The sequence below is a fragment of the Coloeus monedula genome (assembly GCF_965178545.1).
Source record: "Coloeus monedula genome assembly, chromosome: 6".
NCBI lineage: Eukaryota > Metazoa > Chordata > Aves > Passeriformes > Corvidae > Coloeus > Coloeus monedula.
This window is the reverse complement of record NC_138786.1, coordinates 58875876-58947691: the sequence shown is the minus strand read 5'-3', so window position 1 is coordinate 58947691 and position 71816 is coordinate 58875876. Positions and strand designations below refer to the sequence as shown.

Here is a 71816-nt window from a genome sequence, read left to right as displayed (position 1 = left end):
AAGTATTTTCTTTTCAAAGCTCTTAATTTTGATCTAGATAACTTCTGAAGTTTGACACTGCTGAAATGCAGAACCTGACTTTCGAGTTGAGGTTCTCATTTGCCAACCTGCAGTAGTTAATAGCCATTCAGTGATCTTGACTGGCATCTATTAAGAGCTTTAAATTGAAGATGCACTGTGAAATAAGATAAAATTAAAGCAGAATAAACATCTGCAAACACTTACTCATGCTGCATAGCCAAACTCATTTAAGTTAGTGTGTTTTTGTTTTGAAGCAAAAGGCAGTGCAGGGATGCAGTTGGAGGTTGTGCCACTGTCCCAAGGGCAGCAAAGCCACTGCTGACATCCTGGTCAAGAATGATGAGGGGTGATTTTTTTTCCTTTTTCTCCAGCCAGGCCTATTTATGAGCTCCCTGCTGGTCCTCTGATCCCCATTCTGACTTCATTTTTCTGCAGGAAGGGGGTAAGCAAACTACTTTTCTTGTTTGGTTGATGCTGAGTTTTTCTGATGCTCCAGAAAATCACATCTGTTCCCTTTCCTGTAACAAATGTTCAAATCTCTTACTTACCAATGTTAATACACTTAATTAAATAAACTAAATTGCTGTGGGCAATTATGTAGGCTGTCTCTTAATGTACCCAAACTTTCTTTTAGTTTCTTTTCTCACCACCCTGGAGATCCTCTGCTCATTTTTTGCATTGCTTCCCACAGATGGTTGATATGTGAAGCCCAAATATACTCACCTCTTCTGTGTTTGTTGTTTATGATCCTTGGTGCCTGTATTGTTGAAGCTGCCTGCTTTGCTTGGCTTTCTGTAAAAGACTTTTGCATTTTTGTCGCTTCAATGACCTAAAGCATGTTGCTAACACTGAAAGCACAACCTTTTTTTGCCCTCCAGTCAAATCCTGAACTGAACTACCTGTGCAACTGGTGGTGAATCCACCCTGTACATTTTTCTGCACTGTTAGTCTCGTGGCTATCTTTTCACTGTTTTATTTTCTTTTCAATGCCGTTAGATAATTATATTGCAGCAGCTCAATGTAAGTGGAGTTGCACCAGCTCTCAAGCACAGTTGATCTCTTTAAAGTGAGGACTCCTCACTTTACTGCATTTTCTGGGGCATGAGCATTCCCCAATACATCTGAGTTTCTCTTCAGAGTTTCTGAAAGTTTTTGAGGATCATTCTTCCAAAATCCATTGTTAAGGTATTCATTTCCCTCCCCCTTTCCTGTCTTGTTTCAGAGCAGGCTGGAGTTGGGCTGGGTTGCCATCCTCCTTTCCCCAGCGCTCCAGGGTGTGCTCCAGGCAGCTCCAGGCTGCCATTCACGAGTGCTGAGCATGGACAGATGACAGTGCTTGTGCCATGTCAAGGCTTTACAATAACATTCCTGGTACTTTGAGCTCCTTCTTGGCTGCCTGTGCTTTCTCATGCATCTCCAAATGGTTTCACTGTGTATGGTGAGCAGCTGGTCCTTTTCCTCCAGCCTGATACTGCTGCTTATCAGTGTGGCTGGGATTAGGCTGTAGTGTTTGCACATGGCAAGTGTTCTAATTAGCTGAAGTTGCTCTGGAGGCATTTTCCTCTTATTTGGTAGTGTTCCCAATCGGTGCACATGTTGCTGGTTGCTGGTTCCTGTTTTTTTTTTTTCTTCCTGGGGTATTTGACAGACGGCTCCTTCGTCTCTGTCAAGCAGCTGTTAGGTGGGTATTTCCCTCTCTGCCTCTCATATCACTTTCCATGGTGGAGTGGTAGCTTTTGCCTGTGTTCCAGGTCTGTTTATCACATCTGTCCAGCTACCTCACCTCAGCCCCTGTGCTGACTGAGTATTTGTGTTTGTATTTGGGTTCCTTCTCTGGATAGAGCCATTGCCTGTGACTCTGCTTGCATTTTTGGAGATTTAGATCTGCTCTTGTCCATACCCTTGCTTGCAAGCTGGTCTCGTGTAGCCCACAATGTCTCTGTGTAGTTTGATGTTGACAAAGCAGTTTGTGGACTCAGGTTGCAAGGTGAAGAACACTTACCATTTCTTTCTTGATTTCTGATCAAAACCTGCCATTTTTCTGTGGAATTCCAACCTTCCTTCATCTCCTTTGCAAGTGTGATGGTTTTGGTTGCATTTCTGTCAACAGTCTCTTTCTATGCTGGATTTTTCTTTTATATATTAGAAAAAACCACCCAGCTTTAATTAGAAAGTCAAAATCCTTGCCACTGATTTTCAGGTCTATAAGTAGACTTCAACCACCCTTCTTGTGTACATAGATTTTTTCTTTGGAAATCCCCCTCATTTTGAGTTGGCTTGTCTGCTTGCTTTGTCTTTACAGATTGATTTGTCTGCTCATTTGTAATTCCTGGGCATCCCACTAAACTGAGTGCTCTTCCAGGCTTTACTTCTTCCCACCAGCAGAATAAATGTAGTTTGCAACAGAGACCCTGGGATTCCCCTGAAACTTCTGCAAATTCCTGTGAACTGGACCTCTCAGATCCACTTCAGAGGTTGTTAAATTAGTGGGAAACTATTTGAGCAGAATAAGTGAGCTCCGGGATCCAAGCTTGGGGTGAAAGTCAGAATTGGATCCAAAAACCCATTTGTGAAGTGTGCAGGAGCACAGGACTGTAGCAAGCCTGGCCATCAAGCAGTACATACTGGAACAGCCACAGGGAAATTGTTTGATCAAATTACTGCTTTATAACCTACAACTTCTCTATTTGTATACTTCAGTGAGCCAGGTCAGATTTCTCCACTACAGGCTCAGTGGCCATGTGGATTTTGTTGATATTTTGGGCTCGAGGTGAAGCTTACCCTTTTGATTTGTGGCTAATGGCTCACAGCCTCATTTCAGTTGGTTTTCAAGTGTGGTTGCAGGCACTCGATCTGTGCTGCTTCATAGAAATTTTAATGAGGAAATGCTGTGGTGTCCAGACACGTGTTTAATTGAATCACTGATTCTGCTAAGACAGTTTTCTCCTCCTCTGGAGTTCGGGACCTTCCCATCTGTACCTGTCAGCAGACAGCAAGTGAACATGACTTGGGCAGAAATGTGTTGTGCAAATATTTCTGTCTTCACGCCTATCTAGCACAGGCACATTCCTTCCAGTTAGCCCAGAGGAGTGGAGTACTGGGAGACACTGGCTGACCTCAGATGTTTCACTCAGATATTTTCACCTTGTCAAGAGGAGTGCACTGCCCTGAGCTCTGTTGTGTAAGCTTTTCTAGTTTTGGGGCTCTTGACTCAGAGACCTGACTCTGTTGCATACACTTTGCTCTTTAGTCTTATATTTCTATTGAATAAGACTTGGAGCTCAGGAAGGAGAATAATTGGACTTTAAGTTCAAGCACTGGGAGATATGTTTGTTTTTTGCAAGTCTAGAGAATGCTGAGGAAGGCTTAATGTACTGAACAAAGTGAAAGTGTGAGTTGTTGCTGCTTGTGTGCAGTTTTATTGCCATCCTGACCTCCCTGCACATGCTTTGTTCAGCCAAGTTTACTTCCAGCAAATACTGCAGCAATAATTGCTTTGTAAAAAACTACAGCGAGAGTGGTGCCTGCTAAATGTCAGGGAGGTGGCAGGTGTCCCATGGCTGCTGCTCTGTGAGGGAATTAAATCAGCCACACCAGCATAAAGCCTCTTTTTTTTGGTATAACTGGGATGTGTCAGGGTCAATCTTTCATCCAGGCCCAGGGCAGGAGATGCCTGAAAGGGATCTCACTGCTTGGCCAAGCTGGAAGCACATCCTGTTGCTGGGGGAACAGCTGTGCTGTGGCTCCCAGGTGAAAGGATGCTTGATCTTTAGAATAATGGTGTAAAGGTTTATGTGAAATACATTGTCTGGGTTTTAAAAATACCAGCCTGACATTTAATGGGACATAAAGGGAATATATCTACAGTTTATCTGGTGGTTGACAAATAATAATAAAAAACTGACCGCATCTGAAAATGTATTTGAATTCCTGCCAATTGTGCTCTAGCTTTTAGCACAACAGTTCTGGAAAAAACAACGATAGAAAGGGCAGTGTTGAGTTGATAAGGATGAGAGTTTATTCTCTGTGCTATTATTCCTGGATTACTTTTTTTCCCATTGCAACTTTGTAAATGAAGGTTTCAAGAGTAAAGTAGAGTACTTAATGTGGGAGATGAAGGAAGGCAGCTGAGCGCATGGGAATTAGGGTGGGAGACTTGCATGGTCTCCCATTTCTCTCCATAAATGTGACAGTCCTGATGAATTCTGGAGAAATTTGAATGCAAGTGGATAAGCATCCTACTTCCACAGTAAACATGTCAGGGGCTACAGAGAAAGTTGCAAAGGGAAGAGTTCAAATGTAAGGGAATAACAGAACAATTATTCAAAAGAAGTTTGGAGTAAGCAACTTCTCTGGTGCAGTAAACCTGGGCAAACCTTATTGAACCTGAGACTTTATTTTCTCTTTGGCAACTCATTTCACAGCCTCCCTTCTGGAGCTGCTACTTGGACATTTATTTTCAATCATGCAGCATTGGAACTAAGTGCACGTACAGGGAATGGGGCACCCACAGACCCGTGTGCCTGACAGCCCAGGTCCCTTCCTGGCAGCCTGGCTCTGCAAATCTTCCTTCTAAATTAGCAGGGAAATTTCCCCCTGGCTTAGCAGATGAGGCAAGTCTCCTGAGTGATGGATGGATGGAAGTTGCTCACTCAGTTGGCTCCAGTGGTGAGTCTGACATAACTAAAGTCTGGTTATGTCTGGTTATATCTCTGCTGTGCTCCTGTGTATTTTAGCCACAACTCCATGGCCGCCACCTCCTGCTCTGGGACCTCGCCCAGCTCATCAGCACGGCCACTCAGCCATGCCTGATGTGGGCACCCCGGGGACAGGGGACAGGCTGTGAGTCTGGGAACAGCCCTGCTGGAAGGCACATGTCCCCAGCAGTGGCTCTTCATCATCTTGCAGTCCAGGGAGCCAGACACCCTCTCCAGCTGGGATCCATTGGGATTCTGCAGTGAGCAGACTCATGTAAGTCCAGGGGATTGATGTCTGCCCAATAAGAACTTTTCTTCCTCCTCTTGAGCTCTTTCTAACTAGCTGTTATTTTGAAGATGCCAGTCTGGACTACTCTTGGGGGATCTGCCAGGCAGCAGCTTTTATAAACAAGATCATCACCTTTTTTCTCCTTTTTTCTTCTTCTTTTTTTTTTTTTTTCCTTTGGGAGAAAAGAGTTGCATTAGGAACACCTGCAGAAAATTGCCTCAGGGAGCATTTTACCTTAGAGAGGCAAGATACTACTGAGAGCAGATAAGAGGCAGTTTACAAATTGCTGCCAGAAGCCCTTTTGCTTGTGAGCAGTTAGGTCTGTCTACTCCCTACCTTCCCCCCATTTTCTGTCCACCTTACCCAGGCTCTCTCCTGTTTTGAGTGTTGTGAGTAGCTGGGTTCAGATGTGTGGTTCTATTTTACAGCTTTTCCATGCTGTTTTTGAGGAACATAGGTATTCTAGAAACTGGAAACAGTTTTTTTGCAGCAATAAATGAATTCGGTTTCACTACAGAGAAACCTTTTGCAGGCAGAGACAGTGGGAATGGATTTGCCCTGAATTATGGGGAAAAACGACCCTTCTCATACTGGGATTCAAAACTACCTCCAAAATGTACATTCAAAGTAGCAGTTGTGTGGAGACTGAAGAGAGAATGTGCCCTCATGGTAAGTGAGGCTTACACAGAGCCTTCCTTAAAATTAAGGTTGACATTGGGATCAGTGCTGTGCTAACACCTTTTGCTCTAAGAACAGCTTTTACCCCTGTGTAAAAACCCACTGGGAAGCACAGAACCACTGGCACAGCTTTGCTTTTCCAGCTTGGGATCCCCCAGAGATGGAGCAGGGCCTGGCCCCAGGGTGAGCAGAGCTCAGGGAAGTAATGACTGGCTGAGCTTGGCAAGTGCAAGGGGCTGGGTGCTCCCTTGGTTGTAGACTGAATGATCCTTATTTTACTGCAAATCTGTGGGAATCCGGGCTGGAAACTGTACACTTCTAAACTGGATCCAAAATATTTATTACCAGGTTGTGAATTTAAGCCAAGTAATAAATTATATCTCTGTACAGAAGAAAAAATCACTTACCATTTCCAATTTCCACAATTTCTAATTTCCTGATACACGAATGACAAATTTTTTTTTTAGGCCAATTTATCAGCAAGATAGTTATTTGATTAAAGACCTAGCACTCACAAGGTGAGAGCAGTAGAAAAGGTGAGGCAGGAGTATTTAAATAACCCCTTTAGGAAGTGGCATAGGCTGCTTTATCTTGTTTCCCCGGCTCACATTCCTTTGGTGGCTGTCACATGTTTACCAACCAGCAGGGTTCCTTCTTCCTTGGGATGTTAAATCAACAAGCACATGCAGAGAAAAGGGCAAGAACACCAGCACCACTCCTGTTACTCAAACTCAGGACTGTGCCTCTCTTCAGCTTTGCCCAGCTCGTGTGAGTACTACACATTCTGTGGATTTGACAAACTGTCCCAGGAAGAACACTTTTCTCATAAATAACGCATTTCAAAGCTTTCTTGGGAAATTCCATTTCTGGTTTGACTCATTTTGTTGCTTTATGTAATTGTGATTAGGTAAGTCTTGTGCTTGGAATGCTTTGGGGCTATTTCTTGGTGAGAAGATAGCTTTCCTAGTTTGTTACTTGGGTGACAATTACAGTTTGAAAAGAAAAATCCTGTGTTACCCTCACTGCTACCTTTGGATTTGCATGCTGCTTTGTTTTCTTGAAATATGAAGATCTTGGAAATTGCAAGGAATGAAATAGGAGTAAGACCTTTCTTCTGTTTTCTGCTTTGACGTTGTTCTGATTCCTGTTGTCATTCCAGATCTTATGAAAGGCATTAGTAGATCGTAATTCTAGATCCATAATGAGTAACAAAATTGCAAAGTATTTGCATTCCTGTTAAGCAGAGGGCACATCTGATCACTGTGCAAGGGAAGCCATGGGTGCTTGCAGGGGTTTGTGACTGAGATAGGTTCAAAGAAACAAAAGGAACTTAATGTAGCATGATGGCTGTGGGAGAAAACAGCTGAAGGGATCCCAACAAATAGTGAATAGATTCCATAGCTTGGCTCAGTGTGTCTGAAAACATCCCAGGAACAGGCTGCACTTTATTCTTGTGGTCCTTTATGTCAAGGGTTTTGCAGAGTGTGTGTGTGTATGTTTGCTCACGTGGGCTGGAGCATTGGTGCTGCAGAAGCCCTTGAAGTGCCCAGAATCTATTTTAGTCCATCTCCATTGCATCTGCCCTGGCTAACAGTCGCCTCTATCTGCCTCCCCCCTTCCCTTCTCCTGGCTCTGAAGTGGCACAGCTCTCCATTTATCCCTGAGAACAGTCGGACGTCACAGCTTTTGCTTGAAAGAAACTCTGGGTAGATGCTTTGAAACTTGTTAATGCAAATGAATCCTCTGAAACAGCTTTGTGGCTTCTTGCATCTGGAGAAGGTCCTTCCATCTGGAGGAGGCCCTTCTCCCAGGTTTTGTAATGCTGGGGTCCTGCCCTGCATGTTGTTTTACAAGGGAATTATGGAGAGTGACTTAAAGTATCAACAATTGTTTTCTCTGAGCTCATTCCTGCTCCCCATTAGATCAGTGACCTCTCTGCTTTTGATTTTCCATGGCCGGTACAGACAGATATTTCAGGCATAAGTACCAGGGTTCATCTCTGATTCCGTTTGGATGAACTTTTCAGTTTTTGGCTGAACTGAGAGTAAATGAAACTGAGGAGTGAGTGGACGAGAAGAAGGCATGATGTAGGAAAGAATAAACTGGGAAGGCACACATAGGAACTGAACTGTTCTCTGCTTCCCTCTCCGTTATGCCTGCAGGACTTCATTGCCTCTCCTTTTTCACAGAGCCCTGGGTTAGCTGAGAAATTACTTCAGTTCCTGCCTTTCTCCATGCAGCCCTAGTAACTGGTTAACTGGTTCATAATGATGTGGAGAGAGAAATGTTCCCAGGGCCATGGTAGAAGGTGGCAGTAATTGCTCAGCTCTTCACTCGATTAAATACATGACTCTAGAAACTGCTGACATTATTTTTTTCCCCACAAGCATTTGTTTTAATGGCTTTTGTTATTGTTAGAACATATTTTCTGAGGGCGTAGGTCACTTGGTTGATACCAGAGGCCTAGAAATCTTCCACAATACTCTCTCTCTCTTTGAAACCACACCCTGCTTTATGAGCAGCAGCCTTCTGCTTCAGGCTTCCCTGTTAAATGCCAACAATTCTTCCATCCTGTTCCTCAAGAGCAGGAGCCTGAGGGTGGTAGCTAATCCACATCCCAGGAAGCTGTGGTGGGGCAGCTCCTCCTGTGCAGACATACTCTGTACCAGATCAAAAAACATCTGAGGATCCCTCATGCCAATTGTGGCAATACCAGCAGTTAATCTGGCAGCAAGCAACCTGTGTGGAATGAAACTCCATGTAGGATCTGTGGCTTTTGGGTTCGGAGATTTGTGGATCGGTGTCCTCTGAGATGCTGTAAAGAATTATCCAGGAGGGGAAGGAGAACCTGAATGCCAAAGCTGAGTCTGCTGCTCAAACACCCCGATTTCTTTTGGCAATTTCATGGAAGGGTCATAGGGCCATCTTTGGTGATGCAGCTCTGGTGGTTGTTAGATGGAAACTGGTGGTTTTTCATGGATGTGAATCTCATCACCATCACACAGAATTTCTTGTCTCAGCAGCACAGCTGTAGAACACTCTTCTCTCCCCCTTGCTGCTCGTGCCTCTCTTTGTGTGCTAAATGCCAGACTGATCGGCTGGCTTTGTGGCTGGGCTTAAATGCAGGGGCCGGAAACGTTTAGTGGAACTTTATAAAGGTTGGTCTGGCTATTCCTTTAAAGAAAATAAAAATCAATGACTGCTCATGCTTTCAAGGCAAAATTAGCCACCAAAGCTACTCTTTTAGCACTGCCAATTAGAAGTTTTAGAAAAAAGCAGGTGTTCTGTCCTGCAGTTTGACAGCAGTCCCTGATCGAGGAAGGTCAAGAGGTACACCCTTGTCCTATTCTATCATTTTGGTCAGCAGTTTGCCACTGCTGGTACCTGGATGTATTTCATGGGAGCTGAAAAAGGGATGGAGCAGCTTCAGAAGGCTCCAAACAAGTAGCGCCAAGGGGGTGTGTGATGCCAATATCAGAAACTTTATTTTTCTTCCAAAGGTCAGGGGTTGAGGCACGAATGCTGTGAAGGTCCTGCTGCCTTCGCCCTCTGCATCCTGCCAGGATGTGCTGAGTGCAGGTATGAGGTTGTGGTCCCTTGCCACCCTTCTTCTCCTTTGGTACCTGGCAGGAGACCTCTGTGGCCCACGAGGATCCAACAAATAACAGGTCAAGGAGGAGGCAGGGCTGTGTTCAGAGGGTGCCCTGCTTTCCATTGGCACGTGGCCTGCTCTCTACAGATGGGAAATCATGTAAGTATTAAGAGATTTGGTTTGATTAGCTAAAATCTCCTGTTGGCAGCACATTTCCAGTCCCTGGAGCCATGGAGATCAGACAGGTTGCCAAGGCAACGCACAGTCTTCAGTGAGAGGTTTACTGTTGCGTCGTCCTTGGTCAATTGATGGAGCAGGGTTTATTTAGGTCTTTCAAAAAAACCCAAAGCTGCTGTCCAGCCTTTTGCTGTGATGAGTCATTGTGCCTTGGGTCAAATTGGTGAAACTAAGAGCAAGGTTTTGTGGATGAGGAAAATAAGTACATGAGAGCATAAAGGTCCCAATTAGATTCCTCTTTGAAGAGGTGAGAGCACTTCAGTTCTGAGTGGAGACAACTTATTCTTTTTATGCCCCCAAATAAGTGAAACAGCAACTGAGACCCTCCTTTCTTCCCCTTCTCCTCCCATTTCCTCCCTCTCCTCTAAAAAAAATACTTATTTTTATTCTCTAGAGGACTCTGTGCTCACTGTTTAATTCTTGACTCATATTGGAGGTCCTTGCTGTTTGACCTTTTGTCGCTGCTTTGCTTGTTGCTCTCTGCCCTCTTCTCTGTTACAGAAGCCCTGGTAAATTCAGCTTATAAAAGCTTCCATTTCATTACATTATTCTTCCTTTAGTATCACCCAGGAGATGAAAAGCTCATCATGTCACCACTGTGGCTGTGGCATGTGCTGGAAGCCACTGTGTCTCTCGTTGCTTGTTCATTGATCTGGACCCCAAGGCAGGGAGTGCATGGGGACAGGGACATCTCTCACTGTGACTGTTCCCTGGATTTACTGACATAGCAGAAGTGTGCCAGTGGTGGGCACAGCCACCTCTGAAGTTTTGGAAGGGACCTGATTCAATGTTCTCACAAGCCAAGGAGGGAAATGTCATTGTGCTGAGTGCCAGGCCTTGATTTGCTAAGTTAGTAAAGGTTTCTGTTTTAAAGTAATTCTGGCAGTGATAGGAAAGACTCCAAGGTTACAAGGATAACAGGATCACAGGGAGATGAAGGTGGTTATATGAGAGACACCATCAGAGTGCCCTTTTTCTTTCTCTCACTGTTGAGATGAATGAGAGCTGTTTTCAGCAGTGGATGGTTCAGGGAGAAATCACTGTATGAGCAGGAATTGCAAAGAGTCACTGCATGGTTTAACATGGGGAGCCAGGCTGGCATTTTCTGAACATGCAGGTGCTGTTCTCTTGTGAGTGTGTACCTCAGCTGGTGTCATGTAGCATAGGGAGAAGAGAAGGAATTGAAAAATAACTCTAGATGCTGCTTGCTGTGAGAGAAATTCTGACCTCTATAATAATACCGAGGCATGAACTTCATAGACAGTGACTTGTATGTGAGAGGGAAAAATTTTAAAGGGTGGAGGAGCCTTTAAAAGTCTGCATTGGCATCCTTATTTATTTATCCTTTTTGAGAGGATGGCAGCTGATAGATGTGTCACTGTGATGCTGCACAGTTATCTTCTTTCCCTGTCTCAAAATACTGCATTAGTGATACCATGGCAACAAAGAAGTTGTCTTTAAGAAAAGGAAAAAAAAAAGCGTGACTTCAGTGTTCAAGAAAGGTGGCAGACTGACAGCCCTAGTCTTCCCTTTCTACCAGTAAGGCAGTGTTGGTGTCAGCTATGACAAAAGGTATCAGATTATGATCTCTGTGTTGTACCATGACTGAAAACACACCCGGGACACGATCAACCTACTCCAGGGAGTGCAAACTGAGAAAAGGTGCTCTTGTCGGACAATTAAATTCTGTTTTAAATTATAAACTTTCCTAAGAAATGCATCATCTTGAAAAAACTTTCCTAGACCCAGGTTGTGTCCTCTTCCAGGATAGAATTCCTCTCTGAGCTGTCTGTGAGAAAAAACAGCTGTCCCTTGCTGCTGTGGTACTTTTTCCAGAAGGTGGGTAGTCAAAGGATATTTTAAGAGGCAAGTTCAGATCTGTGTCCTGTTTGATTTATTTGCATTTGAGTACAGATCTCATCTCTAACATGAGAGCCCTAAGCAGCAGGAGATTGACTTTTAGGGACTAGATCCTTTCATTTGATCTACTTCAAGTTGTATTTATCATTATTACTACAGCCATTTTCTTGCTTTCCTATGTCTTAGGTAAAATCTTTGACCTCCAAGGTAGCTCACTGCTTTGTGTGATAGTTGGTTTTACAATGGAAAATAGTTCCACAGTGCAGAACCAAGAATTTTAGCAAAGCTCAGAGAATAGAGTGAATACTGAGATGGAGAACAAATGGCAGAGCAAACTCTTGAGTATGAGGGTACCTCATAGATTGTGGGCTGGGAAGGTAGTTTTATACCTGGTTCTAATTTTCCTTCACTGGTCTGGAGAAGAACTGAGATGAACAGTTGTGAGGCTGCAGGTTGCACTTTGATTACCTCAGCTGTGGGCCCAGCTCTGGGAACAATCCCGGCAGGGACCTTGGGCCAGGAGGACCAAGGCCTGGATGGGTGCTGTCCCCATCAAATCTGTTCATCCCTGACATGGAGGGGACCAGCTTTCAGCTCATGAATGACAATTCAAGTTGTGTGCTGCTCAAATTCTCAGTCTCCCTGGCCCTGTTAACTTCAATGAATTTTGAATACCGTGCTGAACTGGAGCCATTTTTATAGTTATTACTAAAACTGATGATGAACCTCTGCATGACCCTTGAAAGTGATCTCCACCAGACAGCATGAATGCTCCCTGTCCATCAGGACACATTTCTGCTCCCTTGTTCCATCTGTATTTGTGGTGTGTTTGCTTACAGACAGAGGAATAGGGAGAGAGCCAGGACTCTTCTGGATGCAGAATTTCAGGTGTCATTGTTTGCAGAGGCTGTGTACTTGCTGTGGACTTGAACTACTGCTCCACACTTGTTTAAAACACATCCACTAAAACTAATACTTCATCTTTTCTAGTTGAAAAATGCCTTTTGTTGAAGGCAGAATATTTCACAGAACCGTGTGTGCTCAGTTACAAATGTCATCAGGAGTACTGCTCAAGGCCAGAATGGGATTTTTGCTGCTGGGAAAAGAGTGCTGCCACAGGGTTGTACATAGCAAAATACAGAGCAGCCTTTGTAAGATGGAAAACCTGGCCTCAGGGAAAGCTTTTTTGAAATTGGGCTTATGGCTCTCACAGGTTGGCTGCTGGGTGCTTTGAGGTTTGCCCTCCCAGTATTTATGTCTTGGTCATTTATCTATAGCAGGTTCTAAGTGAAATCCAGACTGCATCCTGAGAATTCAATTCTGAGTCTGGCTCTTATGAGCAGGCTGAGAAAAATCAAATCTGCTACTACTGCTGGCCCCAATACAGGCTTCACAGTGAGCCAAGCTGAGCCTGAAGGGGAGAGGCTGTCCTCCTCTAGTCCTGCACCTTGGACATGATACTGGGTAAAGGAAAATGTGGGTTTAAGGGAGAATTTATCTCAGGCCTTCCTTTTCTAAGGGGAGTGCACTTGCTAAATGCCACTGCCTCTGTGTCTCCGTTTGTGCCGGATGTGCCTTCAATTCAGTGTGGCCTGAAGGTGTCAAGCACCTCTACTGGATTGTATCCCTAAGAGAATAAGGCTCTTGGGGAAAAAAAATGCCCATCCTGTGGCATTTATGTGACCCAGTGTGACTGAGGACAGATGCCTGAAGTCCCGTGACTGTCACCATGATGTCATCTCTAGGAAGGTGCTGTCGATGTTCTATTCGGTAGCCTCAGCTTTGGGGTGAAACATGAGGCAATTCTGAGCACAGAAATGCCTGTGTAGATGGATGTAACATTTCTTGATTGTTCTTTTGGGTCTAACTTCCACCCTTTTTGGGTTGTTCCTGTGCCACGGCTCCCGTTCTGTGGGGCAGTTTTGTTAGTGTTTCCCTGCTTCAGAGACTTGCTGGGGGGGGGTAAATGCATTGAAACCTGCAAGGTGTTTGGGTGGCTCTGTGGGTGGTAGAAGAGAGGGAGATGAAGTTGCTTCACTGTCTTTGAGACCTCTGAAATAGTGTGCCTATGTCAGAGGCCATAAGAGCAGCTCAAATCTTTGAAGATGACCTCCAAATACATCAGCAACAGCTACGAGTGGGGCCATTCCCCCACCCTTTGATCAGACAAAATTTGCAGTCAAAGTAAACAGAGGTATAGTCAGGTCATAAGTGCCTTTCAGGTCTTCATATTCCTTATATAAAAGGACTGGAGAACCTCCTCATTCTTGCTATCTGTAAATCAGCACATAAAAATAAAGTGTGTGAAACTGAGCCTCTGTGCAGGGCATGTCCTCCTGCCTCGGATGGGAATTTCACTTCTGCTACATCACTGAATGTGGTCTGATTGCATTTCTGATAATGTATTTGTGGATCACCTTGAGGAGAAGAGGGGGAGTTATACAACTGTTCCCTCACAGTGCTGTTGGAAAGGGTCGGGCTTTGTCTCCTTTGAAATAGATAGCAGGAGAGAGCTGCAATCCTGTGAAAACACACATTTATTTCTGAAGTGTTTGTGTATTGTGTGTGTGGTGCACATGAATAGAAGTGCCACCTGTCCAAGGCTGATAAGGACGAGCAGTGGTCATGTTCTTTCAGTTTGCTGTGTGAAGAATTGGCTCCTACAGCTTCCCTCGGGCTGAGTTTATGAAACGCTGCATGCAAGGAGTTGCTTCACCCCTTGTGGCACTTTCTGAGTTTGCATAGGTGTGGATTTGTTGGAGATTTTGCTATAATGGATACAGTGTTAGCCGTGGCTTCTGAAAACCCTTTACCTTTTTTTTCTGTCTTGCTGTCTCAGAAAGATCCCATTAATTATCCTATTCCTTTAGGAGTCCACGTATGGCACTGCTTTCCTTTATAACCTTGGCCTCTGCTTGTGAGTGGGCAAAGGGACAAGATTCTGATACCCACGTGCTTTGGGCACTGAACAGAGGAGGTGACTGAGAAAGCTGCTTGGTGTTTCCATCACACCCAGCAGGGAACTTCTCCTTGCAGTGGGGCTGCTGCCATCGTTCCATCCCACATAACTTCCCTTCAGTAGTTGCTGAGCCTTGCCAAGCACAAGGGTGGACTCCTGGGCCTTGCTGTGCTGCGGCACTGCTGATAAGGATGAGGATATGTAGATATGCAAGTAGGTGGAAACTCTCTAATACATCATAATAGTAATAATAATAATAATGTACACTTGTACTGTCTTGCAGCTTTCGCTAGAACTTTTGCCCACGCACCAGCCTACTTGGTTCACAATGCAGTGTGCATGCTAGACAATTAGTAGCTGATAATGAAAAATGTCATGGGAACCAGCAGGAAAATCATAGCTTACTCCAAATATATAATGAAATGTAATTAGCACAGACAGCAAAACAGACAATTTATGGTTTCTTTTTATTTCATAATTAAAAAAGTACCAGTAAACATTCCTTTTTCAGGGAGTTTGGTATCAAATGAAATTAAAGAACTATTGTCTGGAATAGTATTTTATGCAGAATTTAACCCTTGCACAGCAGAAGGTATTAAGGCCTTGCTAGTTGTAGACACTCCAAGTCAATCCACTGTGGAGCTTCTTGTGTTCATTCCCCTGGCCCCGGCCTGTTGGAAGAGGCCAGGTCTGGTAGCAGAATTGCTGTGAAACCTGCTACAAGCCAAAACCCAGCTGCGTTCAATGCATGTAACAGTGTGGCCAACACACCTCCCTTGTTCTTCTGGATAGACTGACTCTCCCTGAAGTCATCTTGTTGTGAATGTGGCTTTGAGGAGAGGTTGGAGCAGGAGCAATGTAATGCCTTGTGTTCCCTGTGTCCTCTCACATTTCTTCTCTTGACCTCACTTCCAATTCTGATCTTCTCTTTTCTGCCTCGGGGCCCTTCACACTGCACCTCTAGTTTGTTCTTGAGCAGGGGACAAGGAGTGTGTGCAGTTGCGTGGCCTCAACCTGCCAGTAGCACAAACACCATTTCTTGCCTTGTGCTCCCAACCAGAGCAGCAGAATGAGTGGACCCACTGTGGCACTGCACAAAGGTGTCTATGGCATTAATTTCTTGGCTTAAAAACCGGTAAATGGGGGAGGATCCTGGCTGAATGTTTATGTCCCAAAGCACGTGGTGCTCAGCACCTCCCAGGTTTTGGACCAAGAGTTGCATGCCTTAGTCTGTCACATATTCTTGCTCCAGACACAACAGTCTGTCATCCATTAGTGTAAGGATGGACACTTCACCTGTGTGAAAAGTGACACATTCCAGCAATGCTGCAGCATAAGGGATGCGTGTGCATTTCTGCTACTTTTCTTCCTCAACCCACCTCTCAGGCCCAGACATCCACCACAAGCCAGAACAGAGCTCTGCTCCAAATCAGTTTTGCAGTCATTTCTCAAGCACAGCCTTAGCCTAGAGTTTCAAATCTGCAGAGAAAGGCCTTCAGCTGAGGGTTGGGAGGAGAGCTGGGAGGTGTGGCAAGGACTGTACACAGGTGCAGCACGTTCATGGCTCCCCTCCAGAGGGATTTGAGCTTCCAGCTGGAGCCAGGTGCAGTGTGTGAGACAGTGCTTAGATGCAAACTCAGCCCTCTTTTAGATGCTGTGGCACAAACTTTTGGTATCTGGCATGAATATTTTGGTTGAGAAAGGAGGAAACTTGTGCATAAAGCCACAGGACAGGATGCATGCACTCTGTTGCCTTGTGCTGCAGAAGTCCCAGGCACCTCCTCTCAGTTGGACAGAACATCTTCAGGAGAGAAGGGAGAGTTGCTTGGTGCCTCCAAGGAAGGGAGGTGAGGGATCTCAGCCTTTGTTGGAAGCTGGCTGATGGTCTTTTTCATACAGGAAGAGTCTGTGCAGTCCCTTCTTGCCTATGCTCCCAAAAACTCTGCCTCTGTGTGGACAATTTTTAGTACTTGGCTTTGAAAACTTCGTCCTTCAAGTTGATGCTGCACCTTTGGTGAGCTCTGACAGGTGGTGACTTTTATATTTTGCCCCAAGGAGTAGGGGAAGCAGGAAGGATTGTCCCAAGTCCTATGTCACTGAGCTACTACTTTCTTGTTCCTCTGTATGTGACCAGGAGACAAGAATTACATGGGCAATAGCACTCTTGTGCCAGTCTGAGTTACTTTAGAGCAAGCAGGTGATTGTTTGTCTCCAAACTTTCCTTCAGGACGCCTGTCTAGTCAAAGATCTGCTTTTTCCTCTGGGATTTTGGAAGCTACTTTGAAAGTCTGTTGGGGAAAAGGGGCACTTTGAGGACTTTCTCTAGCTGGTGGTTGCGTAGTGTTTCATAGAATGTGTTGAATAATTTATATTTAAAAGTACTGGTGGCTTGCTTGTGCCCTGTCTGAGAAGGGGAAGCCCTGGTGTCTCCTTGGACTCAGAGATTTCTATGAAGTAAAACAAATTACAACAGTGGCGTCCTTGCTGCACACTTGTGTGCTGAGATGTGCTGAGATGTGGTGGTGCCACGTGTTTTATATGTAAGGTAGAGCATTATCCTTTTCCCTGCTTATTCTGTGCTCAAGAACAGGGCAAGCCAGTGATGGGACCCAGCCAGGCTTTTATGTATATTCTGGGGTTATAGCTGCTTTGATTTATACTCATCTCCTTTGATTTATCCTTGGCTCCAGCAGCTACTTAATGGTGACTTCAGCAGCTGAAAATAGCCAGAGTCAATGTCTCACTCAGCCACTCTCACATCCCCAGCCCTGCTCCCTGGACTGAGGTGTGAGGGGAAAATAGGCCTGAGATGTGACTGCCAAATTATCTAGGGAAGTTATAGCAGCACATTGCAGTGCTGGCTCAAGGACAGGTTGGATGGGACTCTCAACATCCTAGGAGAAGGTGTCCCTGTTCATATCAGGAGGATTGGAACTAAATGGTCTTTAAAGTCCCCAAACCACTCTGTGATTCTGTGAATTGTCTGTGGCCATGCAGAGCAGAGCAATGGAAGTGTAGGCTTCACCTTGTTGTCATTTGAGCTGCTGTGATTCAGTGCATATTTCTGTTCCTTCCTTAGGCTGGGGTGAGGAAGGGTCAGAGCCACCTCCAGAGTTTGTGTAACACATGTTCCTCTGGGTTCAGTCCCAACCACTCATTTGTTTTGCACGTGGGCTGCTGCTATGCATTGGTGATTTTTGTTTCAGTTGAGACATGTTGGCTTGTATTAATTTAAGTTTTTTAAATCCCCCAGACTGAAGTCATACAGTGCACTGTCAGTAACTGGGGACAGTGTAGCTCTTCTAGCCCAAGTCTTTCGCTGAGTCAAGTCCTATAAATTCACAGTGGGATGTTCCACAGACAGGGCTGGCTCTGTTTACATCCTCTCATCCTGCTCATTTCATCTGTGAGCTGCAGCTTTGTAATCACAGGCATCCCTTGTATGCCACTGATGCTGCTGATATTTCATTTTTATGGGGTCTTTGACTTGAATTGAACAGCTGAACTTCACCCCTTCCTGGTGAAGTAATTACCAGAATAACCAGCCAATTTTTTTTGCAGATGACACTGAAAGTTTTTGACACGTGCGCCCTTTCCACCCACATCAAGTGATGTATGTAGCGTTTGTCCCTTGTTTTGGCATTTTGATATGTGTGAGAGAGGTGAAATGGCTTTAAAAGCTTTTTGCTGGCGCCTGTGGTTTGTTGCAGATCCAGTGGTACAGGCAGAACATGATAAATTGAAATCAGACTGTTTCTTTACAGTTTGACACAGGGATGTTGATGAACAGGGCTGGGACATCAGCTAGTGCAAAACCACTGTGCTCAAAACCCCTGTGGCTCAACCTGGCACACGAGGAGCTAAACTGAATTACCTGAGCTGCAGGCTGGGGTTTTTTTTCCCCAGAAAATAATGGTAATTATGTAGTACGGTAATATACTTCTCACTTAAGGGTAAAGTAGCAGCTGAATGAGAATCATAGGCTATACATTAACCTGGTTCTTAGTAAATGTAATGAAGTTAGTGAGTACCATTATGTGTAATCTGATTGTTCTAAAGAAAATACATAAATTGCAAAGGAGGTTTTGGGGCCTTAATGACCCTCTCTTGGCCAGATCCTTATTGCAGTACAGAGGGAGAGTGTCTCTCCTGGAGCTGGTAGAATCCTACATTTTACAGAAGTTTCTTAAAATCAGTTGGTGTCTTTCCTGTGTTGGGATTCATCACGTGACAGAAATCAAGGCCTTAATTGGAACCAAGTCTGTGTGATGTACATCCTTAGTAGACCAGTGTATTAAATGGGTGTTGTATCCATTTAACACAAGTCCATGTTCTGCTGGATTTCATTCCTATTTCTTCTGTGGAAAGGATGGGGAAGCAGAGCCATGGATACAGCTGTGCTTAAACCACATCTTTCCCTAGGCAGTTTTGCCTGGTTGTGCTGATGTTTTCTTTCTGACTTTCTGTTCTTAGTTACTCCTGAGGCTTCTGGGTTTTTGTCTGCAGCTGGAGTCTTCGTTATCCTCCCTGCAGTCCTCTTCCACTTCATCAACAGGAAGCTCTACTGTGAAGAGCTCCCATGCCTGGAACAGCAAGGGCGAAGAAAACACTGCAAAGAGAAGTCCAGAGCTCGTGAGGGCCTTGGTAAGTGTCACAGTATTACACTGCCTTTGATGTACAGAGTCTTCTGGAGGTTGTGATTGCTGGCAGGACAGACACAGGTCCATTTGCTGTTTCTCAGGTTGTTTGTGTGGAAAACAGTAGGGTTTTGGACAGTACCCTCCCAAATTTGATCATAAGGATATGCAACTGCTACTGTGTTCCCATTATCTTTGTCGTCAGGAGTAATCTCTTGAAAAATGAAAGTCAACACTGGGGAAAGAAGCACACTCCCTGCTCTGTCTGTTGTGGGAGTGTTTTGTTTATCCAGTGAGTAGCAAAATGTGAGTGTTTCTGACCAACAACGGTGCCTTTCTGCTCACAAAGGATATGCCTGTCCTGGTTTTCTTGTAGTAGCTATTACACACTCCTTCACGTGGTTGTTGTGTTCTGGAAGCATTATGTCTTGGGTAAACCCACAAGTCCTGGAGCCAAAACAACTGGGAATTTTACTATGTCAGAAAAAAAAAAAATTAATTTTTCTCAACCATCAAAAATGCATCTGTTCTGGTAGTGGTGGCAACTGTGAGTTTGTTAATTTCTTTGTGTATTTGTTTGTAAATTTGCATGTCGTAAATGTATAATCACTGAGATAATCAGCCAAGAAGAGGCCTCAGAAACCTCCCAATTGAAAGGTCTGCTTTTCTATGATTCAGTCTTAAAGGTAATGGCAGAAGGACACAATCCCAAAGCGTAGAGCTCATACAAGGCTGTTTTGTTGTTCATTTTGCCTTGTGCCTCAGCATGGCTGCTGCAAAGGACATGATCTGGTCATACTTTAAGACTCCAGGACTTATGGACAGTTGAAGACTTGGAACTGTGGCAGGAACTCAGCGGGACCAATTCTTGCTAAATGCTTTAGTGAGCCAGGGACAGGCATGAAAAAGGTACAAGTACAAATGGTACTTGAAACGATTCCCACCCACGCCCCTCTCAACTGAAAGTCCTAACTTCAGTGTTTCTAAACAAAGACTATGGGGTTTTTTTAATAAGTTTCCCTCATCGATATTATTTTTAAGTCTTTTCCCCCTTCTCTTCGCCTCCCATCAAGTGGTGTAAAAATGTGGCTTTTATTTCAGTTTTTAAGATGACACATCTCCCAGGAGCGTGTGGGTGTTGACATTCTATGGAGCTGTCACAGGCTATCATGTAAACAAGTATTTGCAATGCTTTTTAAAATGTGAATTATTAATAAACAGAGTGGCTTGCTTTTTTTTTTTGGTATTTGTTGCTTCCAGATTTTGAAGGACAAGAAATTGCTTCCCAGCTGACACTCTCAATGGCAATTTTCATTTCAGACTAAATCTCGTGTCTGAGTGATAAACCTTTGAAAACATGGGCTTATAATGGAAACACTAATTCAACTTTAACTACAGCTGTGCTGTGCAAGAAAAATACCATATACATTAATGAGGTGCTAAATCTGATACGGCAGAGGAATGTGTTGTAATCATTAATTACAATGGAAGCTTAAAGCTGGAGTCTGCTTTTTCCGTTCAAATAAAATTGGCTTGGCGAGTTGGAGCTGAGAGTTATTTAAAAATACCACCTCTATATTTAGTTTAAATTTCACCGTGGCGTCTTGGTACTTGTAAAGTCAATATGGAATCTGTGTGTAGGAAATGCCAGTGCTTTTAAAGGACAGCAGCATGAGGGAATATATTAAAACCTGGGCTAACACAGTGTGTCATATGGCAAATGTAGAAACCTGGAGGCTGAGCTCGGGCAGGGAAGCCAGGGAAGGCTGTTTCCAGCATGGTGAGGGAGCTCTCCCAAGAGGAGTGTTGACAAGCAAGAGTTTGCTTCAAATTCGCAATTTGGCTTTGCTGGGTAGGAAGGAACAGGATGGGGAGCGTTTGCGACACGAAATTTGTTGGTTAGCATTCAATTTTCCTCTTTTCAACTTTTTTCTGGTGAGCTGTGTATGTTGCAAGGAGATCTTGATTCCAATACTCTGGTATTCAACATGCAGCCCACTAATGGTTGTTCTTCCCAGTTCTAAGCTCTCAAACTGGGGGAAAGCTTTTTCATTCTCCACCTCTGCAATTAGGAATGCTTAGAACATATCTATCTAAATAGGAGAGAAGGCATTTTGCATGACTCAAAACATCTGCAATAGGATGAACCCCCACATACAACAGCACAGATAAATGAACATGGGCCTGGGAAGGGGTGTATGGGTTTCAGTGCATAAGCTGCTCCTCTTGCCCTTGGATCCAGTTGAGTTTCAGGTTATCTACCAATGAAGAAGAGAGTTGGTAGAGAAACATGAGGAAATCTGTCTACTTTGCAGGTACGCAGGGTGACATTTAGAAAATGTACTGGAAAATGTCAGAGACTCTTTGTTGTTGTTGTTTTTGCTTTCCTGTATAGAGCCTGTCTGCAGAACAAGGGAAGTGACAGAATGAAATAGGTGTTCCCATCATCATGGCTCTAAGATACATCTGCCTGGTTTGTTCCTGATTTAATTTTAATTGCACAGTTTGTGTCTCTATGAAGGGACAAAGATAAGGAAAAGATCATTGTGGAAATGAAGATTTCATTGAAAAATCTTTTAGGAGACTTCAGGACAAAGACTCTTAATTACTGGGACAGAATGGATTGCAGATTTTTGGTGCTTTAGCATTCTGTGGATCCTGTTCTAGACTGGTTTGTTGACCTTAGAGATGAGCCCATCTCTTGAGCAGGGATGCGCTGCCCTGGTTGCTTCTCACGCAGCTGTGGGAGTCCCTTCACTGGGAGTGCTGGAGCTCATCTGGATACAGCCAACCTGTATTTAGGATGTACTTGGCACTGCAGGGGAGAGCTCAGAGCAGGCTGTAAAGGTAGAGAAGCTGGTAAGCACATAGCTGGTAGGAAGATAGCACAGACCATATCAAGCTTGCTTGGCTGTGCCCCGGCACGTGCAGAAGGAAGAGGTGGTGGCATGAAGCAGTCCTGGTCTTTCTGGAGTGATGTAGAGCCTTAATATAGATCAGGTGTAGAATTCCTTAGGGAGGGAAAGATTGACTGCCACGCCTTTAGAACCAGCTGGAGTGGTTCTTCACAGCACTGGTGATCTTTCAGGCCCTGGGAGAGTGTGTATGGGAGATTGCCCCTTGAATCATCTCTCCACACAAGGAAGGAGGACCTTCCCTTGAGCAGAGGCTTGAGAGAAGTCAGTGAGGTCTCATGTGAGACCATTTGATGCTGTGAAGTTTTGGTGTCCCTGTCTGTAGAGTGGATTTTGGGATCAAGAGGAGGTGATGTTCCTGTGCATGGTGTTTATAGTGTTGGGGAGCCCTTTACTTCAAAAGTTCATGGGTGAAGTGAATGTCACAGGTACACATGACAGTGCTGGGCAAACCTTTGTGTGAAGAGCTATGACCAACCATATGATTCAGTGCTGTGGCTCAAGAAAGTGAAGGGTCCTCTTTGTTCTACACCGTAATCTTTTCATAATGATGTAACCTGAGACTGGGAAGGAAATTGTAGCTTAGTACACTGTGCTTTACATGAAAATATTCCAGTTGTGCCTTACCTTGAACACTTGTTAAAGATGTACTCTTGATATGTGAAAACAGCATAAATATGATGAGGCTTGAAGGAAGATTTCTTTTTCATTATTCCTTCTGTTTTATCAGCCTCAAGAGCACTTTCATTTCATGTTCTCAAGCTGTTCTGCACAGCCACTGTTCCAGCCTCTGGGGCTAGCTGCACACTTAAAATAAATAAATGGAGATGCAGTTCTTATATAAACCACTCATCTCCCATAGCTGAGGCTTTAAGGAAAGCATCAACACCTATAACACTCACCAAGGGCTGGAATGTTAGCAGTGCTGCCTGGGCGCTGCCTTTCATTGTCAGTGCTGCCCTGGGCCCGGGCGGGCCCTGGGGACCCATCACATGCAGTGAGTGGGACTGTCATATGCAGCAGAGGCAGAGATTCATGTTTAGAAACAAGAAATGTGGGTGAGTGTGACAGCACCAGTCTGGCTTCCTCCAAAGCTGTGGAAAACCCAGGGGTGTACTTCTCCAAAGGAGTACAACTGTGGTTGGTCCTTTTGACGCTGATGCTGAGTACCCAGTATCTCCACTGTCCTCAGCAAGGGAAGATTGAAAGCGGGCCTGAGGTTATTCCTGTCACCCAGCTGAGGTATGTAGCTAAGATTCCTTGACCAACCAGTGGCAGGAAGGAGAGAAGCTTGTGAAAGGGAAGTTTCTCAGTGCCCAAATGAAGCCTCTCTTCTAAATTGCTTTTTCTCTCAACTGCTTCAATAGAGGCACGTAGGCAGTGTGACTGGCCATGGGACAGCGTGATTGCTGCCACTGATGCCTGCCCTAGATGTTGGAGGGCATGGTTTGCCACAAGGCTGAGTTTAATGAAGGAGTAGCTGAGGAAGCTGTTCCGAAGTCAGTAGGGACAGCTGCCTGCTCAGATCTCTATCTCCAAATTCCTTTAAATCCTTTGAGTCTAGGTCTAGTTTTCCCAGTGACCCCTCAGCCTCCCAGGATTTCTGGCTGGACTGGTGGTTGACTTAGGAGTGAGAGGAGATGGGAGCTACAGGCTCAGCCACGTGTGCACACAAAGATGGATCACCAGGAATCATCCACTGCATTTTTGTCTCCCAAACAGCTCTGTCTGCACTGCTCAGTGGTGGTCCACACAGAGCAATTCCCACAGGCTCTGCAAGGATGGAGTGTGTGCGTGGGGGAAGGAGTAACAGGAACTGGGTGACTCCTCTAAATGTTTCTAAAATATCTTCATTTTGTTAAACAGCTAGACATGCTCTCCCACTGCTAATTTCCATGCAAGTAATTGCTCTGATTGACCCTGGTTTGTTCACTTGCTGCAGACTGGGTAGCACAATTGCAGGCAGGGTGGAGTCTATGGGGTCTGCTCTAGGGAACAGCTTGACAGCACAGGTGGGTGGGTTCAAGTGGTGGTGTAAATTGGTGTTTCTCCAGCCTTTTGAACTTGTGATTTGCTTTTGGCTCTTCTGTCTTCATGCAAGCTGGCAAATGGCAGCAGCTCAATTACAGAATGTGCTGTAATTTCTGACTGCAGGTTTCTTCTTTCATTCCCCTAATCCAGTAATTACAGATGTTTCTCGCTCTTTTAGCCTGAGAGAGAACAGTTGCCTCTACTAACACCACTTTTCTAATACTCCAACGATTTGTGAATTTCTTTTTGCCCTTTATGTAACCCTCGGCTGGAGAAGTATAAATGAAGTTATTCATTGCTGCTTTTTGTACAACCACTTGGCATGGAACAGTTAAGGGCTTTTTTGTGCCTCTGGTGACAAGTGGCTCTTTAAATGCAAAGGGCTTTATTTTGATTTGGAGGATGTGACTGCCTTCAGTGGAGCGACTCTGGATTTAACACCAGTGCCAAGTCAGAATCTGGCTCGCCTGAATATCCAAACCAAATATTATGGCCAAGGAGGTGTAGACATTTTCTCTCTCCTGAAAATCCCCCCAGGTTTAGTATTAATATTTTGATGGCAATAATATCTATCTGTGCTTTCACATATCCTCTGCTTTCTGGGTGCCCTGGACTTACATGAGAGGAACACACCTCTGATTTCAGTAGTTCTTACAGCCTAGGCAAAAACAAAGGTGTGAAGAGGTCAGCATAAGAAATCACCATCAGCTCCTCAGCCCCATTGCTGTTGGAGCTTCTGAGCACAATATTTGAATGCTGGTCTTCCAGGAACTTTTTTTTTTTTTCTTGAATTTGTCATCATGTACTCTGTATGATGGAGAGACCTGTTTTTTTTGAAAAAGGCTCCACAATTTTGAACGATAAATGTCACATTTGCATAATTCCTTTTTTTCTTCTACCTCTTTCCTCTTCTTCCCATCCCACTGAAGCCGTGAGGATTAGTAATTGTTGCCATTGTTATTGACAAAAGGAGAGCAGGAAAAAAGGGATGAAAAGAAAGGAGGAGACACCATGGGGCTAAATATCCTGATCAAAACCACTTTTGTCATTTGGGTATCAATTTTTACAACTAATTTGGCACAGCATCACTAGCGAGCTGCCTGCAGAGACATGAGATGATTTGGGAGTGAGAAATAAGTCTGCAGGCTTCCTGTGTGTGGGCTGAGCCCCGTGCAGCCGGGTACATTGCTGTCTGCCTGAGCTCATCTTTGTTTTCTCTTCACCATTCTGGGGCTTGCAGGACCAATGCTCTGCAGCAGTGGCTTTATTACTGTGTTGATTTGTAACCCATGAACGTTTCCAATGAGATGTGTCTAATTTATTGGCGTCAACCATTAGATTTTCCTTGAATGCCCTGGAGTTTCTGATTCACCAGCTGAAAACTATTATCACAGAGCACATAATCACTTGGAAAGTGCCTCTGTCTTCTCTTCTGTGTGTTAAATTCAACCACTTAAATAGCATTTTTATAGCACATAGGCCAAAAAGTTACCAGATGTTCTGTATTTCTGTTTTGTTTTTACCTTGGGGAAGTTTGGTCAGTAGTGACGCTCACAACTGATGTGAACCTTGGGCACTGTCTGTGAACTTACCTCACAACACTTCTGCAGGAGGCTCCAACCCCCTGAACAGCTTCAAGTGCACAGGCTGGGCTTGGCACTGTGACAGTTTCAGCTGGAAATACATTTTCATCATAGTAATGTTTGGTGAGAGTGCAAGGGCTTTGCTAGCATCTTGTTAGATACAATTCTGGCAACTGCAAGAGGAGCAAAGAGTCCAGATTGTTCCCAGAACTAGGATAGAGGATTTCTTGGCCCAGTGTTGCTGCTGCCTGCCTTCATCTGAGTACATTTCTAACCTCCTCTCTGCTATTCTAAATGTGTGCTAATTGGATTCTAGTCTGAAATGAGGATCAGGCTCATTACAGTTTTCAGTAGCTCAAAAAATCTTACCTCTTCAAGCCTTCCTTATTTCCCCCTTCCATGAAAAGCAAAACGGCCTTACCTTTTGCACAGATCCTTGATGTTCTGGGCATCAGCTCAGATTCACACCTTGTTTTAGGATTTTTCCCCCTAAACTTGGAGCAGAGCTTCATGCTGGGTCAATCACACTGCTCTTCTTTGATGTCCACACAAATAAAGCTCCTGTTAATGGATATGATCCATTTTCAACCTGTGTTCTGCCTGTAAGGGAGGGGTTTGGTAGAAAACTATTCCAAGGGCCACACAAAAAGTGACTGAAGGAAAGGAAGTTTGTGCCTACACTCTGCAACAGAGTGAATAAGGAAAATATTAAGAAATGCACACCTGATGTCACTTTTTTAAGGAACCTACGTATCAAGAAGATTGAAAGACACTTTGGTGATATTATAAACTTCTGCATTGGGGTAGTGTTTGAAATTCTGGTAATAGTCTACTTTTTTTAGCAATACAGTAATTGCACCTCTCAATGGGAATGCTACTCAGGAATAATGATCCTATCAAGACAAGGGAATATAGATAGTAGTAAAGGTTATGATGGCTTCTGTGAGAGGCTTAGCATTGATCCTTTTAGCTATCTGATTTTCCAGGAGAGGAAAAAAACCCCTAACAACTTCGAGTTTAGCATGTGATTTGGTGTGAAAGTTCTTAAGGGTGGTTTCAGAAGATGGAACTTATAGTGAATTTGCTAAACTGCTTTTTTCCTCTGTCTTGTTTGACGAATACTTTTAAAAAGAAATGGATTTCTTTTTTATTTCCCACACATTTTATGCTTTTCTCTGTTCTTTTAGTTTTTTTTTTCTTCTAATGCAAGTCAAAACTGTTAGAGAAATCAGAAGTAAAAATCCGTTATGTTGAAAAGGCCATGTTGTGAAATATATCATAAACACGCTGTTAGAGCAGTGTCTCCTAATTAATGGAGAGAGCTCCTGGGAAACAGCAAGCCTGTAACACAGCTCAGCCCTCTTTGATCCTCTGGTGCGTTTGTAAAATTGTTGCCCGCCTAAACTTGTCTGCAGCTTGTTACACATTTTATCCATCTGCTGCAAGTACAAAAATAAACCATTTATAATTCAACTGAACTCCAGTTGTTCAGCATATCACTGACTGTGGAGTCTTCAGTAAGAGGGAGAGGATGGTAGGAGAAGAAAAGCAAAGGTGATACAGAGTCAGGCACCCTGGAAAAGACATTGTTTTTGCATGTAGGGATTATGTAGGCACTGGGTTGCAAGTTGCACATGGGGGTTGCAGGTGTTACTGCAAAGTGGTTCAGATTTTTCTGGTGAAATACACATCAGTGTCTGTCTATTGTCTATAAACTGAAATCAAACCACTTGTTGGAGTTCTTAGGATTCAATCCAGGCTATGTCCAGATCTTGGGTAGAGTTGTGGATGTGTGTACATGTGTGTGTTATATTTTTCCCCAGACTACAGGCAACTGCTTGGTATATGAAAGTTCACGTTCAAGTTCTATCTACTGCTTCAGATGACTGAGTGACCACATCCAAGTTCTGCAGGTGGCTGTAGGTCACTGCTTTACTTCCCTTACTAAAGTAAAATCCTGCCTTGAAAACTCCCTCCATCCTTATGGTTGTGGTACCAACCTCCCTGTGATGTTTGCCTGAGTGCGGTGTAGCCAGCCACAGCATCCAGAAGTGGGATAGCACTGTTGGACAAATCAGGTGTTAGCTTCAAAATCTAATAACAAGGGGAGCTAATTATTTCCTATGCAAATATCACAAGGCTATGTTCTGTTGATTTTTAGAACAGATCAGCACTTCATTTCAGCACCCATATATTTTACCTCCATTGGTTAGCCATCACTCCTGGATGCCTGCATCCCTCTGAGGGCTACTGCTGTCATGGATCTTGCTGCTGAGACAGAGGGAGAGCACTGTGAAGTTCTCCTTTCATCAAAAATGAGAGGTTCATTTGCTCTTGCCTGTAAATAAATGACAGGTTAAAATTTTATCCAGTATCTAGCACTTACCCATCAGAGTTTATTTCCCTCCAAGCCTGGGAGAATCTCACTGTTACAAGTTACAAGTACCATCTCCTACCAGTGATTTCTCTGGTGCTGTGATTTACCAGTAATCTGCATCTTGTTGAAAATGGGTTGTTTGAAGCCTTTAATCTCTTCTGGTCTATGAGAAAATCAGTTGCACAAAGCAGAGAGGCTTTGCCCAGGGCAGGGTTGGAAAGAGGAGAGTCAGTGAAGGGAACAGCTCACCTGGGAAGCGAGTCTCTGGCACTGTCTGCTCCTTGCCAAAGATTTAATGTGTGGCAGGAAGCTTTATCTGAGTCCCAGGGGCTGAGCTGAGGGCTGGAGGCTGCCAGACGGATGCTGGAACAGTGTGTGCCCTGAGCCCAGGGAGTTTGTGACAGCTACAGCTTTTAAAATGCCTTTGGTAACCAGCCTTCATTTACTGCCCTTGTTAGGGCTGCAATTCTTAGCACACTGAAGCTGACAATAAACCTGTTGGAAGTGTCTGCAGTATAAATCAACATCACTGAACCAAATTATTTGGCACAGGGTTTTTTTTAAGGTAAAGTCCTCTTAAGTCACTGATCTCATGTCTAAAATAGCTGCTCACCAAGCAAAGTCGGATCTTTCTAGTTTGTGCTCCATTTAAAGATCCACAACACTGATATTCCCACTACATTTCTCTGGAGATCATTTCATAAGGTAATGCACATTGCTGCTGAGCTTATTTTCTTGCAGTTACACTGTATTCATCCTTTTATACTTTGATTGCTTTCAGACCTCTCAATTCAGCAAGACATTGGTATTAATTTTTGAATCTTCTTTTTAGTTGTCTTTTAGACTAAAATCTGCACCTATTTAATTCTTTCTTCCTAAACCCATCATCCTATTTGTAGGTTTCTCCTTCTCAGAGCTTCTAAAAGAATATCTGTCTTGTGATGATGTGGGAAGATGTATACTGGGCAAAAAGGCATGTTAACTTTCTGCAAGTTATGTTTTTATTTAGAGTTTAGATGAATTTTGAGAAAGCATCATCTCGAGATAACACCAGTGCTTTTGTTAACTTGCTTCTGTTCCCAGTAATTTCATATCCATAATATTCCACCTCCTCTGTTCGGCTTTTTTTTTTTGTCATTTCTGTGAATGGCAAAACAACTCTGGGTTGTGGGCAGAGAGAGTTTCTTCACAGCCTTTCTGCAGCAAAGCATTTGAGATAGTTGTCTGCCATGGGCTGCTACTGCAAGCTTTAGGCCTGTCATTTTCATTATTCAAAACACAATTCTCCCCAAATTCTCCTCCTTTCAGTTTTCTCACCTGGTCATACTAATGCTAAGGATGTGATAGAAATTTGGGCCAGGAGGTTATCTGAGATTTTTGATTGCAGGTTGTTTTGTACCTTTTTTCCCCCAGGTCTGTTGACAGCTGTAACCAGAATGTGTGCACTTCAAAAAGGTACTTGTGTTCCAAGGTTCTGGTTCTTATTTTTATCTAAGGTTTAACAATCAAATAAAAGCTTTCCAGATCTCTGCAGGAATATGTGCAATTTGTCCATCATTTCTGGATTTCTGGTGGTATTCTCAATGGGTAAAAGTGCTTTTTCCATTTTCCCTTCTCAGTTCTAGACATCTTACATAGATAGTGTGTCGACAGGTGTTGATGGACAAGCAATTTACAGTAATTTCTTATGGTGCTTATTCTGTAGCTCCCTGAATTATAAATGACATGCTGGCAAAGCTGAACAACTGATCACCAGACACCGGCATAGTGTTAAACATGGCTTCTGAGGCTGCTCAGAATTTCCTCCAGCCACTGTCTTCTTGGATGTCTCAAATATACGAAGCGATCCAACAAGCAGGAGACTCCATATCTGCCTCACTGCTGAATTTGAGTGGAGTGGGTCATAAGCCAGAAGAAGAGAGGACCCAGGACTTGGAGAATAATGGAGGCGTTTATGAGGATTATTCTGAGGAATCAGATGATGAACGAGACCTGGACCTCTGGGATGAGGAATATTTCTATCCTAGAGAAGACGGTTACATTGGAAGCCCTGATCTGGTTTCACAAAGTCTCCCTCATGGCTCTGACATGGGTCCACAGAGGAAAAAACGGGTTAAAAATACCAGAGCTTCACCAGAGCAGTGCGTTGAAAGCTCCAGGTCTTTGACAGCCAATGGATCCTACTGGACCAGCGAAGATCTCCAGCCTCTTGATCGGCTTCCTCCCATCGCTGAGGAAGAAGGTGAGCCCTCTTTGAGGATGGGAGGTCATGAGCACAGCCTCAGCTTGGGTGGCTCCTTAAACGGTGCTAATGGCAAGGCACGCTGTGCAGGTAAGCAGCTGGCACTCGCCCTGACTGCATTATCCAGACCTTTCTTTTTGGCTGTTGATTTGATTTAGTTGCTAATCTGCTCATTATGTTCTGTATTCTCTCTGTTTCCCACAGCTAAAATAAAACTCCCCAAATCCCAAAGAAAAATCTAACCTTTCCAATTCTTCCCTTGTTTGTGAGACTAATCTCATTGAAAGAAGTGGAGATCTCCAGGGTGAAATGCTGTGTATTAGAAGGCAATCAGGCCCTGTTGCTGTAGCAAGGGGTGTTTTACTTCCCTCCCTGTTTAGTTTCTGGTAGTAGGACCCTTCAAAGGGAATGTTTAGCCTTAAGCCTTTGCTTTGAGAACCATCTGCCTTTGCGTCACTATATATATATATATATATATATATATATATATATATATATCTTTAATAGCAATCTCAAACCTTGTTTCTCTGTGCCAGGAACCTCAAGATGTTACTGTGCCATGTGCTGTGAAATGCTGTACTAAAAAGCCAGCCATATCTCATGATTTTATGGATGAAAGGCTCCCAAATCGCTTTCCTCCCCTCCCACCACCCCAACAGGCTTTTCAAAGAAGACTGAAGAAGACAGCAGGCAGGAGATTATGAGAAGGAGAACTGAGTTTGATATTTTCAGTTTTAAATAGGCCTAACTATGATTTCTGATCTTTAAATGACAGCAAGAGTGTTTTCAGGATATTGAGCCCAGGACTGAGTTTCAGCCATGTGACTTGTGCCCACTCAGTGTCACCACAAGTGTGGCTGGAGGTTTCCTGGGTCACAGAGGTCTGGTGGAGACGTATGTCCTGACTACACCCAGGGAAAGCTGCAGTCCTGCTGACATCCTTGGGTCTTGCTGGGATGAAGCTGCTCTTTACAAACATCCTAGGAGTGGGGATAAAGGTGGAAAGAGGATGGGGGAGGGGACTGGGTTCTACAATATGGAGCAGATGAAGAACTTAAGAATCACTGAGGATCTACAGAATTTGGCTTCAAATATCTAAAAGGGGTTTTTTTGTTTTGTTTAAGCAGGTGGTAGATGCTCTTGAAAATGTGTGTTTTATTATGACCAGGAGCTTTTCATCACTCTTGGCTTCTAGGGAAGTCTTACATATTTTCTGTGCAGACTGTGGAAGATCAGCTGGTTTGTTTTTGTATTTAACAGGAATATCAGACTGAGAGGGCATAAGCCTTAGACGGTGTTCTTTAATGACTGGAAAATTAGCTCTTTACTGCCATTTCTCACTCTGTTATGGCCAGGGAGTAAATAATTTAGAAGTGCTTTTGGTCTTGTTGTTCTGCCTCCCAAACTGGAACTGCTTGTTTCGTATTCCAAATGAATGATTGCCAGTTCTCAGGTTAAATACCTTGGAGTTGCATCTCTTGGAGCCCAGCCGCTACCTTCTGGTGCTCCTGTACATTGCCTGTGCAATATCCTGCCCACAGGGTTTGTCCATAGGCACTGAACCAGTGCTGCTGCAGGGCTGGATTTGCTGTGTGTGCTTGGATTATGTGACCAGTGTGTGCACAGAAGTCATGGAGCAGGGCACAAGGTGTCCATTCAGGGAGTGCTGGGGCCGTGGATCCTCTTGGACAAGTGCTGTCCAGGGCCTAACCTTGTCTCCTGCAGAGCCTGTAGCTCAGGAGGGGCTGTTGGAACAATTCACAGCAAATCCTGGGGCTCAGCCAGGTGTCAAATGCATCATTTGTAGTGCATCCTGCTCTCTCTGGGCCACACTCTTGCTCACAGCAAGTGGGAGGAAAGGTGGTGAGCTCTTATGGAAATGGGGCCCAGGAATGAGCTGCTGTCCCTGTCAGAGCTCTTTGTCACCTGCAGCCTTGTCTGCAGGGACATCTGAGAAAGACGGGTCCTAGGAGAGGGTAATGGACCAGATGGAGCTTCCTGGTGAGACTTAGGGACAGACAGATGCCAGAGTGACCCATCCCTGCAGCTCAAGGGAGGGTCCCTCTGGACCTCTCTCCCAGCTGAGAGCAGGTACTGGTCAAGTTGCTGTTCGACTCTCAATATTGTTTGGCTTTCCTTCTCCCTAAGCCATTGTGGACTGGAAGGCTGGTCCCACAGAGCTCCCCAGCACCTACAGTGCTGCTTCCTAGAGCTCTCTGCTTCCACACCAAGCACTTCAGGGAGCACTGCATAGCTTTTTGGACCCTAGGAAATATCATTCCAGATGGTCTCAGATAGACTTTAATCTTTTTATCTCTGCAATGTGCTGCACAAAGAGCCATGCAATGGTCTCAAGACTTCATAGTCATAAAAGTTGGCTGTTTGAGGGTTAGAGGGCTGGGAGCTGATGCCTTTTTTTCTCAGAACTAAGCCGTATAATGGGAGAGAAAGTGCTGAACTGTGATTTGAAAATGTCTTCCACAGACCCTTTGATGTGGAAGAACTCATTTTGCTCTTCTAAGTGAACTTTCACTTCCAGAACACACATGCTCTTTGTATTTTATTTTTCAACTCTTTATTTCCTCTTTTTCCTTTAGATTCATTCTCTAACATCAAGAGTGTGAACTCTTCTGATGGTAACCTAGACATGCAGAGAGACTGTAATACCCTGGCAACTTAAAATTTCAGTCATGGATTAAAATGATCAAGAGAAGATGTTTGAGGTACCCTTATTTCTGTTAGTTTTTTACCTAACCCTAAGTGACAATGTAAGTGACACACGGACTTGCTGACATTCAGCAAAGCTGTTCAGTAGCATCAAAATGAGCTTTGAACATTTTTTCCTTCCATTTGGCAGTTCTCTCCCCCCCCCCATTTCTGCAAAATACATGTTTCCTGTTTATCCTTGTATTATTTTCAGAACATTGCATCTTGACTTTATTTCACTTAATGTACCATATTTCTCTCCACAATAGAATATTTTAAAGCTAAATTGGCACAAAACAGTAGCAATGCTGAATGCTTTTTGTTGCCATGGAAATATTTCTGGGCACTTACTGAAGACCTGGTTGCCAATAGTAATGTAACAGAGAAAATAGATATGCTTCATTTAACAGCCACTGGTGATTAAAGAGCCACAGAAACCCGTTACAAGGTCATTCCAATATACAGTTTATTTGGTTTAGGGGGAAAAAACCCTGCAACCCTAGGTGAGAATAATTTTTTTTAAAAGAGATGCAAAACAAAATCCAATAAATGTTCCATTCTCTTAAACTGACAGCATGCTTCTGAGAGGAAATAACACTGTAGTTAAAAACTATCATTACTCCTTCTCCTTTTTATCAAATATGTTTTTGATCACATTTTTGCCTCCTAGGAAATGTTTCCTGGCTCCCAGAGTAGATTTTCTTAGGCTCTGAAGCAGAACACATATTATTGAAAACCATTTTTAGGCTTAGGGTTCTAATAAATTGTTTGAGCAATGAAATTCTTGGGTTTTTAAGTCAAACATCCATCAGATACCATGAGGCAGGTTAATCACAGGGTGCAGGTTTGGCTGCTTCCCAGTGCTGGTCCGTAATTAAATGATGCTAGAGTAAAGTTGTACTGAGGTTTCAAACAAATGCAAGGAAAAGTTTTTTTTACTTTGAATGCTTTTGATCCACAGTTTAATACTGAGAAGGTAGCTCAGCAGGAAGTATTGCAGTGCCAGGTGTTTGGTTTAAGAAGGAATGATGGCAAGGCAGAGGCTTCTGTGTGTGCAGATTGCTGCCACCAGTGGCAAATCATGTGGTTGTGAATTTTGCAGAAACAGATGAACTTGCTCTCTCAGACCCTTGTCCATTGTCTGACCTCAGTGTTTGTGACAATGTCTCACAGTGCAGAGCAGGGAGAGAGCAGCCCTTGCATCCCCCCATGGCTGAGACGCTGCTGCTCAGCTGACTGGGGGTGGCTGGCAGGAGCGTGGCTGCCAGATCCATCATTGCACATTTGGCTTAAGAATTTAAAAGAAAAAACCAACCAAACAGTGGAGCAATAAACCACATCTGAAAGTAGTGCACTGCAAGAAGGGTAGAGGTGGCCAGTCCTTCTGCTTCCCAGCATGAATCTAAAGGGGAAAAAAACTGTAATAACAAAAAAAATGAAGAACAGCAATAACTGCAATGAAAGCAAGGGCTTTAGCCCACTTCTCCTTCAGGGCTGTCATCCTTTGCAAACAAAAAGCCAAAGTGACCATTAAGTTCTCAGTCTCTGCAGACACTGTCCCGAAAAGGCACGGGGACAGACACAGCAGCAGAGCTGAGCCTTTTGAAGCACAGCTGAACTATTTTTGCCCAGCAAGTGCTGTGGTGGAAGCCTCCCAGGCTGTCAGACACTGCTCACAGCACTGGAGTAATTTACAGGTGAGGACAGTACTTCCACTGCAAGGAGAACTTAGAGATTTTTTCCCCCCCCATCAACTGGACAATCTCAGTGCCAGCTAAAGGTTGCATTTCAGTTGCGCTACAGTAATTTTTATGGCCTTGGAATACTAGGAAGTGTGACACCCCTGTCTAGATGGCTGGCTGGTTTTCCTCAGCACATGTGTAAGGAGAAGCACACCTCTGAGGCTCTGGGAGTTTTTAAATCTAGAAAGCACTATTGCATTTACTTACCTTGGCCTCTAGCTTAACAGGGGTCATTGATTTTTGCCAGTAATTGCTGTAGTAAAGGAAATTATTCTTTCTGCTCTGTATGAACACTCCTGACCTCAGTAAATGACCCTTCACATGGACAGGAAATCCTAGGCAAGAAGTGAGGTTTTCATTAGGTCCTGTAAACCCATATAGCAAAATATACCCATAAGAAAAAGATGTTGATTATGTGATAAATTAAATTTCTGCTTGAACTTGAGACTGAAATAGCTAGATGGCCAGTCTCCACATTGAGAAGTGAAGTGTTTATGAATTTTATCACCTGTCTGGGTATGGAGCCAGCCAGTGTTCTAGCCAGAATGTAGGCCTATAAAAATCAGTGCCTGTGCTCTAAGAAGGACATTTAAAGAGGCTACACTGAATCAATACCACCACAAGCACTAAGGGAATGAAAGCAAAGGCAGACAGTGGACAAAAACACTTCAGAGAAAATACTCCTGGCAGCTCGAGTGGGACGAAGCACAAACGTGACTGGGGGCATGCATCTGGTCTCTGAAGAACATGATACAAGCCCATGGCTTTCTGAAGTGAAGTGCAGACGTGAGCTTGCATTGAATGCTTTCTCTCTGGGAAATTCAGAACCACTCAGAGTGTTTGTGCACAGACTTTTGTCCTTGAGAAGGTGGTACAATGTTCCTACTCATATTTGAAGTACTCCTTTGCGGTTCTGTGTCTTCAAATTTTCAAATTATAAGGGATCTTCATCCAGGAGTCAGTGGGGATAAGAGAACACAACAGCTGTGAGAGGAGGGTGGATTGTGGCATGTCAGCTTTACAGCTGGGGAAGTGAAGCCAAGCAGTGGTTCAAAACACAAATTTTCAAAGGTGGTACCATTGCCAGCTCTGTCTTGGGCTTGTCAGCATTGCTTTTCATCCTCAGTCAATGGTTTTAGACACAGTATCTTTGTCAGCCCGCAGTAGATCAGTGGTTTGGGTTTTCACCAAGTTCCTTGTCTGGAGGGCAAAGCTTCCTTGTGCCCATCTCCCTGGGGGTATGGGGAAGGATGCTCTGTTCAGGAGTACTTCTCATCTGCTCTTGTCATCTAGAAGGTTGCATAAGCTGTATGGAGAAGGATTTATTTGAGAGGATGAAATGGATTTTGCCATTCTGTGCAGTTACAGAACAAATTGTGTGTGAGCGTGTGTGTTTGTGCATGTATTTTCTGATCCACTTTTGCTAAGTGACATCCTCTTCCCACTCTCCATATGGCAGTTGCGACTCTATCTTCCTCTGGGAAGGTTGTTTAGGACTCAAGAGACTTCATTTACCAATAAACAGCATCTTGGCAGCATCTGGGAAATGCTGCCTCTCTCCTAGAAACCCTGCCTCCTCACCTTCCCTCTCCTACTACAGGCGAGGCAGGTGTGAATGATCTCATTGTGTTGTGGTGGAGGTTACATGCAGGCAATACTAGCAGCACTCTGTGCAGAGCTGGAACATAGTATTTCTGTGTGCTGACACAAGCAGTAGTACTGCTTGGCTTTTTTTTTTCTTTTTTTGGTGGTTCTTCTTTTCTGTTGCAGTTGTTGCTAGCTTGGCCTGCAGGGGCTTGCTGGAAGCACAGATGATCCATCCCTGTTACCTCCCAGCCTCCTTGCATTGCTTAACAGCACAAAACCCACTAATGTAAGGTTATATAAGATGGGATCACTCTGCCAAAAGGTGAGCTGGTGTTGATCTTCACCCTTTGCCAGGTAGGGGTGTGGATATAAATTCCCGTGCCTAGTTAATTTTTTGGCTGTTGTAATGACCTGGTGGCAGCAGCCATCCTTTGGAGTGGCCTCATAGACTCCTGAAGTGATTTTAGTAACCAAAGGGAAAATTCATTTTCTGCAATGAAAAGAAATAGGGAGATTACAGTCTTGGAGGTAAAACTGCGTAGTTTTAAGGACAGGGAATGTCATTGTTGGGCTCTGGGGGTCTTGCAGGTAATGAGGAAGGTGTGGTTGGGCTGTACCTCCACAGATGCTGTTTGTGTGATTCTCATGCAGTTTCCACAGATGGACTTAGGGACACTTCATCAGTACCTATTTGTAGACCAGCATGAATGACTTGGGTTGAATCTTAAATCAGTCCATAGCAAAATCTGTAGAAAATCCCCTCCCATTGATGCCTTAAGAGGCCTCCTAGAAACAGAGACTAGAAAGGAGTAAGGGAATAAAGGTAGGTATTTATTTGAAAGGCCTTCAAAGGTACCCCTGGGGAGCCACAGGCTATTGCCAAAATGGACCCCAAGATGGACCCCAGGTCACAAGTTCTTCACACTTTTATAGGTTTGGTTCATTTGCATAACAGGGTTAATTCTCCAATTAAAGATTCAGTTTAATGATGTAATTCCCCTCTGCTTGCCCCCCTTAGCGGCTCTTTGGTTTATACTTTTTGGGCCTAGGACAGTCTGGGTGTCCTTGAAGAGCAGGCCTGGGGAGGCTTTGTTATGTCTACCTAGCATGAGAGAGCAGAAATTAACAGGCTACAAGAAACTTCAGAGTTACACACTGAGCAGTGAAGAATCTGAAAAATATAAAAGTTAAAACCTAAGGCATCACCATGACCATGGAAAGAGCTGATGCTCTCATGGCATCATTGCACCACCTAAAAGTTCCCTTTTGTCCAGGCAGGTGCTCCCCTCCTAGAGAGCTCAGTACCCCTGTGAGATGAAGTATCCCTGGAGGGACTCATGAGGACTTTCCCCCACAAGCTGGGTGTTTGGAGGCATTTATCTCCTTGGGCTGAGAGAGATTCAAACCTGTACAGTCTATAGAGCATAATTGTTGTGGGAGTATTTTCTAGCAAATAATGAGACTGGTGGTGCTGGAGAGAAAGCCCTGAATTTGGATTAATGAGAGCCCTGTGGTTTGCTGGAGTTCTGTGTCTTGAGGTCAGTTTTAAGGGTTAGACTTATAGCCATAAATAATGTAGCTGTAAACCCCTTGGGCCTGAGTTTTGCAATTGCCTGTTATTGATGTAAAACTGCAGCTGAGATACAACATCCTTCCCCAGTCACACAGCTGAGCTGCTTCCCATGCCTGGCCTCAGGAGCAAGCCACTGTGTGGTGAAGTAGCCCAGCCTCTTGCTTCCAACAAGACCCAGCAGCCCCTTCCCTGTTACTTTTAAACCAGGTGAGTTGGCCATGTGACTGCCAAAATTGAAACAGAGGGAAGAGGGGAAGGGCAGGAGGACAGGGTTGTTTCTTTTGGGTGACAGCTTCGGTCCTGAAGGCACGTGAGTCTTGCTGCACCACATTCCCACCCACTGCTGCTCCCAAAGTTGGTGATTTTCCCGGGAGTGCTGTGGTGTTACTGCAGCAGTGAAGGGGAGCTGTGGTGAATCAACCCTCTGGCAGCAAAGTTACAATTAGAAAAATCAGTGGGAAAATAAGTATCTGCCTTGTTGCAATGCTGTTGTTTTCTGTAGCAAATCCAAACAAATATCTTCTTGAGGGAGTTCATTTCCACACTATTAATCAGCAAACAAAGGCTTGTGGGTGTGAAGCTGATGTTTGGGTGCTGTGAATGGTGTGTGCATACACTGGGTCTCATGTGGAGTGCTGAAACTGCTTTAAAGAGGAGCAAAGTCAGTGACCTGAGTTTCCTGGACGTTTCCTTGGCCAGTTTGATTTCTGCTAGCTGAAAGGAACTAGTGCCAATCCAGAGAAGCTTCCTTAGATGTACTGGAGGAAGTTTAGGAAGTGACTCCCTTGCATTTGAGGAAGTTCATATCCAAGCCAAACAAACAAATAGAAGAAATGATGGATGGGGAACCTGAAGGAATTCAACCCATTGTGGTATGAAAGCTACCAGGAAAACTGTCATAAAAACAATACTGGTGAGGGGAAAGGTTTTTTTTGTTGGAAGGAAAGGACAGTGTTTTCTACTTTACCAACCTTTGGCATCCAGCAGTATGTTTAGTTTCTGAGCCCATGAGCCTTTCCAGCCCCACACCCCAGAGCACACTCAGCTCCACCTGTGCTCTGCAGTGTCCCCAGTGTAACATGACATCTGCTGACAGAAGGTGCTTTTCTGCCTCTGCAGCTGCACATTTCGTGCACACAACCTAACCTGAGCTGCCAGAGAGCTGCAGGCTGACTCATGGATGTAACTGCATCCGCACCAGGGGTTTTCCTGTCTTAGCAGTGTCTCCTACAGTGTGTAATCTCTCTTTTCTTCCACTTCTGCACTAATCCTGAGCCTGTGCTAATAGAACCCAGTAGCACAAATGAAGCCTGACTCATATTTGCTCCACATGTAAGATGTAAAGTAGGTGATTGGGAAAATCAGGGATGATTGTGGTTCAGCCTCTTGGCTGCCATTTCCTGTAGCTACGGAAGAACCTTAGGCAGCACAGTGAGAGCCAGTTTGATATGGAATCCCATGTTCCTATTTTTAAAATCCAATTTTGGGAGTAGGAAAGAAACAACAGGAAAATATGCCGGTTTTCATGCTATTTTCTGTGGACAGTCCTCTATTTCTTTGCACAGCAGCGCACAGAATTGGGGTGTATTGCTCTGACTGCTGTATCGTTTCACTGTAGAGGTGGTCAGAGCCAAAAAATGCTTTTTTCTCTGATTCCTCTCTCTTCTGTTGTTTTGTTCTCTTTTCTTAAAAATTATTTTTGTTGTAAATATCCCCTGGTACAAAGGTTTCTAAGCTGTGACTCTCTTTGCCTGCATTTCATGCAAACACCCAAATGCACTCCCCTTGGGGAGCTTCCCAGTTGGTTTGGCCATGGGGTGAGGACAGATGGAGAGGCAGAGATGGCAAAAGCAGGGCACTGTCTATTGACGCTTAGCAGAGAGGGGCAAACCTCACCTTTAGCACTGGACATCAAATTTTTCCCTGTTTTTTATACCTGGCAGAAAGGGATGAAAACACACAGGGATGGTGCAAGGAGAAATCCTCTCCATTAGTAAAAGACCAGGGGGTGTTAGTCAGCAGTGTCCTATCAGTGTGTAGAAGTGTGGGTCTACTCCAGTGATTTTGAACACATTTGGGATCTAAGGGGGGGGTTTGGATTGGGTGCCCTCCTCCTCAGTCAAGCCTAAATTAGGCAGTTGCATTACTTTGTGCATCAGTTTGAATTCCCAGTTCAAGTGTCTGACAGCAAGAGCAGGAAGAAGACTCCAGACTGAAAACTACTACAGAGCTGTAGCCACCTAGGAATTGATAGGAGCAACTCCATGTGTGTTGCTGCGTGTTCCCTGTACAAAATGTTCCTCCTTTCTCTGAGAAGCTTTAACAAATCCCATGTTTGCAGCAGACCTTGCCTGTTTTCCAAAGAAAAGCCCTTTTCTTTCTGTGCACAGTTCTGGGTTTTGCTGAGGTAGGAGCTGTTACAGATCACTGTTCCTCTCTGTCATCTTGATCATGAAAATTTTAAGGCCAGACCTGTGTGACTGTTTCTGTAAAAGCAAATAGCACAGCCACAAGTGCTCCTGGGATGCTCTGAGTGCATGCATTATGCATAGATGTACTGATATTGTCTTGTTTATGTGATCAAATGCATTTCTTTTGTGTACTACTTCTGCTTCCTTCAGGGCTTGGTGATGTTCCCATTGAAACTCCCACTGACTTCCGTACAGCAGAATCAAAATCTCTAAGACAAAAGTGGATGCAGAAGAGCAACATTAAATGTATAGGAAAACCAGAAATTTGGCATTTGGAAAGTTTCCATTGTTCAGCCAAAATGACTGTTGTTTGTTGTTTTTTAATACGTAGGCAGACAGGATATGTGCAGTACCTCTATATTTCACACCTACATAATGTATTTTATTCAGTAATTCTTTTTCTTGGGTAGGCTTGGAGCAAACGATAAGTTGTTCTTTATACTTGGTAACACTGCAGAGACTTCTTGAATTATTTATTTCATGCGTTTTAGCTTGGTGTATTTGAGTGCCTGTAAGCTAACTTTGTAACTGACTGGGTGTTTGAAATTTCTAAATAAATAGTGGTAGTTTGAAATACCTTGCCAGAAAAAGAGGTCACCCTTCTTCCCCCACTGTCTCCTCTGGGGAAAAAAAAAAAAAAAAAAAAAAAAAAAAAAAAATTAAAAAACCCACATGCCTCCTTAGGAGCAGTGGGAAGTTGATTTGTAAAACAGATGCTGCATAGAAGTAATTGAGTTGAAGTTGCTAGAAATATGTATATGCTACACAACATCTGCAGATCTCAAGATGTATTCATTATCTCTCCAGAATTTAGATTGTAATTACGGGCCCTTTATTTAAGTTTCCATGGTGATAGAGAAAATGCTTCCCCCTTGTCCTTTGCTAATCAGGACACTTGTGTGTTTGAATGGTGATCGTTTTCCTCTCCCCTGGGTTAAGTTACTTTTATTAATACAGAGATATTAAGTTGACACGGAGCTGCTGGCTGCTCAGGCAGTGATTCAGCAGCAGACACATCAGGCATTTGCTGCAGATTCCCCAGTGCCACCGTTTAATTAGCCTGTGTGCTTCCAAATATTTGTGAGGAATGGCAGCCACTGTCCTAACAAGTGATGCAGTCGTGCCTTGGGGATTGGGGAAGTTGAAATCAAAGTCAAGCAGCCAATAATATATCACACCATGCCAAGCTTCTCTCCTCCATCCCCCCTCCACCCCCCCCCTTCCCCTCCTGTCTTAGCAAAAGGGCTCTGCTGTGTTTTGCAGGGAGTTGCAGGCAGGTCAGTGCCCTGACAGGAGCTGTCCAGGAGTCCTGCATCCACGTGGCCTTTGCAAAATTTCTTGTAACAATCGAAATTTCACGTTATGTTTAGGCACATTTATCTAAGTTTACAGCCTCACACCTGTAGACCCAGAATTTTAATGTTACAGTTGTTTGAGAAAATGGTGAAAGGTGTGGTTTAATTACTAAAGATGTTATTTTACACAGGATTTTTAGAAAGTTGTTTGAGTGAAATGTGGGCTTTTGGTTAAACTGGGATAGTTTTATATTTTTGTCTTAATCACCCAAAAGTTATACACATATAAGTAGAACTTAATAGCGTTTGCTGAGCAATTAGATAAATTTTGTAGAGCTTACATGAGCTGCAGGTAGAAATGCAGGTAGTTGACTGAAAGGAATGTTTATTTTTATGTGTTTTGATTATTTGAATAGATCACATTTAAACCATGGGGTTGTTACAGCTTGAAATAATTTTTATCTAAGAAAATTTCAAAGAAGGTTATTTTTAATAGCTTACATAAAAGTAATCAAATTTTATGACAGCTGGTCACCGACCATTTACAAACTAATGTTTAAAAATTTTTCACTTTTATCAGAGTACAAACACAGCTTTTTTCCTCCAGCTGGGAGCAGTTTTCCAGCAGGAAGAGCAGGCTTGTTGTCAAACTGTGGCACACCACACCAGAGGGTCAAACCTACCAGAGTGGTGGCATGAAAGGGGTCAGCTTCTGCTGGGATCAGCTGGCTTTGGTGCTCTGTCCTGGGAGAGGAGTGCAGTCTCCTGTGCAGCAGCAGGCAGATTTATGGAGCTGTGACAGCACTTGTCATTAAGTTTATACTGCAGATTTTTAATAGACCTAGCAGAGTACGTAAAAGCAGGTTCCAGTTTCCTCACCTGTGGTTGATGTGAGGTTTGAGGCAGAGGAAGGTGCTTAGCTTCCCAAAATGGGAGAGCCTCCTTCTCCACTGCTCAGCTGCTAGAGTTTGCCATGGAGATTACCAAAGTGAGTCTTGGCAACCAAATCATGCCCTTCATGCTGCAGAATGAGCAGTGGCCTGACCACACTTGACAGCTGGGCTGTTCACACACAAATCTGTGAGTGCAAAGTCACTGCTGCCGTCCCACCGCTTCCAACATCCTGCTGCTGTGCTCCCCTGGTGCTGCTGGCAAGGACATCAGCAAAATGCTTCTGTGTTTCCACCCTGACCAAGCCAGGCCAGGTATATACAGCATGTCCTGAGCCTTCTTTTCCCCATCTGGCAGGTGCTCAGCACCAAGGAGGGTACAGCCATCCCCTGTGCACCGCACGTGCTGGCAGCAGGAGGGCAAGGGCAGCACGGGGATGTGCTCAAATGTGTTATCTTCACTTTTAAAGGTTAGAATTTACATTGGTCTCCCGAGCTCGTCTGCTGCTGGCAGATGGAGTCAGCAGTGCCTGTTAGCCACGTGCAGTATTTATGTGTTTGTGGCGCTACCCTGAGCAGGTTACATCTGAGTTGCTTTTTCTGCACAAAAGAAGGTCTCTCCCCACCTTGGCAGGGGCTGCAGGAGAATGGAAGCATGAAAAATTTTTCAAGTCCTTTGTTTGCTACTTTGCTTTCGCACATGCAATGATTTTACAGGTGGTTCTTCTGTATATTGTGACCTTGTGTTTTGCTCTGTTAAAAATCTTCATTAAAAAAATAGGTTAACATGCAGAGTTGAGCAGGGTCCAATAACATGTAAATGTTGCTGATACAATATGACATCACCAAGCCCTCCAGAGGTTTGAAGCAGCAGGTGATTCTCCAGTTCATGCCCTGGTCCTCCCTAAATCCTCGGTCACTTTTTCCCCCCAGAGGGTGCACCTGAGAGGCAGAAGTGTGCTGTGTCCTCTGGCTTCTGGGCCAGGGGCAGCAGACTGTCTAAAGCCTGAGTGGTGTTTTTCTCCCAGTGAACAGATACGGGGAGGAGGACAAACAGGCAGCACCTTCAGGCAATAACCATGACATGATTAAACAGTTTGAGACCTCTGTGTCATGGTCACAGAGTTTTTGATCAGAAGCACCTGAATAAAAAGCAGGTGGAGTGTAGACCCAAATTCAGCCACTTGCCCTCCAGCCACAAGGAGCACAGGACAGAGGTGCAGAGGTACTGCTTGCATAGAACAGGGTTAAAGAAGTTGGAGTCTGAAATCTGTAGCCTCAACGCAGAGAGGTTCCTTTGTTGTGGAGAACAAATCCTGGTTCTTCCATTCTCTCTTGCTAAACCTGGTTTCCTGATTTTACCTGCAGCTAAAATGCTTAGAGGGATGTGTCCAGGTCCAGGACTTGCTGAAGTTCATAAATATCTTTCCATTAATTGCATATTGTTATTGAATTCTGTTTCCTTAACCTGCAGGGATTCTCATGGACTTTTATTGGAAATTTTTCCAGAGTAAAGACTGCAGGACTTGGTTCTAATTATTTTTTATCTGTGTCACATAAGTCATCTCTTTAGCAAGCCTTTTAGCAGAAGCTGAATGTCTCCTTTTGTAACGACTTCACAAACACAAGGTGAACATTGAATGAATTATGCTATATCGTTTGCCAGTGCATATGCCAAATGTCAGGCAATGACAGAAACTAAAAATTTATGGCACAGAAGGGAAGAATTTTATGATCTTCCATGGACTAATGTAATGACTCTTTTATACAAACAGAGATGAAATGCATTTAAAAACATAGCTATTTAGAAAATTGGCCTGAACACATTCTAAAATCTGGAGAAGTTCATTATAGAGAAGAGCCATAAAAGTGCCCTTTGTTTTTAGTTCAATAGAATGTTTTAATTTTGAAATATAATTGCTTGAATTTAATGCACCCTCCAATTAGATCATTTGAGGATATGTCTCTCCATCTAGCTCTTCTTCTGGTACAACACAGTGCAGAGTTGCTCTTATTTTCAGAGGTGTCTAGCTGGTGGCATGATCATGAAACATAAAAATCTGTGGATTTAAAGCCATCATTGTGCCCCAAGGGTGTATCACACACTGTTTGAGCTGAGCAGATCCTCTCGGTGGGAGGAATGAGGATCTTTTGAAAGTGCTGAGTCCAGACTGGGACCATGGCATGTTCAGGCTTTGTCTGAGACTTCTCTTCTTGTATACTCTTAACAAGTCTTTTACTCATATTGCTGGTAGTTTTCATCTCTTACATAATCCAAGATCTATGGCAAACTCAGGCACACAGTGAAGCTGAGCATCTTGGAGAGCCCTGAATAACTTCTCTCCCACTCAGCCTTGGCATACGGCAAAGTCTTCTCACATCATGTTCTCACAGGAGAGTTTCCTTGACCCCCTGTTTCTGTTTTCACTGTCGTGACAGTCTGCACTTTGGACTCATTTTAGCTTTAACTTTTCACCTGTTAAAAAATCTTTGTAGTAACCTGAATAGATCTTGGAGTGCACACAGCATGAAGGAAGTGTTTAGAAGATGCTCTGGGGACTTGAACAGGCTTGAATGCCAGCTCTGCCCACAGCCTCGCTGCAAATCACCCTGTTAATAAAGAGCCTATTTTAGCTCTGGAAACATGGAGCCTTCTCAGACTATTACCCAGCATGTGGTAAATTAAACAATCTTGGCCTGATTGCATAATGCCACTTGAAATTTAAGATCCTTTTTCTCTTTAACCCCTAAAATTTACAAGCCATTTTTGTTTAGATATATTGTAATTAGGTAATGATTCTGCTCCTTTGGGGCTCTTCTAGGAAGTTTTTTAGCACTCTTTTGGTGGCTAATCTCAAAATAACCAGGGGCAGGAGCACTGCTTGGTCTCCCTGCATCATGTTTGTCTCAGTGCAAGAGGTGCAGGGGTACTGCAGGGTGGTTTGGAACTGGGGCTGTAGCAGGTGCCAGGCAAGAGGATTGCTGCTGTGTGAGGGCAAATACACCTCAGTCCCACTAAGCCATATTTCTGCTGTCTTATAGGAAGAGGGGTTTGAAAATCACTGCTTGTAGCTAGGAGGATTTCAAGACCAGACATACCTAGATCCATTCTGAAATGCTTTCCTCCTCTGGACAATATTTAAAGAGGTTTTTAACTTTCTCCGTGAGTTTCTATACAGTCTAAAGAAGAGATCTATTTTCTTTCAAAGAAAATACATGCTTTCTTTGGTTTTATTTTAATTTTTTTTTTTTGTGTGTGTGTGTGTAAGCACAGTGATTTCTTGGAGTCCACAGAGAAAACTTGGCCTTGGTCAGCACAGGTAATAGGCACACATAAATTCTTCATCTGTGTTTCTTACAGGTTAATGAACTATGTGGTGTTAATTTAGCAAGATCTACCAGGCCTCATCTTTTAACTCTGGCATTGGGTTTTAGGAAGTGATGAGACTTCTCAGGACATTTCTTTGGCACGTGGTAATGATTCATCGTACTGAGGGATTGTGTGTCACTGAAAAAAAAGAAATATACTGTACATTAGCCAGAACATTTACCTCCCATTATGAGGAGGGACTGCACAATATTTTCCAGCCCGGTTTTCAGTGTTTGATGTGCCAAGCATTCTTTGTATCTTTGGAGACACACTTCCATATCCCAGCTCCTGTTAGGGTTCTATTAGGAGGTCATGCTCATCCTTTCATCTGATGGAAGTCACAGTTTCTTCACAGACAGTTCTCCAACTCTGAACACAAACTTCTCTGATTCATCGGTGATTTCTGCTACCCAGTATCCCTCTTGCCTTCTTGCTGGATTGTGTACATGTGACCTGAATGGGAAAGTCTGGGAGACAGGATTCTTAAGATAAATCACACCTTTTCATTGTACAGTACTATCTGCCCTTAATTTTAGAATTGTCTGCTATTGCTCTGCAGGGACTCTTGGCTAATTAAAGTTCAGATAATGCTGTCTCAACCTCTGTTCCTGATGCTGTGCTGTTTATTCACATCAGGTATTCATAAGACGGTTGACATTTTCTTCCTTAAAGATCTCTCAGGTAAATTACAGGCATTTTACTGCTCTGACCTTTTCCTTTACAGGAGGAACTTTTGTTTTCAACATTTATTTTGTGAGTATAATGTTGGAACGGATGTAATTGGAGAGGTGTAGTTGTTCTAGTCTGTATAGTCAGGCTATTACCTGTAATGATCATCTAATACTGGTATTTATACGTGATTATCTCTTACCAAACTGCTTTAAATTTAAAGAAAAAGCCAGACTGTTTCACTGATTGGTTTGGGTGAATCACCTTTTCCCTTACTTCCCCTGAATACTACATTTGCTTTCCTAACACATTCATTTTGTGCCTGAGTCTTAGGGAGATGGTTGCTCTATTAATACACTTCTGGAGTTCTCCTGCTACGGGTAGACTTTTATGGCTTTAATGTAGTTTTTGAAAATTCCTCTATTATTGATCTAGATATTATCCCAGCAGGAGTCAAACCCACAAGACAATTGTGTGAGGATAATTTCTTACTACAGAAGCATTTTATTCTGAAAGCCTGCTGTGTGGTGTGTGCTTTGATGGATGACCCACTGTTTAAATGTGTATTAGGCATTGGCTTGCTAATTAAATGCCTTAAGGAGTGCCTGTATCCATTCAGTCTCTGTAAATGCGTGGAACTTCTGTTATTTTATTTCTTCCTTATGCTCTTATGTTGACTTCTTTCTCTTTTCTGAATTTGTAGAGAAGAACGGGGGTAATGGCAAAAAAAATTAAATTACTTTCTACCCTCACTCAAGACTTTCAGCTCAGGGCAGAGGTGAGACAATAAGGGCTCTCAGTTTCAGGACTAGCTCTGCCAGATGGGAGGATGAGGAGGAGGAGAAGAGATGGGTTTGGCATTTCAGAATGGAGGGAGAAGAACACTCACCTGGAGTTTGAGAGATATGAATTTGGATCCCTCTTTGCTCCTGAAGGACCATCTCCCATGAAGAAGAGGACCATAATTACAAAGCTGTGAGATGCTCTCAGACTTCTCAGTTGTAGTGACTGTGCTTGAAGCATTTTGCTGGGAGGGAGAGTGTGAGATCATTCATAGTTGAAGAAAGGGGGTAAAGCTATTCTCCTAATTTCTGAGTTCTTAAATTGAAAGAGCAGCCAAGAAGAGTAGCAAGGACTTCTGTTCATCTGCAGGAAATATTTTCTGAATATAATCCCCACTCCCCTCATTGGATTTTGTGTGTGTGTGGAGCAGATAAGCATCAGAAGCAGCATATTTGCTGCTAAGGCCAAACATAAAATTTCTTCAACTCAGAAAGATTTGGGCTTTTTGTTCTAAGACAGAGGGATGTGTAGGGAATCACAGAATGGCTCAGGTTGGAAGGGACTTTCAAAATTTATCTAGTCCAATCCCCCTGCCTTGATCAAGTTACTCGGAGCCCCATCCGGCCTGGCCTTGAACATTTCTAGTGCTGGGGCACCCACAGCTTCTCTGATCAGCCTGTGCCAGTGGTCTCACCACCACATTGTAAAGAATTTCTTCCTTATATCCAATCTAAATTTACCTCCTTCTGTTTAAAACCATTACCCTTGTCCTGTCACAACAGGCCTTGGCAAAAACTGTCTCTCCATCTTTCTTATGATCCCTCTTCAAGTATTGAAAAGCAGCAATAAGGTCTTCCTGACATCTTCTGCTGTCCAGGATGAACAGCCCCAACTCTCTCAGCCTGTCTTCATGCAAAAGGTGTTTTAGCCCTCGACAATTTTCATGGCCCTGCTCTAACAGGTCCGTGTCTTTCTTGCATGAGCCAGTCCCCTCAGGACCCTGGAATGCATCTCATCTGGTGCCATGGATTTGTGTATGTTCAAGTCCCTCAGAGGGTTTCAAACCTGATCTCCTAAGATGGGTGGGACTCCATTCCTCCAGTCCCTGCCTGGAGATTCATGGACTTGAGAGATGTGGGACAAGCAGCTGACAGTGAAAACTGAGGCAGAAAAAGTTGTTGGGCACCTCAGCCTTCTCCATGTCAGTTGGCACCAGATTCTCTATCTCATTTATCAGACAGGGAATAAAAACATTGTTTTGTTTAACAAAAACAACTAATAATTTTCTATTAAACACAGCAATTAATACTACTTTTAAAAACTTTAATTGGAGACCAAATTTGAAAAAATGATTGTTCTTTAGTAGTGACCTTTGTAGGAACAAAGAAAGATGTAGCCCATCTTGAGCAGGGGAGTGGACCAGATGACCTCCAGAGGCCACTCCAACCTCACCTCCTTCTGTGAAACCTTTAAACTCCAAACAGCTCTGTTTGCAAAGGAAGTTGTTATGTTTTCACTGCTGTCTGGAAGCACAGATCATTCTGTCACTGTGACTGCTTTTTGCTTATTTGAAAGAGATGGAGGCAGAATCTCTCTCTCCATGCTCCTGAAGCAAGGCTCATCATGAGATGCATTAGGAGGAAGAATGTCCCTGGTTTTCTTCTGAAAGTGCTTGCAGAACCCATCCAAGGCCAAATCCTGATGTCATTTTCATCTGTGTCCCTGGACATGTAATCATCTGTGCTGCTCCATCCAGAGAGCTCTCACTGGTGCTTTGAAGTAGAGAAAAGCATCCTGTGTTCATAATAGAGATTTCAATGGTGTAGAAAAGGAATCAGTGGTGTGAAGCAGAGAGGATTATTTTATTCTCATTAATGAACCTTACTCTAGCTCATGAAGTAAGTGTGTGTAGGACAAGATGAATTAAAACTAATAAAAGCAGTTAGGAAATTAGGTAACACATCTCCCCTCAGTTGTCCTTGGGACAATTCAGCCCAAGCATGGGATTTGGAGATTTCTAGTTGGTTTGTGGAGCTGGTCACGCTCACCTAAGCTCTCAGGGATGGGTGAGAGAGTAATGCTGGCCCTCTGTTATGTCTGCGAAGCTGCTTTCCTCACCAGCACCATGCTCTTGAGGATAGTGCTAACTTGTGTCATCTCCTCCTCCTCCTGCACAGGAGGAAATTGTGATACCTGCTCATCAGGCCTCTGCTGTGCTTTTCTGTAGTTTGACCTCTGTTTTTGTAGAAGAGATTGCTTTGGGGCTGCATTTGAATATCCCAGACACTCCGTTGATACTTGTATTTGGTGGAGAACTTTTTCAAGTAAAGGCAACAGGTTTCTCAGTTCAGGATGGGGTGAGAAACAGCCATGTCCCCTCCACCAAATGCTGATTTAAACAGGATTGGTGATTTTATGGGTTCAGTGCTGGAGGAAACAGAAACTGTCTCTTGTAAGCACTGGAGATTAGGGAAAAGTAAAAAAAAAAAAAATAAAAGAAAGGAGAGAAAGGCACATTTTGGCACAGGGGAAGAATTTGTTCTAATCACTCTGAAATTATTTTCTTGCTGAAATTGTTAGATCTGGATGGACTAAGCCAACTGAGTTACCAAGACAACCTCTCTTATCGTGAAGATGACCGTGTATCTGTTGATTCAAGAACAACAACCAGGAGTAAGGGCACTGGGCAGCACAAAGGGCTTAGGATGGAGCCCAGAACTGGGGATGGTGCCAGCCAGGCACACAGGGAAGGACGTCTGGAAATGGAGACAGCATTTGCCAACCAGGGATTGGAAGTAAATGATGCTACTGACAGCTCATCGGCTTGGAGCCCTGAGGTATGGTGAATTGTCATTTATTACAGACAGTGAAAGCTTTTGAAGGATATTGGGGGCCAAAAAAAGGTTGGAGGAGAAATGAAGTGAAAAATTGATCAGCACAGCACAAGATAATGGTACTCCTGTGTGCTTGTGTGCATGAACCTCTTCCTTTGTGTTTCCCCTATCTCTGGTATTTTTACCTCTTGCTGCTAATGTTAATTCAAAGAAACTCTTTCATTGCTTGATTTCTGACTGCAGTCTCTTAATTGAAGTTGAAACTTTAGCTACCCAGCAGCATTTACTGTCATTTAGCAAAGAGCTCTCTGTGGTAGCCCAGGGCTTGGTCACTGGCTGTATATGCAGGGTGTGTGTCCCAGGACATGGTATGTGGTCACTGGGTCAGATCTGTGTCTTTTTCCAGGTGGTTTCTATGACTTAGGCAATGGGAATCATCTGGAAAGCTGAAGGCAGCTGGTCCAGGTGGCCTGTGACCCAGCCAAGTGACCATAATCTTGTCCTCATTGATGCCAGGCAAACTTTTAGGGAAGGAGAGAACCTGAGTCTGCTTTCCCTTAGTTTTGCACTTTTATTTTGAATCCTCAAGGAAACATTTCAGGTTTTAAGGCATTATAAACACCTGATGACTTTGCATCCCCCTTTTCTCTCCTAATCTCTCTGTATGATATGTCGATTTTCATTATTTTACCGCAGGATTAAATTTCTGGAAAAATATCAACCTGCATCAGACATATTAAAAGAACAGCACAAAGGTCATGTCTTCTGCCTGAGTTAAAAGGGAGCTGTGGAAATTCATACCTCCATCAGACTATGAGCAACAAGGCTTTGAGGGAAGGTCCCTATCCTCGGAGCAGGCTGCCTGCTGCCAGTTCAAAGTTGGAAGGCAGCTCCCTGGTGCAGCTGCTCCAGCCCTAAGGGATGTTTGGAGCAGCATTTTGCTTTGCTGCACAACCCAGTCCCACAAAACACTACACACCACATGGGAGCTGTGTGTGGCAGCAGCCCTGCCCTCTCTTTGCTGTGTGGCTGTTTGTCTGCCCATCTGAGGCTCATTTCTCCTTTTCCACATTTGATGTGCTTTGCCACGGTTCATGTGTGCCACAGTGTCTCCAGTGTCCTCTTGTATTCCTTTTGAATGCATTGCTTGTTTTGCTCCTGGTGCCTACATTCTAAAAATGCAAAGAAGGGTTCCAGCATACTGGAGCAGAAATGCCCAAGACACAGTTTATCTCTTACAAGCAGCTTCTCATTCAAAGGTATTGTGTGGATTAATGAAAGACTTTTTATTGCGGGAACTAAATGTTCTGACATGCTAGAAATGTCCAAGTGTTATTATGCTCCACTCAGAGGACCTCTCTTTAGAGACAGAAATGGTAATTTTATGCCCCTGCAGTGGAACCACAAGTACCATTTCAAGCCTTGTCCATAATTAGCTGCTCTTTCAGGTTCCTCTGGCAGAAACTGACTTTTTTTACTTAGTGAAGTAGATGCTGGCTGTCCTGAACGACCGGGTTAGATGTACAGTATCAATCAGGATGCTTGGCTTGGCCTCTCAACAACTGTGCTGGGAAGAGGGAAAGAAAGAAATTCAGATGAAGCATCTAAACCCCAATCTTTCCTTGGATTCCAGTTCAAGTGCCTGTATAACCAACACATTCAAAAAGCACTTGTAACCCAGTTGGGCTCCGAAAGCAGAGGGGAATTCTGTCAATGACTTCCACAGAAGGAAGATTTGTAGGTGTGTAGCAAACCTGCATGAGGGTGAGTTGTGGATAGCACAGTGCTCTCAGGAAGGGCCAGCCTGTGAGGTCTCCAAAGCTTGGGTTCCCATGGAAAGCTTACTGCCAAGGAGTTTGGCATTTTGCTTTCCCTCTCTGCCTCCAGTTCATGCAGTCTTCTCTGCAGTGGATCTGGCCACAGCTCTAGTAGCACAGTCTGTGATTTCCTGAAATCCAGATCTTTTCTGTTTGGTCAAAACTCAGATATCTGACCTTTGCTCTGCCCTACACACTGCCAGAAGGTGAGATACCCATCGCTGTTAGGGCAGGAAAGTGTCTCTTGGATTTTCATTCCTGTGGGTTTGTGCTGATGCACTGGAGTTCACATTCTCCAGCTCAGGTGTGTAGATGAAAGCAGTTACCCCTCAAGCACAGTTGTCTCCACACCTTAGCAGCAGTCCTTGAATGTGCCTTGATTCCATTTCCTCAGTAGCCAATGCACAGATAAAAGTGTGGAGGGATGAAAATATGGAGTGAAATATGAATCAAGCCCAATCCCATTTCACATTAAATATTATTTCATCAACCAGACAGAAATAACTTGACTGCTACACAGGAACACTTAACATTTTCCTAACACCACGCTCTCTCCAGGCAACCTGGCCTGCCTGGCATTTTTTGTTTTTAGCAGCCTGCTGTTCATACAGAAAGGTGTTTTTGTAGCCAACCAAGTAATTCTGTGTGTTGTTCTCCCTTCGACATTACTTCTGCAAGATGTACAACAGCAGATCTCTAATCCGCACACTCGGACTTCTGTGTTCGTGTGCACAAGTCTTAAGCACCTCTGAAACTGTGAAAATCTGGAGCTTTGCATGTCATGGCAGATGAATCTGAGCACTTCAAAAGTAGATTGACAGGGAGTAAACAAAGATTTTGATGTTTATCCGAGGCCCTGTTTGAGACATGCTATCCCAGACACTTCTGAAGGGACTTACACCAGACGTCCCGTGGCCCATCATCTGTTCTCTGAACAAAAAAGATTCCTGTGTTGGAAAGAAGTGTTACTTGAAATGTGAAAAGAAGATAAATGTTTGAGGAGGAGGGTGACTCAGATGCTGGTGACAGGCCTTAGTTCACCTTCTGGCTATTAACTGAAAATCTTTCCCTAGTACAGTGCATACTCATGTTTAAATACAAATCATTGATCACTATAGCAACCCCTTTATCACATGAAGCACATTCTAGCTCTAAGATAAAAAAGCACTGTTGAACAGAAACCCACACGCCCACTCAGCAAAAGATAAGGTGAGCATCCATGGTTTTATCTTGTTTTATCAAGATGGTTTTTGTTTTAAAAGTAGGTAAAAGACTGTGTGTGATTTGGTCTGCACATGTTGTGATTGTTTATTTTGGATTTTTATTCTGAATGTATTAGTACCCAAACTGAACAGAAGGAACAGATGCTTCTCTTGGGAGACTTTAGAAGGATATAACTAATCAATATGTATTTAATCAGATTACTTTTCCCCATTATCATTGCTTTAGCTGTAGGAAAAGTATTTAATTATGGGTCGGCATCAAGAAATGGAATTTCTATTCCACAAGAAATTCTGACATGGTGATTTCCTCTTTAAATTTAACACAGTTCTTAATTCTTTTTAAGTTTCTAACAGAACAAAATATCCAAAAAGTTAGCCGATTTGGCTGAATTGCTGGATTTTGAAAATATAAAAAAATCCACCTTGAAAAAAATTCCAGTGTATGTTCAAAGTAACAGGTTAAGTAGATCAAACTGTTCTGTTAGTGCCTCAAAACTGACATGAATAAAATGTAAAAAACCCCTTTGTTTAATTTTTCTCTATGTAGAATGTTTGCCAAATTAACTGTCTCCTGCAAAGCACTTAAAAATTGATGAAACTTTTTGTTGGAAACATTTCAACAAGTGCTGTTGCTTACTAGAGAGTAGGGGGACTATTACACAAAATCAGGCAATTAACGATCATTGGCATTTCCAGAAACAGTGGGATCCATATTTCACACAGCAACTGCCTATACTTGCAGGCACAAGTGAGGAGAACAATTTCTTTTTAAATGGAGCTGGAATCACAGAGGCAGTTGAACTCCAGTGGAGGTTTTACTTCGTCCTTCTCTTTGCAGGAACACAACGAAGTGAACAGTGTGCCAGCTCATCATGGTGCCCATGAGCCCATCTGCAAATGTGGTGACCTGGATGTCATCTTCACCTATAAACCCTCAAGTCAAAAGCTGGTAGCCACTATCTTGGAGGCCAGGGACATCCCGGACAAGGACCGCAGTGGTGTGAACACCTGGCAAGTGCACGCGGTTCTGATGCCGGGCAAGAAACAGAGGGGTAAGACAAGTGTGCAGAGAGGACCCATCCCCATCTTCCAGGATAAAATCACCTTCAGCAAGCTGGAACCACAGGAGCTGAGCAGCCACGCCATTCGCTTCCGCCTCTATGCTGTGCACAAGATGGTTGGGGACAAGATGATGGGGGAGCAGCTGTTCTACCTGAGCGGCATCAGCCAGGAAGGGGAAATGAAGGTGACACTGCTCTTGGAACCAAGGAGTAACCTGAGTGTAAGTTTGATGAAGGACAGATGGAGTTCATAAAATTGTTTGCTTTTTGGTGAACAGGGTGTTCTTGAAGTCTTTCGTCCAGGGCCGTCAGTGCATGACCGGTGGATCTGACATGCTGTCACTTAAAAAGTTGTCAGTAAGGGGAAGCACAGGGCATTTCTTCCCTGTGCAAAGCTGTGCTTTATTAACAGTAGCTCAGCTAGCAAGTTTACATAAAATCATGTGGATCTACTACATCTGCACGAGCCATCACATGCTGTGCCGTTCAGAAACAGTAGGTTGGTCTGGGAACCACCAAGGCATAATTAGTCTTAATTTCAATAAGGACAGTGGTTCTTGTGCACCACTGTGTAGGTACTGCCAGTGCAGGAGCTACCTCATTTGGCCCTAGATATCATCTTGCGGATCTCCACACTGTGTGGTTTCCATCTTGCCAGAAATGCTTAGTAGTGCTCCTGTACATGACAGGTGGAAGGGGAGAGGTGGGTCATGTGAAGAGGAACTGGCTGTGCTGCTTCTTAGTTTTCCACACACATCACAGTTGTATCCAGCTCTGGCTATGCCAATCAATTTGTGTAGATGAGCTCTGTCATGATTCATTCTCTACAAAAAGCTCGGAGGAAGGTTGTGCACATGAAATGAATAAAACATCGTACTCCACGTGAAGAGGAGAATAGAGAAAGCGTTGTGGTAGCAAGGAGAGAAAGTAAGAAAATGCACAGTACATGGCCAAAAACTGCCAAACTGAAAAGTGTATTCCATCCAAAAGCCATTATCAAGGAGATGTAGAGTATTAGTGTAGTAGGATGTTTGCTTATCTGAGAGGCTTTGATTTACACTCGTGATAACACTTCACTCAGAGTTCCTCATCTTTAAAGAGAAAGTTCAGAGATGTGTTTTTGTAAAAGTGACGCTCTGATTCTTCTGGTGCCCCAGCATAATTAATTCTCAATTATTGTAATTTCTTAAGAGAGATCTTACTAAACAAGGCCACAAGATATAAATTAAGGGGGGGTGGGGTGGTGACTGTCCTGATGATTCTCTCAGTGCTCTTTCCCTGCAGAGTGCAGATTCTCAGCTGAGTCTGTCAGCAATCTCTCACAGTGATAGCACTTCTTCAACACAGTCCCTGTCGCATGGAGGGGTGCCAGAGCTGCTCGTGGGACTGTCATACAATGCCACTACAGGGAGGCTGTCAGTGGAGATGATCAAAGGCAGTCATTTCCGAAACCTCGCCATTAATAGGCCACCTGGTAAGTACTTTTGCTGCTATTAAATAGTGCCGTTGAGCCAAAATTTGCTTTTTTATTTTCTTCCTCAAGATATTCAACTACAGTGTTTCTGAGCTGGGTTTCCTTGCAGAGTACCTGGTTGAAAATTAAGTGTTATTTTCAGGTACATGTGCTGATAAATATTGGAGGGCAATTGGGGGAAATCATATGAAGGCTCAGCTGATGGAACAGTAATACCTGAATATCTGCTTTATGGCACATACCTTTACAATATCTGATTATGGCAAAAGCGCTGTTGTACCCAAGCACAGAGTAATTCTCAGCAGATCCATAAAAAAAGCAAGAAGCACTTCCCAAGTGTTTAAATGTTACCATGTGACCCACAGAGGCCTTGCCTGGTGCCATTAAGTGTTTCCCAGGGCTACACTTCGTTTAGTCCCCATGCTGTGCTGCTGAGTGCTGGGTGACCTGGTGCTCTGGGCCCTTTTGGGACCCTCCTGCTGTGAGTTCTCCACTGCTGCACAAGGAAATCTTCTGCAGAAGGAAAATTTGAGAGTTGTTGCAACAGCTGAGTTCCCTTCCTCCAGTCCTAAAGGATAAAATGGAAATTGCCTTAGAGTAGGTTTGTTTGGTGCCTGAGCTGCAGTAAGTCCTTGAGAAGGATGGTCCAAATTAATTTTCAGGCATCTGTAATGCCCACTTCTTTTTCTCATAAATGGAATTCCATCCTTTCTGTATCCAGATGATACAGACCAGTGTCAAACCAATGTCTCTCAGTGCTAGATCAACTTTTGGGTGAAACACAGAAATCCATAAATGATTATAGGCAAACTCTGAACCCATCAAAATCTACTTCTTTTATTCCAAGTCACATTGTTGCTTCTGCCTTCTGAATTGTTCCTCTGTGCTGTAAAGCCCTCAGTAGTGTGGCGAGAAGAGGAAAACCCAGTGAAGCAGAAACTGAAAGAAATTAAAAAGAAGGAAGGAAACCAGCCCTTGTCTCGGTGCTGGAGTAGCATTTCACTGATAACCCCTCAGGCACTGCAGAGGAGTGCTGTGAGGGCCGATCGTTATGTCTGAAACATGCTGCTGGCTGAATGAGATGCTCAATAAGTCCTTCACAAGGTGAAAGCTGAAACTGCTGTGCCCCTTTCTGGAGGGCAAGCAAAGAGCCCTTGTGTTTTGTTAAATAGGTCCTATTTAAGGTTCTGCTGTTCGAGGCTCAGAGGGAGTGATTTCTTTAAAGTATCATGGAAATTTCGGATATAATAGCGCTGTGGAACACTTAAATACCGAGTCCAAACTGCTATTCAGGGCAGCCATTTATGGTAAGGCTGAGAGAAAACAATGGGCAGAATCCCTCTCCATCCCCAGCCCTGCATACCCAGACCCTATACAGGACCCACATGGGCTCCTGTCACAGCCCAGGAGCCAACAGCTGCAGCTTTGGGGAATGGCAAAGGTGTTTTGCACAACAGCAAAGTCTCCAGCTGTGCTTTTTGCCCACCTTGACTCTGTTCTCTCCCTCCTGTAGACCCACAGCATGTGTGCTGCCTTCTTGCCATCCTTGCACAGGGATTTCACTGGGTGCAGAAGAAAGAACTGGACTGGGGCATTGTTGATTTTAGGTGTTAAAGACTGCAGAGGCTGAAACAGATGATTTTCTAGAGAAGAAAGGGGAGATGGTGCATGTCTCAGTGTTTCCTGGGCACATTTTCTCCTTCACTTAAACCTTTAAACTGAGTCAGGTAAATGTCAAAGTCATGGATGCTTACGTGGGTAATAAATGGGTTAGAAAACAGCTGAGCAGCTTACAGAAACTTAAATCATGCAGACAGTGTCTTCAGGTCACAAATGTGGGACTTAAGAATAGTTTGGTCAAGGATAAATGTCCAGGTATTGTTCTGGGGAACATGCTGAGTTATAGGCCTAAGCTTACAATCCCTGATCACACAAAGAGATCCATTATCACTTAGAGCACTTAAGAGCACTCAAGAGTATGGCTCCAGCATCAGACCATAAATTATCTGTGTGTGCCAAAAAGCATCACGCAGAAAAGCATCTACAGTTTTGTCAGATGTGGACACTGTTGGTATTTTAGTGCTAATGGCTTGTGTGCTGTGCATCTCCTTGCTTCTTGTAAAAATCATTAACCTGTGCTAGCATTTTGTAGGAGTTCATATTTTGGTCTGTGGTCTTGTATTTTCTTAGAACAAAATGCAGTGTGCCCATTTAAAGGGTGTTTATTATTTAAAAACAAAAGTAACAAGAGAAGCCTACTCCACTGGCAGAAAAGTCTTTAAAAATTTATAACCAGCTACATACTATGTGCATGGAAGTAGTATCTTGGGATCACAGTGATGGACCAGGAATCATTTGAGCTAGGCACTGCATAGACACAAAACACAGAAATGTCTCTGCCCATGTGATGCTAAACCTTCATCAGCTGCTCTGCTGGGTACAGCTCTGTCTCCTCTAATCCAGCCTTCCTTCTGTTCCCTTCTGCATTTCTTTTGGGGTTTATGTCTGCATGTAACGCACTGTGAGAAGAACTATTGTGAAGTTATTCCCTCGCCTAAGAAAAGTCCTCCAAGCTTTTCTGCAGCTGCAGAATTAATCACACATAATAATTGCATCCGTGCATGATCATTATTATATCAGCAGCATATTAACCCCATTAAACAAATACAATAGCACTGATGCTGGAAAAGACAGGAGGGGAGAGAACAAGCTCTCAGGATTTCTGTGGGGAACAGGAGAAATTCTTGAAGCAAAGACTTGTCTGAAAACAAACATCTACCTCAGCCACAGGTAAAAATGCCAACAAGTACAGAAAATGCTCCCATAGGAAAATCAGAATCTTTAATTGAGGATCTTTAAATTAGGATCCTAGTTGCTCTGGGGTCAGAGTGCTTGAAAGCCATTAGTGGATTTTATTTTATCAGCTTATTTTTGAGGGAAGAAAAGTTATTATCCCTGTTACATTCCTGGAGAACTAAGGCACAGGTTAATTCCTTTAATTACTTCAAAGCAGACCAGGAAGCTGAATGAAGAAATTAACTTTTAACCTGCATATCTTGCTCTGAACAGGGAACTTGCTTGAGCTCCTAAAGCTTTGTGATTCATGTTCCCATGTCATCAGTAATAGAAGAGGGATCTGTGCCAGGGCAGGCTGGGGTGGATTCAGTCCTCCAGACATTGGATAACAGAGCAGTAGCTGTGCTGGGAAGTTTCTTGCTGCTGAGTGCTTGCCAGTCAGTGACAGTAGAATTGTAGAAAACCACCTCTCCTTTTGCATCTTCTTGTTGCCCATCCTTGAATATAGCTGGAATAACCCTGCAATAAGAACAGCTGAGAAAGCTTTGTTCTGGGTGGAAAAGATGAGGCCAGATGCAAGGAGCCCCAGGAGGATGTCTCAGTAATGAGCAGCTGGGCAGTGAGGTGGAAGAGGAAGTGTGGATGAGTGTAAGGTATTGCATGGGGACACAGGTGGAATTCAAATGTGATCTGGATGGACTCAGAGCCACTTGGGAGTGAAATACTAGACTTACTGTAAATAGCTGCAGGAAAATGTCAACTTGAGGGTCATCAATAGTAGTGAAAAAACACTCAAATTTAAGGTGGACAAAATGGAAAATTAATATTTGATTGTAAATATCCAGTCACTGGTGGAATGAATACCGTGTGCAGTTCTGTCTTCCTCTGTTCAAACAGAATATGGCAGGACTGAAAAGATATGGTGAGGAGCACTGGAGACCATCAGGGGAATGGGAACAGCTTCCAGTGAGCTGTAGCTGAATAGACTGTGCCTCCTACGATGCTACAACAAAGGGAGATGGGGGAGGATTCACAGAGGTCTCTAAGTGTCATTGAGAAAGTGAATTGACAACAGTAATTTGTTGTCTTCTCCTGATACAATACCAAAGGACGGTGAAAGGAAGCGAGAAGGAAGCGGGTTCTGAAGAGGAGACAGCTCCTCCCTACGCTGTTGAATTCCTCACTACAGAATGTCATGGATGCTGGAAGCCTGCTCCAGTTCTGTGCAGCACAGGAGAAACTCGCAGAGAAGGTGCCACAGAGGATTGTTAAATACAAAGCCTCTGGCTGAGGAAGTTCTTGAGTCACAAATTGCTGGAGTTTCGAGAGTATTTGTGAGAGAACCAGCATATGCCATATTTTTATAGATTTACTGCTGTGTGTGGTACTGGGTACTGTTGGGTGGATGGACTGGCTGGGTACAACTCTTCCCACCACATGTGGGACCTGGGACAGATCAGACTTAGGAGAACTAGTGTCACAATCAAAACAAGTGAAAAATGGACTTTCAAGGAGCGACTGTGAGATTTTTACGGTGGATATTCCATAGTAATTAGACATCCAGGGACAGTGTGTGGCTATCCAGTAGTGTTTTCAATAGCTTTATGTTTCTAAAAGGTCTGTGAAAAGCATAGTCCATGATACAGTTGCTGCTTATATAAACAAAGACCTTTCTGAATCAAAGGACTGCATTTGAAGTGAATGTATGGTGATGCTCTCCCACTCCCACAGCTGTGAACAGGAAAAAAAACCCCACATATTTTTTCCCCTCCCAAAACAAGCAGAAGAAGAAAGCCATTTCTACCAGAGTGGAACAATCCTAATTCCAAATTTCAGCTGGAGCTGAATGTTTAGTGCAAATCTGCAGTGGCACTACCGAGCAGTGTTTGCAGGAGATCTGACGGCAGGCTGGGTAATCAAGGCACGCCAGTGGGCACTGCTGCTGGAGGTGCTCAAAGCTGGGCTTAAGCATCCTTACATCCTGCTGCTCCCGTTGCTGGGAAGGTGTGTATCCATGCTTCCTGACCTGCTCAGCTGTGCATCCCTGCTTCCTCTGCTAAAGTTCCAACTCCCTCTCTGAGGCAGCAGCAATGCGTTAATGTGGAAAAGAGTAGAAATGCCCTTATTAGAGGAGAGTCACGCTGTGCATCCGGAGAGGTGTCTGTGTTCTGCTTTAGCTGTGTCAGCCCGGACTGAAGCTGCACCTCCTCGGGGCTGGGGAGTGCAGGCAGGTGGTGAGCTGGCTCTGCAGCCTGACATGTGTCCCAGGAGAGGACTGGTGCTGTGAAATGGAGTGGCTGTGGGGTGGTGAGGCGGTAGAGGAGGATCACTGAGGAACTGAGCTCCAAGGTGCCCCGGAAGGAGCTTTCCTTCCTGAGAGACCTGTGCAGTTCCTTCCAGGGAGCCCTCATCTCTTGCCCCTCCTGCATGTCACTGATGCAATTCCCTCCCCTTGGGCCAAACAGTGCTTCCAGGGAGCAGCGCATTCCTTTCTGCTGCACTTTAAATTAAAGGTGCTGCTGGTCTGTTCTCTGATGACTCACAAGTTGTGAAGGTTGCCAGATCCCAGCCTCTCCCTTGTGAGAGAGCTGCCAGCCCCAGGAGAGGGAACCTGAGAAGGAGAGGCTTGGTGGAACAGGGAAAGGAAAGCTGGCTTCTCAGTAATGTAGTAGGCAGCTCTTAGCTCTTGTATGATTTACAGAGTAGGCCATAAACTGCCTTAATCCAGACTTTCATGACATGGGGTTGAGATCAAAAGCTTGGGTCTAATTCTCCTCCCTGCTCTTTTACTGATCCAGCTGCAGTGAGCCCAGTTCTGAGTGTGAATGTTCTGTGTTCTGCCCCACTGCTGGTTGAAAGGGGAGGTAAAGCCAGGGCTAATGGTCTTCTGGGCTTCAAACTGAGACCTCACATTGAGCTGCCTGTACAGAGCAGCACAGAGTCTAGCTCTGGGGCTGCTTTGCCAAGCGGTGCTGCCGTTTATTATGTAGGCTGGGAGCGTGGGCTTGCCAGCTGGGGGAAATTAAGCTCCAGGCCCAAGGCTTTCTTCTGCTGTGGCTGTTATTAGTCTGGATTGCAGCATGCTGACATGGTTATCCTGCTTTTGGAAATGAGCTAGCTTGCCTGGAGCGCGGGTGGGAAAGTCCGCGTGGCGCTGTGCGGTACCCTGCAGTCCACAGACGTGAGGGGTCAGGAGTCTTTGGTTGTTTACTTCCTTTCTAAATATAAATTCAAGCAGGGGGTTGGATGCTTTTGTATTTGCAGTGCTCTTGCTCACGGGTCAGCTTTACTAGTAATGGTGGTGCTTAGTGTAAGTGAAAGCAGAACACACACTATGGTCCCTGCTCCAAAAACAGGAACGCATAAATTACAGTTGATTATTCCCCTGAGTTGTCATTATCAGTTAGTTGCCTCAGAAGAATCATGACAGAAATGGGTCATTAGAAGACTCCCAGAAAAACTGATTGCCTTTGCAGATGAGCTCTCTAGAGGTGTTTGATGGTTGGGGCAGTGTCGATGGAGACAGAGCAGTCTACATGAGGAGAGGTTTGCCCAGCCCTCTGGAGTAAGAAGATGCAGCACTAGCCCACAATGTGTCTGGCTTCTTGCAGCATTCCTTGATTTAGTACTTTTCACTCTGGTATTAAATGCAGAGGTGTTGATATTTTATGTATACATGAACATTGTCCAGTCCACTCACACCAGAGAGGCAAGATGAGTTCACAGTAAAAATGCTCTGTAGCGAGAACTTCTGTTCCAAAACCTGTATGGAAAGGAGAGCCTGGTAGATGTGGTGCTAAAATTGATACTGGCAAAATTAGACCTTGTTCTTGAATCTTCACAGACTTTAGTGTAGCTGTGGGCAAGCTGCAGTCTCAGACACTCCCAGATATTAAGAGGTCTTGCTCTTCTTCATGTCAGTGAGATGGGTGCCTAAATAGAAGGTGAGCACTTAGACATTTTAAAGAATGTTGGCCCTAATCTCTCTTTTCCTTTTGTGCTTGATGGAGGTGGCACAAAAGTAAACACTCTGAAGAGCACAGAGTGCTGAGACACCACGGTAATGAGGCCATTACTGAACCTGAGCATGTAATTAGATGGAAAATGTTTGCCTTCATAATGAATAGATGCTCTTACACATACATTCCTCAGTAAATTGTCAAGTTCATCCTTGCTGTAGCTCCACTAATTTCTCTGTGTAACTGGGGATGGGTTTTCTTTGGCAAAGTCAACAGCAGGGGAGAGCTTTCCATCCCAGAGGACCAGATTTCACCACAAGAAGAGCTGCGTTTTCTGATGAGACACGTAAAAAGATGCTGCAAAGAGCACAATGCAGGAGGGGAAAACTACAATCTTAAAATTTGTTTAGTGAAGCAGAATAACAGCTCAGCCTCGTATGTACCAACTCTGCAAAGCAAATTTCAGATGCTAAATAACTGATCCACACCTACTCTTTTATTTCTGTTCAGGCAAGCTTGATTCTTTTGGCTGGTAAAATACACCCAGTGGAATAAGTTTGAGGAGAATTAGCAGCCTGGTTTAGTAGTCACTTGCACTGGCTTTGTGCCTGTGTTTTCTTGGGGGGGAATAGGGCTTCTGGTATTAGCCCTGCCTTGAGCACAGTCTCCTTCCAGTCTGATCCAGATGATACAAGCAGAATCCCCACCTGCCTTGCTACTGTACAGACAGGGTCTTGGAGCAGAATTACATAGAAATCTGAGGTGTATTAAAGAAAATCCAACTTTTCTGACTTTAGGTCATTAGTGGTGTGCTGCTCATTTTTCCTCAAAGCCAGCTGTGTTACCCCTCACTTGCAAGATGTGACATCCCAGAGTTTATGACTGTAAGAAACTCATCCATTCATTGCCTGCAAAATTACCTGGGACATGCTGAAACAGTCTCCTATGAGGCATTTTAGCTGTGGTGCTTGCTAAATCATCTGTAATGGTGTCACTGGCTGCTAGATCACTGCTGAATTATGCCATCTGCTTTTTTGATTATGAATTGGTTGGCTCCTTTGGGGACTGTTCAAATGTATGTGCCTGCAGTGAGGTGTGATGAATCCCACCTGAGCTGCCACTACTGGTGAAAGTCAGAAGGAAGGATGACAGCAAGGTATACTAAAAGTGAAATCTAGACTTCAGTCCTTTCCCTGTCTTCTTAGAAAAAGAGATGCAGCCATGTGTGTGGGACCTTTCCTGAAAATAGCATAGGAAGGTAATCCTGGCTTGGATGTAAAGAGAAAGAAAAATTTTGAAGTTCAAACAGAGAATTGTACTAATTGTTTTATTTAAAAATCAGCCAGGCAGAGTTCTTCCAATATTTTGAAAATCCCTTCTCAGAAAAAAAAAAAAAAAAAGATGAATACGTTAAAAAAAAGCATAAAATCCTTACTTATCTTTATTTCCAGGGAGTTCCCTGCAGCCTAGACCAGCAGCCAGGACTTACACATGAGGAACGCTTCAGTGCACATTGTGGTGTGTCAGTGCCAAGCACAGTGACATCTCTACAAATGCTGTAGGAGTTGTGTCTGCTTTCACGTTGAGACAAGCTGGAAGAGAGGGTCCTCTGCTGGACTTTGTGTTTCTGATGGGTCTGAAGCTGTTACAGATTTCAGTCCCTCAAGACTGAATATTAAGGTGGAAATTAGTCCACCTTTCAATAAAGCTTCTTTTTTTCTTTCCCAGGCACAATCAGGAAATCAAATCAAAGCTTTGCCTTTCTGTGTAACAAGCAGGTCCTTGCTGGCAAGATCCTCTTCATTCCCAGTGTTATGCTGGGAGCCAAGCTGGCACCCCCAGCTAAGGACTGGGCTGAACTTTCCCCGCAGTAACTTGATAGCTGTACAGCTGTGCAGGCTCACAATTTGCTCCTTGATTGTCAGCCTCCTGACAGCTTTTTCAGTGGAACAGTTTGAGAGGAGCGGGAAGCCCTGCTTTGGAGACATGGAAGTGTTTTCACACCTGAAGTGTAATTTCACACCTTGTGTTGCTCAGTAGATAAGTGCGTAAAATAGCACATCAAACGGGAACAGAAGAGGATAGAAATGCTGCAGACAAGGGATGGAGGCTTGTTATTTATTTCCTATCTTCAGCACACTCTGAAATAATACTCACTTGCAGGAACCCAGGCACAGTTTACGAAGGGGTTAGCAGAGGACTTGTCTAGCCAAGCAATCTGTCACTGTCATGTGCAGAGCAAGGTGAAAATTTACACTGAGCTGGGTCTGTGGAGCACTGGGAGCTCTGACACCACACTATTAGCAAACACGTAATGGAGGAGAACTGATTAATACAGGGGGCAGCAGGAATTTAAAGAGTAGATTTACAGGAACACTAAATTGGACCATCCCTTCCTTGTACTTGCTAAGAATATTTACTCCTTGTATGGACTTAAATTGTAAATAAAATTGACCTTGAGTCCAGCAAAAAGGTAATATGAGAATTTGGATAAAACATGGAAGATCTCCCATAAAACATGGGAGATCACATAATTTCACTATGTGTGCAGGTTTCTTTTCCTTCCTTTTCAAGACCCTATTTTTTTTTGGTATCTCAAAGAATAGATCATAGAGCGTGGAGGAGAGGCAAGGGCAGCCAAGGGAAGCCTGGGTAAGACAGCCCCAATGAAGCTTGATTGTGAGGGAGAGGAAAGGAAGGTGAAGACACTGTTTGATGTGGAGATACTCATAGTTTTGGTTAGTCTTAGACAGGTTTGCTATGACTGGACACCAGACATTCTGTTCTTTCCAAGAGAGTGGGGCTGAAATATGCATCGGTTTTCTTTTCTCCCCAGCTGAATATGAGAAAATCCAAGAGGTGTTTTCATCTTCTGCTTCTCATCCCATGGATTTTACCAAGGAATGCAATCCAGCCCTCATCTTTTATTCACTGCAGACTAAGTTGCTCTTCCTGGACAGTTTTCGGGGTGTTTTTTTGACTGCCTGGCGCTTTCATTTAGTCTGCCACCTGCACCAAACCTGTCATTTCCTCTTTTTTGTCTTAGACACCTATGGAAAGCTCTGCCTGCGCAACTCCGTGGGTCAGGAGATGTCTCGCTGCAAGACCTCCATCCGCCGGGGACAGCCCAACCCCGTCTACAAGGAAACTTTCATCTTCCAGGTCGCCCTCTTCCAGCTCTCCGACGTCACCCTGCTGATCTCCATCTACAACAGGCGCAGCATGAAGCGCAAGGAGATGATCGGCTGGATCTCCATGGGCCAGAGCAGCAGCGGGGAGGAGGAGCAGAGCCACTGGCAGGAAATGAAGGACTCGCAGGGGACGCAGGTCTGCAGGTGGCACATGCTGCTGGAGTCCTAGAGGTGACCAGGGCAGCCTGCAGGTCCTGGGACAAAGGGCTGTCTCTCCTTGTTTTCTGCCAGCAGAAAACAGCTCTGGCAGGGCACGCAGCTTTAACCTGCCTGCTCGGTGTCAGCAGCCATGGGTATCACAGGTGGCAAAGCCTGGGAAGCATGGGTAGTTCTTGCTTTTCCAGCTTGCCCTGCATTTTCTACATCCAGATAATTAGCCCTAGGGAGAAGCAGTGGGAATACCTGCAAAATCCTTTCCTTGGTCACTGTCTTGCTCATTTTGTCATAGGCTTAATCATCACAGACTGATTCCGAGGTGATGCTGTTTTCTTCTGGGGTAAACTCTCTCTTCTCTCTCTGTCCTTGTTAAAATTAATGAAGTTTGCAAATATTCTTGCCACGCAGATAGCTCACAGAAAAGCTAACCTGCATGCAAATCACATCCTCTCCCTTTTATTATCATGTTTCTAAGCCCTAGAAATAAGCATTTGATACCACTGTAGACTGGATGATAAATTTTTCAGGCAGCATGAGAAAGCACTCTTGAATTCTCTGTCAACTTTTAAGTGCCTAGACATTACTACTGTTTTCCTGTACTAACAATTGATATAAGGACTAAATACTACTGGTATTTTTATTTAGGCACCCTGTGCACTTGTTAGCCTGCATTGCCATAGGTTTGCACAAGAGATAAAAAGCATCAGTTTTATATTGCATTATACAATGCATGTTTAGATGTTTACTTGAAGTTATGGCTTCTGTCATCACAAATACCAAAAAAGACCAGAACAAACTGCACATCCACCTTTGTGCCTGAATCACTCCTTTCTGCATCATTTTGCCCATGTGTTAATGTGATTTTTAGAAGTGAGGTTCATTCAGAAAAGCATTTGTGTGAGCATTACAGGGGAGGGCTTCAGATCCATGGTTTCTCTGGGATTCCGCAAAGCACTACTCAGTTTGCTGAGGGCTCTTCTTCAGATCTCCTGTGCTATCCTGTAATATCTCCTTGGGATAGAAGGGAACTCATTTTGGCATGCTGAGCAGTAGACAATGCCAGATCATGTCACCTAACGTTGGGAAAGAGCTCTCTTGCAGGCCAGGAATAGGATCCAGGTGCTCCTCCCAGAGGGGCTGCTGGCTCTGCTGAACTAGCACTGGAGAAAAGGATTGTGTTCCCTGCCTCCAAGTGAAAGCAATGCAAGGAGCAGCCCTGCTGGATGAGGTGATGACACTGTCACCTGGTTACTTTTCAGACTACATTGTCCTTTTCCATTTTAATCTCTTTTCCTGTCTCTGTAAGCTGAAGTCATGGAGATGATGGATAGAGGACGTGTCTCAGTCTGCTGCTTGGCTAAGTGGTTGTTGTTGCAGTGCTGTGTGTGACACAGAGGAGGATGTTCATCCTCAGTAGAATGTAGGCAGTGAGGTGCTGAGATCTCCAAATGCTATCAGCTGCCCAATCTCCCATTCTCCACACTCTCTGGGAGAGGACTGTCTTTTCTCCATTCCTGCTGATGACAGCAAGATACAGGAAATATTTTGCTGAAGAGGTTTGTCTGTAGTGAATCACACCATGGTTTGTTTTTGCCATTTACTGAGACCTGGCACCAAATTCTGCCTCCTCCTGCACCACAGCCACTTCCTTTACTTCAACGGTGCTGTGCAAATCTAACTAATGCAAATTTTGGCACTGGCTGTTTGACCAAAATTGGTCCTTGGTGCTGGTTTTCGTCACATCCAGGCTAGACAGGCCCTGAGGGCAGTGCTGTGACACAGGTTATCACTTGGTGTCACACAGAGGTTCTGTCTGTCCTCAGGAGGCAGACAGAACAATCTGCACAGAGAAGCACTTCTGGTACAGGTGATACAAGTTATTCTACAGACCATGCTTTTGTATCTTCTTATCACCTGTCTGAGCATCATTTTTCCAGAGAGACTGGTGGGTATCCTATGCAGGAGGGTTCTCCTCCACTGTCTAGATAAGCTGGCATGTCTGCTTTGCACTACTGGGGCTTTGTAACACCAAGCAGGGTGTAACCCAAATGCAGCTCATCCAACAAGTACATTCTTGACTTCACTGCTAAAGCTGCTGTATTACCCATGCAAGAAAAAGTGAACATCTGAGTGGTAACAAATAGAATAGAATTTTATTTATCATACACTTTTCTCCTGGGAAAAATAAAAAAGTAGGGGAAACAGCCCAATTCAAAAGGTGTGTTTGCTGATTCCAGTTGTTTCCCAATCTCTCCATCTTTTTTTTCCTGAACTGCATAAAATATATATGCAAGTGTTTATAACTAATTTTATTACCTGGAATGTGTGTGTGTAATAAACTTACTGAGATTCTCTTCAGAACTTCTTGAACCTGCAAAGTCTTGCTTATGCTTCGTTATAGCTAAGGGAAAAGTCTATATTGGTAATATGTTTCCACAGTGAACTGGAGACAACTCAGATTTATAACAGCACGATGAAAAAAATACTAATGAAAAAGATAATTTTAAAAAAGAATGAAGTACACTGGGTTTGGACTTCCATGCTGTTTTCACATTAAGGTCTTTTTCTGAAGATATGGCACTAAGGGAATTGAATTTTAATATATAATTTCAGTGTAGAGTATTTGGAGCCAGAGGAAAGCAAATGAAAACAGCTTGCTTAAAGTAAGTTAATATCTTAGCATGTGTTAAAACTTTGCTGTCCAAGGGAAGCAGGTTGCTGCATCCTTGCTGCAACATTTTACCTTTATATTTTATCAGAAAATTTTGGAGGGAGGGGGCAATGGGTGTGGAAGGGGAACCGTTGGGTTTTTGAAGCTACTGCCAAAACTGTTGGCACATCCATGCCTTCAGAAGTGCATTTGTGGGGTTCTTTATTTCCTACTAAAGCAATGGAGAAATTTAAGAATCTTGGGGTGAACAAGGTGCTGGGGGTACTCATGCTTGCTAGCTATATTTTGGGATTTTTGTTGCTTTTGTGGTTTGTTTTTCCTTCCATTATTGACTGTCTGAAATGAAGGCTTTGTCGAAGCTCTGGCATATTCCAAAGCTCCTGTAATTCTTCCCATTGACAGATTGAATTAGTCATTGCTAATATTGATACAGGCTGGGCTTGTGCTCTTGGTCTTTCTTATGTAAACACCACTGCCCTTTCAGTCACTGCTTTAACCCCTTGTTTCCCTTGGAAGCGGCTGGCAAGGCTGAATTTCCAGGAAGTTTTCCATTCCTTGGGAATCCTGACTCTCACTTGACTTACAGGTGGCTGGGAGGCCCTGTGCTCCACTGACCTCTCCATGGGGATACTGATGCTCTCTGCTTCCGTGGGGTTCCAAGTGGGGAGAGGAGCTGTGGGAGGGCCATGGGGATTTCAGGGAGCAGGACAGGAATGGATAACCTGGTTTTGGTATGCCTGGGCACTTGCAGGTCTAGATTATGGATGTTTCCTAATGCACTCGTGTTTTCTAAAATAATTCATTCCCTTTTGACACTTTTTTGTAATCCCTTTATAGTCCATTTGAATTTTCTTCTCTTAAAACAAAAAAAGCCTGAAAACCCACAAAACCATTGTGTGGAAAGGAATTAACTGCACTGGCATAGGCCCAGAGTAGTATGGGCAAGTGTCCTGGATACATCTCTGTATCTTGAACAGCATCGTTCAGCTGGTTGCAGTCTGCTCTTTCCTTGTTCTCTCCCCAGCCAGCATGCCCCTGTCCTGCCAAGCTCTCTGCTGCTATTTTATTTTTTCTTTTTTGCTGTTTATCGACAACAGAACAGAGTGATCTCACCGTGTTTATATTCTCCATAATAACGGTGATATTCAACCGATGCCCACAGAAATGAGCTCCTCTTTTAGCCCACTGAGCTGCAGCGATCGCTCGCTGCCCATTTGCAAAGGCTTTATCTGGATGATCTTCCACATCCTTTGATTTGTCTGGGTTCCCTTTTTACCAGTGTCTTTAATTAGCTGGACCCTGCTGTGGCCTGCTCATTCCTGTTGCTCTGCCTTGTCTGCCTTTCCCTTCAGGGGCAAAGTGGGTTGTGCAGCTCCTGGGGTACATGGACAATGCTTGGGTGTATTTTTAGCAGCTGCAGATCCCGAGGAGTTATTTGGTGCTTTACATAGCCGACTGATCTTCAGCCATGGATGTCGTTAGAAGTTCCTGGATGCACAGATCCAAAGGCTGCCAGCTGCTATTGATCATTTTCCCAGCATAAAGCCGAAGGTGGCAGCTTGGCAGAGGAGCAGGCGTTTCCTCTGGTGGCAGTTCATTTTCCCCTTCAGCTGCAGCTGGCAGTGACCTTGGAGCTGGCGTGCCTGCAGAGCTTGCTTTCCGCTCCCATATTTATCATCATCTTTAATCTGTGTGATCACAGCTCTTCATCTCTCTGCCTCTCAGCTGCCTTCTGCCCTTCAGCATGAAAGGTGGACTGAAAGGCTGAGCAAAGAACATGGCCTCCTTCTTCATATTTTCCCTTCCCAGAGGGTCATCTTAAAGTTGTGATGCTCCTGATCAAGACCTTGCCTCCCTGCTCTCTTGTCCACTTGTGGAGTTTGAGGTTTGTTGGTTGGGCTGTGACACTTCAGTATTTACAGAGTACTGACACCCATTCACCTCAGTGTGGACAAAGTCAATGACAGAAGAAACAACTGGTTCTTTATTTGCTTTCTCCTTTTTCTCATGGGCATTGTGTTCTGCAAAAGGACAACAGAGCCTGCAGGAATTAGTATGCAGGAACATCCGCTTTCCATTTAAAATGTACTAAGTGTGATGTTTGCAGCTATGGTTTGAGGGGAAAAAACAAAGCAGCCAGGGTTTGTAGAAAAGCTCACACTTTGAATGAGGCAGGTTTTTCCCTCCAGCCTGTGATACCCCAACAAATACGTTCTCATATCTCAGGAAGCTGTGCTGGCTCTGAGCTCATCTGCTTCTGTGATACAAGCAGCCAGAAGCTGACAGATCCTAAAGCTTGGAAAGGCATCCAAGATAATTCCACAGAGCTGGTTTGGGTGTTTATTTGGGATCTGGTGAGGATTTAATAAGCTGTCATGCAAGAAATGAAAACCCCAAGCAGTGGTGGGAAGGTGGTGGCGAGGGAAGAAGGCAGGAGGGGAAGGCTCTTGGTGTGCTGCTGTAGAGCTGGGAATTTGCTCTCTCCCTACTCCAGAAAGCAGCACAGCCAGGCTGCAGTGGCATCAAGCCTCAGCTGAAACCCAGTTTCTCTGCATGACTCCTGAGCTCCAGATCTGCTGAAGGCATACAGCTTTTTTTCAGTGCAGAACAAGCTTGTGCCTTCCTGCAGCCTACGCTGTGGGCCCTAAGAAATGAATGTGTAAATATTTTGTCTCTCACAGCAGCCCAAGGTCATCTTTCTGGAACAGCAAACAGGCACAGAATCCAAAGAAGATCAGTCTGTCATATGAGTAAGGTTAGCATCTGCACTTACGAATGACAAAGGCTATTAATCCTCATGCTGTAATCCCCAAGCTGTTTGCCAGCTGGCAGCAGGAAGATGCTCCTGCTCAACCCACACAGCTATCCATGTTTTTTTCACCTTTATAAAGCAGATATAGGTCAATACTGTAGCCTGAATAAAAAACTTGGTAGATACCATTCATCTCTTTTGGCATTATAATCCCTCTCCTCTCCACACAGACCCTCTATACAAATGAAGGGGTAAGAGGAGAGCTCTGGGCTGGGCTCTCCCTGTGCTGCTCCCCCAAAACAGAAGGCTGAAGGGGACATTTTTTCCCCTCCACTCAGCTCCAAAGTTTGTCCTGGGAGGACAAATTTTGAGATGTCTCTGCAGAGCTGAACAACCTGAGCAAAGCTCTGTCACTAGACAAGTCATTACACCCAGAACAGGGAAAACCTAACTCATGCAGAAGGCAGACAAAATTCCAGTGATGGGACTTCTTCTGATCCTAATCTGGGAACCTGCATAGGATTTGAATACTGCCCACCACAGGAGAATAAAACCCTGGATCCTCTGAGGTACCACTGATGGAGCAGAAGGAAGACTGCTGCTTAGCAGTGATGCAGGTAGGCTGTGATAGTCTATGCGATCTCACACACCAAAACCCTGTATGGTCACTGGGTTGAG

The 71816-nt window shown here is 44.1% G+C and overlaps 1 protein-coding gene across 1 annotated transcript; it reads left to right on the top strand.

Moving 5' to 3' along the window:
* Positions 1-29652: 29652 nt before the first annotated feature.
* On the top strand, positions 29653-65728 carry SYT16 (synaptotagmin 16; the record flags this gene model as incomplete). The annotated part of the gene is made up of 5 exons (XM_082283086.1): positions 29653-30208; positions 49785-50041; positions 53917-54360; positions 55424-55613; positions 65415-65728. The coding sequence occupies 5 exons, from the start codon at positions 29653-29655 to the stop codon at positions 65726-65728; spliced, it is 1761 nt and encodes a 586-aa protein (XP_082139212.1).
* Between the last annotated feature and the right edge of the window lie 6088 nt (positions 65729-71816).